Source organism: Eschscholzia californica, unplaced genomic scaffold (genome assembly GCF_041429995.1).
Source record: "Eschscholzia californica isolate CP2 unplaced genomic scaffold, dmEscCali1.0.p SCAF_6, whole genome shotgun sequence".
In the NCBI taxonomy this organism is placed as follows: Eukaryota; Viridiplantae; Streptophyta; class Magnoliopsida; order Ranunculales; family Papaveraceae; genus Eschscholzia; species Eschscholzia californica.
In genome coordinates, this window is record NW_028238483.1 from 17,268,532 (window position 1) to 17,340,073 (window position 71,542).

Sequence of the window (71,542 nt, forward strand, 5' to 3'; positions counted from 1 at the left end):
ATAAATTGCATTTCTGGACTGAAAGCGTTACTCAGACCTCTACATTTCTAGATTGGGATTCTTAACTTGACCTTTAGACTAGAAAATGTGTTCTTACTTTTGATTTCTTACTTTTTTGATCTGCCCCTTATAACCTAGATCTCAGAGCTTTAATCTGGCCCGCGTCGAAGTTGTTAGGTTATCCCCTTGATTTACTTGCACAACATTTTTCTAAGACAAAGAGATGTTAAAAGTTAGTGAAAATTTAAGGTAAAGACCAGTGGGTCAATCTGTAGGGCTTTTGTCAGGTGCCCATTTCGCTGAGACTTGTTAGTACACCTGTACATAAGATAAAATAACGTTCGTGGCTGCAGTGCAGAGCAGAGCTGGGCTTGTTTGAACACTTGTTCACAACATGATTGAGCTGGGGACCTATTCTCACGGGGCTTTTGATGTCTGATGTAGCAAGGCTTTATGTATGGACAGCTATAAATACTTTTTAGCATGTTGAATTGGAGATGTCTTTTAAATTGGGGATCTAAATGGTGACATATATGAAAGCCAATCTCAATTTAAACTTGACAAGTAAAACAAATGTAATTTTTTTTAGTTTTGATCGGAGATGCTCCAATATACATTAAATATAGATAATATAGAGTCTTAAATTACCATCATGCTTAGTAGGTTAAAAGAGGAACAAGTATTCCAGGGTGGGTGATTTGGGGAAATAAGAAAAGTATCTGGGGTGCAAATTTTTAAGGGTGAAAAATAAAAATAAAAACTAGCCAAACACAACCTCTCATGTTACCGGCAGAGAGTCGACGGCTGGCTCTTGGCCGGTGACGGCAGGCGACAACTCTCTCTCGTCTTTCTTTCCTCTCTCCTTCCTTTTTCCCTCTCTCCATCCTTTTCCCTGTTTCTCTCTCGTTGTCTCTCTAAGTTCTGGCGAAAGGGAGAGCCCCTTCATCGGAACTCTTTCGTTTGATTTTTCAGATGACTTCTCGTTTCAAAAATCAGACGAGTTTTCGTTGAAGAAACAAAATGTTCCAAATCTTTTTTTTGTTTCCACACAAATTTTGTACCCCCAATAATTTCTTTATTTCCCCAAAGACACCTGTACTGTTTCCCTCCCATACCGATTGTTCCCTAACCTCATTTTTTTTAGTTGCAAGGTTCCCGAACCTCTTGAGAACCAGTTTTAGTGAGAGAAATAAGTGTTTATCGAGCCGCGCAAGGGTTGGATTTGAAGAAAATTTTGATCTGAGAACTCAACAACAGGTTGGTCGTTCCTGATTCTCTCTTTCCCTCACTCTCTCAATTTTCAATTTTCATTCCTGTTTATTATTAGTTAGGGTTTCCCTTTCAGTACCTGATTTTGTTTTTAAGATTTGTTAGGATTTTAAGTTTGTCTCGTTTAATTTTACAGTTTTATTTGGAGTTAGGGCTTCTTCAATCATGTCGACATTAGACCCTGAGATTGCTAAAACTCAAGAAGAGAGAAAGAAGATGGAGCAACAAGTTGCTTCTCTAACGTCTGTTACGTTTGATGTTGATCTTTATGGTGGTGATAATCGATTTGAGGGTTATGAACGTTCAATCCCTGTTACTGAAGATGAAGAAACCCAAGATCCTGGTGAATCTGAGGTAGCTAGAAAACTTGCTTCTTATACTGCTCCTAAATCCGTCATGAAAGATATGCCTAGAGGTGGTGAAGAAGATAATGATATAGGGTTTCCAAAATCTCAGAAGATTATTGATAGGGAAGATGATTATAGGAGGAGGAGATTGAATCGAATGATTTCTCCTGATAGAAATGATGCTTTTGCTATGGGGGATAAGACTCCTAATGCTTCTGTTAGGACTTATGCTGATGTGATGAAGGAGAATGCATTGATTAAAGAGAAAGAAGATACTTTGAGAGAGATTGCGAAGAAGAAGAAAGAAGAGGAAGAGAAGGGTAAAGTTGTTGAGAGAGAAAGAGTTGATGGTCCTGCTCCAGTGCAGAAGAGAAGGAATAGATGGGATCAGAATCAGGAAGCAGATGGTACTAGTAAGAAAGCGAAGAGTTCTTCTGCTACTAGTGGGTCTGATTGGGATATGCCGGATTCAACTCCTGGAATTGGAAGATGGGATGCAACACCTACACCTGGAAGGGTTGCTGATGCAACACCTTCTCTCTCTAGAAGGAATAGATGGGATGAAACACCAACACCAGGTCGAGTTGCAGATGCTGATGCTACTCCAGCTGGTGGTGGTGTAACACCAGGTGCCACTCCGGCAGGTATGACTTGGGATGCAACACCCAAGCTTGCCGGACATGCTACACCGACTCCGAAGCGACAGAGATCAAGATGGGATGAAACTCCTGCTAGTATGGGCAGTGCCACTCCACTACCTGGTGCTACACCTGCTGTAGCATATACTCCCGGGGTAACACCAATTGGTGGGATTGAACTTGCTACTCCAACACCTGGTGCCATTAATCTTCGTGGTGCAATGACACCTGAACAGTATAATCTGTTAAGATGGGAGAAAGATATCGAAGAAAGAAACAGGCCATTAACCGATGAAGAGCTTGATGCAATCTTTCCACAAGAGGGGTACAAAATATTGGATCCACCAGCCTCCTATGTTCCAATTAGAACTCCTGCGAGAAAGCTTCTTGCTACTCCAACTCCATTGGGTACTCCACTTTATGCGATCCCTGAAGAGAATCGTGGGCAGCAGTTTGATGTTCCGAAAGAAGCACCTGGAGGGTTGCCTTTCATGAAGCCGGAGGACTACCAGTATTTTGGGGCATTATTGAATGAGGACGATGAAGAAGAACTTTCACCCGAAGAACAAAAAGAGAGGAAGATTATGAAACTGTTGCTTAAAGTTAAGAATGGGACACCTCCGCAGAGGAAAACAGCATTGAGACAACTAACAGATAAAGCTCGAGAGTTTGGTGCAGGTCCACTCTTCAATAGGATATTGCCGTTGCTCATGCAACCCACTCTGGAAGATCAAGAGAGACATCTTCTAGTTAAGGTTATCGATAGGGTTCTTTATAAATTGGATGAGCTTGTTCGTCCTTTTGTTCACAAGATCCTGGTGGTTATTGAGCCTCTTTTGATTGATGAAGATTATTATGCTCGTGTAGAAGGAAGAGAGATTATTTCCAATCTAAGTAAAGCTGCTGGATTGGCTACTATGATTGCCGCGATGAGACCGGATATTGATAACATTGACGAGTACGTTAGGAACACAACTGCAAGGGCTTTCAGTGTTGTTGCTTCTGCACTGGGAATCCCTGCTCTCTTGCCGTTCTTGAAAGCTGTATGTCAGAGTAAGAAATCTTGGCAAGCTCGGCACACTGGTATCAAAATTGTACAGCAGATAGCAATCTTAATTGGTTGTGCTGTTCTTCCCCATCTAAGGTCTCTTGTGGAAATCATAGAGCATGGTTTGAATGATGAGAATCAGAAGGTGAGAACTATTACTGCACTTTCATTGGCTGCTCTAGCCGAGGCCTCTGCTCCATATGGTATTGAAAGTTTCGATTCTGTCTTGAAGCCTTTGTGGAAGGGGATAAGGTCACACAGGGGCAAGGTATTGGCTGCTTTTCTGAAGGCAATTGGTTTTATTATTCCTCTGATGGATGCACTATATGCTAGTTACTATACAAAGGAAGTTATGTTCATATTGATCCGTGAGTTCCAGTCTCCAGATGAAGAAATGAAAAAAATTGTGTTGAAAGTGGTGAAACAATGTGTTAGTACAGAGGGAGTAGAAGCTGATTATATCCGAAATGATATTCTTCCGGAGTTCTTTAAGAATTTCTGGGTTAGAAGGATGGCATTGGACCGTAGAAACTACAAACAGCTAGTGGAAACCACTGTAGAAATTGCAAACAAAGTTGGCGTTGCTGATATAGTGGGAAGAACCGTTGAGGATCTTAAAGATGAGAGTGAACCTTACAGGAGAATGGTGATGGAAACTATAGAGAAGGTAGTTGCTAACTTGGGCGCATCTGATATTGATGCACGTCTGGAAGAGCTTCTGATTGATGGTATATTGTATGCTTTCCAAGAGCAAACTAGTGATGATGCTAATGTGATGTTGAATGGATTTGGGGCTGTGGTGAATGCTTTAGGGCAGAGGGTGAAACCTTACCTTCCACAGATTTGTGGTACAATCAAATGGCGTTTGAACAACAAGAGTGCAAAGGTTAGGCAGCAAGCAGCAGATCTTATATCCAGGATTGCTGTCGTGATGAAGCAGTGCGAAGAAGAACAGCTAATGGGTCATCTTGGTGTTGTTTTGTATGAATACTTGGGAGAAGAGTACCCAGAAGTTTTGGGATCCATTCTAGGAGCTCTGAAGGCAATAGTAAATGTAATTGGAATGACAAAAATGACTCCCCCGATTAAAGATCTGCTACCTCGTCTGACTCCTATTTTGAAGAATCGGCACGAAAAGGTTCAGGAGAACTGTATTGATCTCGTTGGTAGGATTGCTGACCGTGGAGCTGAATTTGTTGCTGCCCGTGAGTGGATGAGGATATGCTTTGAGCTTTTGGAAATGCTTAAAGCCCACAAGAAGGGAATCAGAAGAGCAACTGTCAACACATTTGGGTACATTGCTAAGGCCATTGGACCTCAAGATGTGTTAGCAACATTATTAAATAATCTCAAAGTGCAGGAACGTCAAAATCGTGTCTGCACAACTGTGGCTATTGCAATTGTAGCAGAAACTTGTTCTCCATTTACAGTCCTACCAGCTCTGATGAACGAGTATCGTGTCCCAGAACTTAACGTTCAAAATGGGGTTTTGAAATCTCTTTCGTTTCTATTCGAGTACATCGGTGAAATGGGTAAGGATTATATCTATGCAGTTACTCCTTTGCTTGAAGATGCTTTAATGGACAGAGACTTAGTTCATCGACAAACAGCAGCTTCTGCTGTAAAGCACATGGCTTTGGGTGTAGCTGGGTTAGGTTGTGAAGATGCACTAGTCCATTTACTCAACTATGTCTGGCCAAATATCTTTGAGACATCTCCCCATGTTATAAACGCAGTAATGGAAGCCATTGAAGGAATGCGAGTAGCTTTAGGTGCTGCAGCTATCTTGAATTATTGTTTACAGGGACTCTTTCACCCGGCGAGGAAGGTCAGAGAAGTTTACTGGAAAATCTATAATTCACTGTATATTGGAGCTCAGGATGCACTTGTCGCTGCTTATCCAGTTTTGGAGGACGAAGAGAACAACATATTTAGCAGGCCGGAACTAGTGATGTTTATTTGACGATCTTCTCTTTTTCTTGTCTCATAACCAAAGATTGATGGTAATGTCTAGGTATTTGGATGTCTTCTGTTTTTGTTTACTTTTTTCTTGCTTTAGAAGATTAGAATGAGATAACTTAATTGGAACAAGTTCTTCAAGTCTTAATGTAACAATGGATCTAGAAAAACGTCACACCTTTCGTGAACTATTGCTAGATTTATCTAGCTTAAAATATATGTAAACTAGAATTGTTATGAACCTATGATTACCCTTGTTGGTTTTAGGTCTTTTGTTGATAATGAGTGATGCTACTGCCTTATGGGTTGCATGCACAAATGGTACTGTATTATCCAGTGGATTTGTTACTTAAATATTATTTCTCTATCTAAGTTGATTGTTTGGGGTTTCTTTTATATGATTGTTTAAGCTATGACAGTCCATCCTTGATACCTGAGATTTTGGTAGTATAAGACTTTTTAGGAGTTAGAACTCGATTGTGACATTGAATGCATGTTTTGAGAATTAAACCGAGTGGCGGATCATATGATGGACATCATTCTGAGGCTATCTTGTGCAGTGGTGGGGTTAGCCAATCTGGACAGAGATCCTGGCATACCTGGAGCGACGAATTTTACAATTTTCTATATTGGTCGGGTTGCTGATGCTGGTGAACTTTCTTTATTCAGGCAAAACTCACTTGGATAGTGCACGTTACGGCTACCATTTTAAAGATTAAATGTTATAGGCTTCTCTCGCTTTGAAAATTGAAAATCCCTCTCATGTTTCTATTCGTTACTGTACGTAATCCGTCCTTCGTCTGCTTCGTTTGTCAAGCAGTCCAAAGTCACCAGAAATAATTTATGTAGAACTTGCAGGACGAGTTCTGCTATTAATAAATGTAAATGACAGTGGACTGCACACTCAGGTATACAAATAGGGAAACCCTACATTTCTATGCGTTTGTTGCAATACAGTAGTCTTGGTTAAGTTTATATTGTGGTGAAAAATTTTCCCTTCCCTACAACTAGGAGGGAGCCGTTTGCAAATTGTTTTTTGGCCCATATAGTTTTGAGCCACTTCTTTTTGGACATTATCAGTTCCTTTTACTACACCTTCCTCTTTTCACACTCCACATTATCTCGTGGTAAAGGAATCAATTTTCTCCCTTCCTCGGAGGATCGCTAACCATATATGTCATCCTCACAATCTGAAAAAATCACAATTTATCTTTAAAATTTTGTACCTCGAAAAATTTGATAAATCATTATCTGAATATTCTAATTTTTCCAAATTCATCATGGAATTTCCATTTGTTGTGGTGGTGTTGAGATGTTTCTCTCCTCAAGGAAGCTTTGCTAAATTGAGATCCACTCAAAGAAGTTCTACTAACCTCGAGGTTCAGGATTTTATTCATTGACGTTAGCGAGAGGAGCTATGCATTTGGAACATTCTGCTATCGCTCCTGCTTCCTGTCGAAAATGGTTGAGGGGTGGAAAACCAATCTCTAGGTTTAGTCCTCTTTCCTCGTGCTTTTCTCTCACAGCGTGACGACAGTAGGGTATTTCTCTGGATGTCTTTTTTTTCCAACGAAATTTGGTTCTTCCTTTAGTGCGGCTCTTCTTCCTTCTTGGGTTTACCTCTCTACTTAGTCGTTCTCTTCTTGCTTTCGACGTTTGGTAGAAGTTGTGGACGACTTTTCCTTTTTCCGCCTTTTTTGGTTTTAGCGGACCAAGATAGATGTTTATGCTTTTGCTGCTGCAATTTCATCCTTAATTTTCGGACTTGGGAATTGATTTTTTTTCAGTTGTAATGTCTGTAATAGGAATTTCAGAAGATAAATAAATTTTATTTTTTCCTTTTACCACCATTTGTGTTGTATGATGATTGTGGTCAGGGACGTTTCTAAGGTGCGGTCAAGAGGGGCCACTCCTGACCTCAACATAGGTAAGCTTTTATAGGGAAGCCACTAATCTCTATAGAGGCCAAGGTTGTTAAAATATATTTAGGGAACAAGGGTGTGTGGGTTGGTTAAGTTCATATTAATAGGTCACTCGTCTCTAGGGATTGATTAAGAGTCAACACTACATTTATAAGTCATTGCTATGTACGAGTGCCGGTCGAATTTTTTATTTTAGTTGTGGAGTAACAACTGCTTTTGAAAAATTCATTAAATATGGATAATTTAATTAACTACTTGAAATTGTGAAAATTCTTATAAGCTTGTTAAATTAATAAATTATAATGATTTACATTTAGAGTAATTGGTGCAATGGGGCGATCGTCCTTGTAAAATATCAACTTCACATTTGTCGCTTTATTGTAGTGATGAATTAATGCAAACAATTTGTAGCAATAAGTTATGCATTCTAAGTAAGAAAACTAGAAAAAAAACAGATGTTCTCTAGAATTTTATATACACTCGGCCCCCCTCGGTTATGATTCCTGGTTTCGTCCCTGATTGTGGTCTTAAAACGTCACTGCTCTGCTCCTTGTAAATGGTTCTCTTTAAATGTTATTATTATTATTATTTTTGAGGGATGCTTATCAGTCCTGCCACATATTCCATTTGGAACCTGAGGTTCATAGACCGTTTTTACGAATCTGGTGTCTCCATCGTATCAGGATCACGTGTTTTCGCTACGTGATATGCCTTTAACACGTCTTGTATCTCTACATGCAAATCTTTTTCTATCCTTGTCGCATATTTGCCTTTAAGTACCCTTTCTTCAATGGTAAATTTCATTCTTGTTTTTTCTACTCTTCATCTACTGATATCGTCTCTTCAAGATCTTCAACTGTTTTCCCTTTCCGATACTATGAAGTCTTCCCCGGGCTCAAGACCCGCTAAAAATGTCTATCCAACAGTTGTATAAAGGCTAGAGTAGTGAAATGTCTAAGAGTGCTAATTTTTAGTGAAATTGCCTTTAATGTCTCAACAACATAAAGTGTAGGGAGAAAAACAAATACAAAATAGATAAAAAAAAAACGTACAAATCAACTTTTTATGTTCCAGAAACTTTATATATAGTTAGACAATTACACCATGTATTCTGAATGCACAAACTATCTGAATAATGCATAATAATTCTGAAAAGTGTATGATATATGCAGATAGTGGCGGATCCATGTAGGGTTTAGGGGGGGTCTATAGACCCCCCTCAACTTGTGCGATATAATATACGATATTTAAAAAAAATAATAATAAAAAATCGTAATAGTTTAAGTACATTTACGTTGCTCCTTATAATGTATATTGTTGTTGGCCTAACGGATGTAGGCTAGCGTTACAACCTTAGTGTTTGCGGGTTCGAACCCAACTGTTATTATAAAGGTCACGGTTTCAATTCCGTGAATTAGTTTTTGTGGTGAATTAGTTTGGGTGTAGGGTTTCTAAAATTGGCCGAATTTTCCCAGTCGATTTTAGGATTGTTTAGAAAGAGAAGTTAATTTGGGTGAGAGTTGTTTTGCGTGAAGAGAGAAAGAGTGAATGGTTTCGGTTTTGTAGGAGGGAGAGCGAGGGTGATAAATCTGTATTTACATATAGACGGGTAAAGTTGGTGAAGCGAAATTTTTTTTTTGGATTTGGTGTAAGGATCTTCATTTGGACTAGATGCGGGTGGTCTCTTAGCACTATTGGCTTTTTTTTTTTGGACATCTGGGCCATTTTTTCTAATACAATATATAAAGACCATAATAGGCAAGTAAAACTACTCCCATAATACCCAAGAACACTTCTTAGGATTCACATCAACCCTTCTATTGAAACTTTAGTCGCAGACTCATAATTATGATCTTCAATTGATCACATTCCAATCAGTAACTCCAAAAAATAGCCAAAACAAAGTACTATAAACCTGAGAAAGAGAGTCGATCACCGATCACGAAGACCTTTCTTGGCACAAACACGTAAATTTGAAGGCTATAATATCCATTTCATCACACAGAACTAGAACACGAGTTTAAATAGTCAACACCATAAAAACAATAGACAATTAAAATCCTTACTAAAATCTGTCTCATGATTAAACGATAAAAAGATCAAACTGAGTCTCCGCAAGTAAACAAAATTTCACTAGACCATAACTATCTCATTTCCTGCCAGGGGTCTTGACTCCTTGCCTGTTCCTCTTCTTAGCACCAGACTTTGCAACCTTCAAACTCCTGTGCACGGCACTCAGCCTTGCAAGAGCTGCTTTCTTCAAATCCCTCCTGTAGTAGTTCTCAGCAATCTGAAAAATGTTAATCAAGAAGAAGTGAGTTAAACACATTCCTATTTTTGAAATTTAACAAGCACGGCATCTTCTAGTTTACTTAATCAGGGGAACAAATGGATAAATCGTACTTCAAAATCTTCATCACCAAGTTGATAAATCTTCAAGTGAGTTATAATACAAAGAAAACAATATGACAGGATGAAGTAATAATTAGCATAAATATAAACAGACACAAAAACCTAATCCTTATCATTCTAACCGGTACCCATTTGATTTCAAAGCGGACAAGATAAAAAAACTACAAGTCTACAACAAAACAATGTCGATGACATCTTTAAGTTTCTTTTGCCCTATAGGCCACTAGTGTTCTTCAGAGTCTGGAGCCAGGAGTGCCCGCAACAAGGTATTGTGCAGCCATGGGCAGTAGAACCCAGCCTGATTCCCACCACTAGCCAAGATTTCCAAATTGTGAGGTCCCTCTCGATTGTTAGTGTTTCTCCTTTTTGTATCAAGTGATATGGATATCAGTTAATGATCTTCACTTGTACATTATTCTTAATATTGTCCGTGGAAATCTATTAATTCAACAAGTTTTTATCTTTACTTAGGCAATGAAGTTACAGTTAAAACCCAAGCAAGAGTTGTTTTTCTAACCCCAAAAAACCAAATAAACGCTAATAAAACCATCACAATCATTAATTAGGAATTCAAGGTCCAACATTTTTCAAATCACACCTCAATCTCAACTTCTATTATATCTATAACCCAGATCTCAGATTGCTAGTTAGACAAGAAATTAACACAAAAGTTCATGATTATTGATCGAATGGTGTACCTGGTTGGTAACAGCCTTGGCCATTCGATTGAAATCCTTCTTCATGACAGTCTTGTGAACCAAGTTACCAGGCTGGTTCTGCTTCTTTGTCTTGGTTGTGGCAAGAACTACAGAGTTGTCTTTTCCAGCCTGAATCGAAACTGTCTTCTTGTTTGCCAACCCTAAAATTTCAAAATCAATCACATATTATTACAGCAACAATCAAAATGAAATAAGTATTAAACCTAAAAGTTTAACAGAATACAAAAGAGAAACCCTAAAAAGGATGTACCTGAGTGAGTGAAGGAGTTGATGTTGTAGAGATTGTTACTCTCCTTGCTGAACTGAACCATCTGGTTTCCATTACCGAACTCCTTCAAGAGGAAAGCATTGTTCCTCTTTACGATTTCCCAAATCAAACATCCTGGAACGCTAGCCATCTTACCTGATCAAGATTAAAACAACTTCAGTCTTAACCAAAATACAGAAAAAAAAAAACCCTAGAATCAACACGAAAAACGCTGAAGAAGTCGAGATTAGAAAGATCATGAATCAAATAGAATCGGACTAGACATTGAGAACCGTTAATCTACTAGTACTAGAATCGAAGAAGGAAGGAAGATTTCTTTTTCTCACCTGAAAGATAGAAGTTTGGATCTGAATACTCTGCAACTCTTTCTCTCTGCGGGTTTGGCGACTAGAAGAGAAAGGAAACCCTAAATCACCGTTTTATATTAAACCTTCAAAACCCTAGGTGTTGAAGAAGAATTAATAGAGAGGGACCCATAATTCTCGAAATATTACATTTAAGTCCTTAAGATTATAAGATACATGGTTATGACTTTGTTGAGAATCTAACGGTGGATATCTCGGCCCTTATTCAAAACCAAGCTTTTTCTTAGGACATCTCCCCTTCCAAAACTAAAAAAAGTTTCTAAAATTAAACCATTGATGAAATAAGCCCAAAGCTCAACATGAAAGAGACCTAAAGTCCCGCAAAATTTTTACATTACTAATACTTTTAATAATTCAAGTTCAATAAACTCGGATTCTACCTCTTTTGAGAATCGAACCTGGGACCTCCAGAATTTTGGAATCAGTGTCAATTGAAATTCATTTTTTTTTTCTATATGACATTCTTGGGACCCTCTGTTAAGAAGACACTTTCAATATAACACTCTTAAAAGTTGGAAATCACTGAAGCGTCATTTTCTAGATAAGTATCGAGTGGACAATTGACATCATCAAGAGAAATATCAGATATTGAGTTTCTTCTTGAGTCGTCTTAAAATTAGATGTTGCCACATCATCTTAAGACCTAAACTAAGTTTTGTATTGGAGAGCTTTTTGTAAAAAAATTCAAAAAAAAACTTAGGTGACACGTATAGTTTCTCAATTTGATTCTTGCATTAGAAGTACTATTAGAAATGATGTAATCACTTAAGCATGGTTGGTGCCAAAGGAATGCAATAACCTAAAACTATGGTGATCGGACAACCAAAATTCAAATTCGACTACGGGAGCAACTGAAATCAGCAAGCTTGTTATAAAAAAAATCAGCAGGCTTGATTTGAGGGTCAACTCTCCCTAGATTTATGTATCACATCTTGTGAGAATCCTAATCCCTGATTTTGTTTGCTCTCTGAAAACAATTCAACTATTTGGTGGTTGTATCACTACTGGAGGTCGATGTTTTGAGGAAACAAGAAAAGTTTTCGAGGTGCCAAATTTCATAGGGTGAGAACATGAAAAATTTCTTCCAAACACACCTTCTTCTCCATCTTCATTTTTTTTTGCTCTCTCTTCTCTATCTCTCTTTGATCTCTTTCTCTCTAAATCTCTCTTACATCTCTCGTTTTTCTCTCAAATCTTTCTCTCTGATCTCTCTTTCTCTCTCTCGAATCGCTCTCCCTTTTGATTGAAATCCTAGGGTTTAGCGACTTTTATCATGTTCCGTTGAAAATCTTTAGAAATCTTTCAGGTGATATAAGCTCAAGATGTAGCCCAAAATCACTACTAGTAAATGTTTGCCTAGGGTTTTAAATATATAATTAGCTTCCTTTATGAGTTTTTGTCCATAAAGTGTAATAGATTAGTCCAAATAATACATGTGAAAGAGATGGATGCATGGAGCGAGAGTAGAGTTTATGAGGAAGGGTAGAAGTTCTCTCTCCCGTTAATCTTGCTTGATCATTATCTTTGCTTTTTAAGGCTCCAAGAAGAAAAATACCTATGGCCAGTAATTGACTTGCAAATAAGAATGAGTTAATAAGATAGAGAGGGAGATTAATAAGAGAGAGATGTGTGAGAGAGGGGAAATATGGATGTGATGAAGGAATTCGAAGCAGGAAGTCGGAGGAGATGGAAGAAGAAATTGGAAAAAACTTAAGGGTTGGTTGTGTTTGGAGGAAACATGAAATTACAAAAAAAAAATTATTTCGACCCAAAATTTTGTACCCCGGAAAATTTCTTTATTTCCCAAAAACTTCCACCCTACTGGATTACAATCCAAAATGGTACACTGGAGGAAGGATTGCATCATGGATCACATTCTTAACTGTGAATTTTTCTCTAAGAGTCGGGCTTCACAACTTAGAGGGTGGATGAGTCTGCGATTCTCTTTTCTTTAAAAACTGTAATAAAATAGTCCACTAACAAAATTAACACCTACCATTAGTACGGTTGACCAAATCAAACAATAAAGTATTGTCAAGGGCCGCCCAAGCCCAAAGCAGCCAAAGCGGCCGCTTTGGACCCCAACTTACATGAGGGCCTCATTAATGGAGTTTATGGGATAGTTTGGTTCCAAGAAATAAATCTATAACTTAAATATTAACAAGAATTATGCAATAGCTTAGTGGATAAGAAGGTGGATTATTAGGTAATGGTCAAGGGTTCGGTCCCCCCTAAATGTATTTTTATGTCCAATTTGTACTTATAGTAAAGGCTTCATTTCTTGATTCGGTTTTGGGCCTAAAATATGATTGGGCCGACCCTGGGTATTGGAGTTTAAATAATTTTCTTGCTCAATATATTGGCAGGCTATGAAGTTGGTGTCGGCCGAGAATCTCGGGTCTCGGCTCAGTCTCGTTCTTCTCCCAAGACGAGACTCGGACGAGACACCTAGTTAGGGGTTGATCGAGATTCTCGAGTGTCTCAGCCGAGACAGACCAAAACAACATCTTTTAATTTCTTGGAACTTTCTGTTCGGAAACTTAAAATCCTAATTGTATACTATTATTTATTACCTTCTTAACTACTTATTATATTCCTACTCAATCTAAGATAAGTAACAATAATATTATATAGATATTTTAGATCCTTTGTCGTATACAAACTTTGGAAATTCTAGTAGATTAGGAATACAATATTTTTATTATGATAAAATTTTGGTTATTATGAATGATTGAAGTAATTTTATGTTTAAAGTCCAGAGAATTATGAGGTAATGAATCGTTTATATATTTGATTATGGGTTTTGATGTAGAATTACAAGGTTGGCTTTCAGTACGACTGGCAATTTTGTCATTATGGGATTCGCCGATTTTTCGTTAAGTTGATCTTCATTCCTATCGACAACATCATCGTCAAATCTGGTTCGGTAAAACTTTTTGCTCCATTTCTTCATTCACTAACATAAAAGGTATTTCCACATGTATGCTAGAATCAAGTAGTGAGAAAAGAGGCGGATAAGAAGAAGAAAGAGAAACAAAAAAATTCCGAAGTCGCCGGCCGGAAGTTGCTGACCAACGACCTTTTACCGAAGAAGAAGGTGGAAGGTTGGTTAACTCAAACTTGACTTAGCTATGACCTAACAACGTCAATTGTGTCGTTAGGTCAAACTCAAATTGGTATAGCCTTATTTTGCTTGCATTGCCTCTAACCAAAATATGTTCTAAAAGGGATTGCCTCCAGCTGCCTTTAACATCATTGCCTTTAAAACATAGGACATTGCCTGTAAAACTTCCCATGTTTGCGAGGGACATCATCCTACCAGATATGGTGCACAGAAGTTATCATACTGTCATTAAAAGATGCTACAGTGAATTTACCTGAGTTCGTTAGGGTCATTTGAGCTTTGGATTATGTCTTGGTCGTCGTTGTTTTAAAAGAACCAATAATGTTAATAGCAAAAGGTTCGTCCGTTGATTATTATGAATAAAAGTTGAGAAGCCTGAGTAAGAAGGAAAATTTTTAGTATTGAGGAGGGAAGAGGGGGCATAGAAAAGAGGATCTAGTTACCAGTTCCAGATGTTGATCTTTGTTGGGTTTTGACACTACCTAGTGTTGTAAGCGGAATCTCAAACATCTAAATGTTTAACACTGGCTACTAGGAACACATGCAAGAACTAGTAATGAACTAGAACTTGAAAAAAGAATACCTCGATTCGCTTTCCTCGAAGTAGATTTCAATGTCTTTATCCCGAAGATGAGAGCTTCATGTGTAGCTCCTCTACTTGAGACACCCGAGCAAGTTGACCTGATCTCCCTTCTTCAATCTCAGCTAGGACCTTATTGAAGGTTGAGAAGAAGAACTATTCTTCTTTTGACTAGATAGATAGCAGATTGAGAGCCTTTTCTCTAAAATCCATCTTTCTCCGCTTACCTGTTTGAGAGAGAGAGAGAGATGATTTTCTCTTTGAGAAAATTCCACACCTTTTCAGTTCTATAATGGTCCTTATATAGAGAAACCCTAATTAGAATCATATTCAGATCAGGATTTAATCCGGGCCACAAGATTTCCCATCTAGGATTTCCCTTACATATGGCCGACCAGACCAACCCCCTTAATGGGCGGGTTTCCCTCTAGGATTTCCTTCATATGGGCGACCCATGCCCCTGGTCGGCCATTTCATGGCTGCCCCCTTTTTAGCCTTCCCGAGCTTCCTTATCGAGTCTGGTTTTTTCTATCTTTTTGGGCCCTATCAAACTGGATCATATCTATCTGTAGGCATGATCCTGCTATTCAACTCTCTCCGATCAAGCCACCACTCCTTGGTGTAACCCGTTGTAGGGTCGGATCTATGTTAGCCGCGGATTACCGAAGTGACCCGACGATCGTAAGCGGCTTCTAGCTAAGAATTACGATCCCTAATTCGAATGGACTAGATGATCTTCCGGATAAGGTCATCGTTATCCTAACTGACAAATTGAACGCATTGCCATCTTGGTGGAAGGACATCTCCTTCTGACCGAACGGATATATCCTTAAATCTTATGACCCTAATTAATCTCCCAACATGTGAATGGTTTAACGATGTCGTACCTACGTCTGAAATTCCAAATCCAGGAGTGATGGGATTTAGCAGGTCCCGGAGCCTCGGAACTGCTGAAAAGTTGGCTTTTAGAAAATCTCTAACGCAAAACTAAAAAAGTTCTTTCGTCTTATGTGTCAACTCTTGATTGAATTTTTTTTTCCTAAATGACACTATTGAGACCCTCCAAGTTTTGTATGTCTCCAATGCAAATCTTTAAAATTGCATTTTTATTTGATCATAGCTATACCATCTCAGAGATCCAAATTGAATTTTTCCTTGGATAAAATCTTGTTTTAAACTTAGAGCATCTCCAATGCAAGACTCAAGAAAAACTCTAAAATCCTATGTGTCAAGTGTGAAAAATGGATCTCTAAATGGTCTCTTTCCTATTTGGACATTTAGGGACACTCTATTGGAAAACCTTCTCCAAAACAACACTCAAGAGAAACTCTAAAAACTTATATTTTAGTATAAAACCAATTAATTTGCTTATGTGGCACTTAGAGATCCTCAAGAGAACACTCTAAATTTAGAGTGCCCTCTTAAGGATCTCTAAAATAGATCTTGACACATCACTCTAGAGATTCATGTTGAGTTTTGCATTGGAGATGAATTTTAATGAAAAACTCTAAAAGATCCTATGTGACACTCTAAGATTTAAAGTTTGAGTGTTGCATTGGAGATGCTCTTAGAAACCGTACCCAAGGGCAGTTGGATTCGGTTTGAATACTCCATGCTAATTTCCCACAGAAGACGACATTATCATAGTGTAGGAATTGCAATCTCAATCCGCTTTCTTTTCTTGGCTACCACCAGGCAGAAGAAATCAAGGCTTTATTATATAAACCAGGAGATTTTCCTCACCAGAAAGACTTTTGGCATGTTTGCATATGTTAAGGTGTCGTTTGGCAACACTAAAATAAGTAACTTTTTTGCTTATCTAAGTAGAAAAATAAAAATTAGTTTGGAAAACTTCTGACTTCACTTAAATTAAAATTTGACTTTCTTTTGAAGTTAAAATTTGGGTTATTTCCCTAATGGCCCCCAACTTTGTGACCAGCTTCCCGCCTGGCCCCCTACTTTACGAAAAATACCCATATGGCCCCCTTCCATTATAACACCGTCACTCTCTCTCCTCCATCATGTTTTCTCTCTCTGCCAGGTCATGCCACATCATCTGTTACGCCACCTCATCACCTTCTCCGGCGAGAGAGAGAAGATTCATCACGAACAAATCTCTGTTCGTGATGAATCTTCTCTCTCTCTAGATCTAACAGTTCTAGAGAGAGAGAGAAGAAAGAAAAAAAAATTTAGAGAGAGAGAGGAAGAGAGAATTATTTATTTTTATTTTTTTTAGGTTTGAAGTCGCCGGCCGGCGACTCTCGCCAGAGAAGGTGATGAGGTGGCGTAACAGATGATGTGGCATGACTTGGCAGAGAGAGAAAACATGATGGAGGAGAAAGAGTGACGGTGTTATAACAGAAGGGGGCCATATGGGTATTTTTCGTAAAGTAGGGGGTCAGGCGGGAAGCTGGTCACAAAGTTGGGGGCCATTAGGGAAATAACCCTTAAAATTTTTAGCTTTTGACTTCAAAGTAAAGTAACGTATGTACAACACACACAAATTTCACTTGACGAAATTTTTTTCTTCGTCTACCTCCGCTCCACCACCACAACTAAACTTCTACCATTCCATTGTACCTCCACCACCACCGCACCTTAACCACCACCTTCGCACCTCCACCTCCACCACCATACCTCCATCACTAACACCACTGCCACACACCTTCACCACACCACACCTCAACTACAACCACCTTCGTACCTCCACCACCACTACCGTACCTTCACCACCACCACCACCACCAACACCGTACCTTCACCACTACCACCACCGCACCTTCACCACCACCACCGTCGTACTTCCACCACCACCGTACCTTCACCACCACCACCACCGTACCTTCACCACCACCACCACCGTACCTTCACCACCACCACCACCACCACCACCGTACCTTCACCACCACCACCACCACCGTACTTTCACCACCACCACCGTACCTTCACCACCACCACCCACATATTTTATCCACCATCACCACCACTGATGGGCCTAGAAGGTTACCCTAAATAGGTCTACACCCGCAAGTGCACGGGTGTCAAGTTGTAATAAATTCCGGTAAGACCGGTTCGTTCCTCAGAGACTAAGTGAAACCTATTCTAAGACTTGGAAATATTAAGATTTTGAAAATGATTTTGGTTTTGGTTTTGAATAAAATATTAAAATAAAATTACGGAAAGAAAATAATTACAAATGATACAAGGAACTCAAATGGGGGAGAGCCTAGGGTTTTCTGAATCCGTTCTTCTAATAATTCTAACGACAATTTAATTTTGGTCTGATTAGATAGTTCTTTATATAACTCAGATTTTCAGTCCATGAACGGTCTAAAAACCCGGAAGATATTATCGTTAGAATAATAAAAACTGTAATTAATTTATCATTAGAATCATCATTAAAACTTCATCTAAGACCCTAGATAAAAAGATTAGTTACTCATGGATAATATATAAAATAAATTGGAAAATTAAATAAAGAGAGGAAGAAGAAAACTTAACTTTGTCGCTTTTTCCAAACCAAACAGACCCTAAGGGAATAGTTTTCCTTTTATTTTCCCAGGTTTCAGCCAAACAGAGCTTAAGGGAAAGGATTTCTTCTGATTTTCTGAATTTCCGCCAAACACACCCTCCGGGAAAACGATTTTCTCGTCTTCCCGGAAATATTTTCCTTGAGAGAAAATGATTTTCTCACCTTCTTCCTTACTGTTTCTTTTTCAACCTCCTGTTTCTTCTTTATAAACTCAACAATATCTTTCACTTTCTTTGTAATCTCTCTCTCTTTCTCACTAAGAAGCTGAGATTAACAAAGAAGAATCAAAAATGAAAGAAAAAGACTCAAATTAAACTCTCGGTTTTCTCTCTCTCTCTCTCTCTACTGTTCTTCCTATTTTTTTCTGTTTAAAACTCTCTCAATCTCTCTCTAAGCTTTCTACCTCTCACAAATAGAGAACTTCAGATAAAGAAGAAGAAGAAATATATGTTGATGAATTCAATAATCCTCTCTCTCTCTCTACAATTCTTCCCAAAACCAGAATTCTCTTTCTCTCTACAATTCTTCTTGATTTCTCTCTGTCACTAAAAGAAACTCAGAAAATGAAGATGAAGAAGGAAAATAGATGATGATGTTGATGATGATGATGAGCTCGGTCTCTCTCTCTCTCACCTCTGTTTTCTCTCTGTCTCTGTTTTTGATAATCGTCGTGTGAAGCTTGATGGTCCCGGTTTTACTGTTTTTCTAGCTCCCTCTCTCTCTCTCTCTCTGATTTTTGGTTCTAAATGAGCTAGAGAGATGATCCCTCCAAGATGAGATAGCCCTCTGCCTCTGTTTTTCTTCCTGTTATAAAGCCGAATGTCACCCTCCTTCTTCCTTCTTTCCTTTTTCTCATTTTTGTTTCTAAAACACACTCTCTCTCTCGGTTTCTAATTTCTTTCCTCATCTCCCTCTGTTTCCTTCTCTGTCTCTTATCTCCTTCCATGTCCTCTCGGTTATAAGAGGAAGGAGATAATAGAGATGAGCGGGAGAATAGCTGGGAAAGATAAAATCCCAATTTGAATTGTGAGGGTCCTGGTCTTTGATATGGTGAGTCGCGGATAGCTGAGAAGGGATGGAGCTCACGATCGCGATGAAGCCACGTGGCCGGAAATCCCACTAGTCGTTGGATCTCTCATGCACGTACAGAAGCAGCATGTCCCGCGCTACATGGAATCAAAGTGAAGAGCAGATCCCGAATATAACCAGAGAGCCCACCAGAGTTCCCACCCGAATACCAAAGTCTCACATTAACGTTTAGATGCTTGCCATGTGTCACCTGTTGACTTGGAGAGTGGGTTTTGAGCCAAACTTTGACTTGCTCCTATTTTCGCATCCGGACTCCGATTCCACTTCCGCTTTCGCCGATGGACTCGTCTTGGACTCTACTTTCACATGAGCACTAATATTAACCGGAATACCCTTGTCATCAAAATGACCAAAATGCCCCTCAAGTATGTCTTTATCACGATGTTTTCGCATCGGACTCCGTAAATGAGACCTGAGAAAGAAAATCAAACAAATCATCAGAGTAACCGCTCTAACTAGACTAACTAACCCGAATTAAGAGATTCAAATGAGACTGTTTCATGTCTCATCAACCACCACCACCACTACCAAATCTCCATCATTACCACCTACATATCTTATCCACCACCATACCCCAGTCACTATCACTCACATACCTTATCCACCACCACCACCATACGTCCACCACCACCACCGTATCTCAACCCCCACACTACCACCAACACCACCATACTTCCACCATCACCGTACTTTCACAACCACACCATCATCATAGCTCCACCACTACCATCACCATAGCTCTACCACCACCACTGTCAGTGCTACCATCATTCATCTACGACCACCATCATACCTCAATCACCACCAAACCCCATAACTATACCTTCCAGGCACCGCCACCACCACTACCACTAATATCACCACCACTTCATGTACAAGAGTAATCGTGGAAATCATAAATAAATTCATTAAAATCAAGTATCTCTGTGAGTAAAGAAAAATAAAATTATCAAAAGTAAATTGGATTAACAAACTAAATTTTTGACTTTTTTACTTATAAGTAACATTTTTGTCAAATATACTTTTGAAATTTTTTTACTTTTTTAAAGCAAAAGAACTTCTACTACAAGCAAAAGTACTTATAGTTTTGGTTTCCAAACGACACCTAAAATAAGTAACTTTTTTGCTTATTTAAGTAAAAAATTAAAAAAGTTAGTTTGGTAACGTGAAAACTTCCGACTTAATTAAGTTAAGATTTGACTTTCTTTTGATGTTAAAACGTTTAGCTTTTGACTTTAAAGTAAAGTAACTTATGTACAACACATAAATAAATTTTACTTGACGCAATTTTTTTCTTCGTCTACCTCCGCTCCACCACCAACATTCCATTGTACCTCCACCACCACCTCAACAACAATTGCACCTTCCCCGCCACCGTACTGCAACCACCACCACCTTCGCACCTCCACCACCACCACCACCACCACCATACCTCCATCACTAACACCATTACCACACACCTTCACCACACCACACCTCAACTACAACCACCTTCGTACCTTCACCACCACCTACCTTCACCACCACCACCACCGTACCTTCACCACCACCATTATACCTCCATCACTACCACCCACATATTTTATCCACCATCACCACCACCACCACCACCAAATCTCCGTCATTACCACCTACATATCTTATCCACCACCAAACTTCCGTCACTAACAATCATATACCTTATTCACCACCACCACCATACGTCCACCACCACAGTATCTCAACCACCACACCACAACCATCGTACTTCCACCACTATCATCGTCATCATACCTCCACCACTACCATCAACATAGCTCTACCACCGTCAATGCCACCATCATTCCTCTACACCACCATCATAACTCAACCACCACCAAACCATAACCATACCTTCAAGGCACCACCACTATCACTAATATCACCACCACTTTGTATACAATAGTAATCGTGAAAATCATAAATAAATTCATTAAAATCAAGTATCTCTATGAGTAAAAGAAAAATAAAATTATCAAAAGTAAATTTGATTACCAAACTAACTTCTTGACATTTTTACTTATAAGTAACATTTTTGTCCAATATACTTTTGAAATTTTTTACTTTTTTAAAGCAAAAGAACTTCTACTACAAGCAAAAGTACTAATACTTTTGGTTGTCAAACGACACCTAAAATAAGTTACTTTTTTGCTTATTTAAGTAGAAAAGCAAAAAAGTTAGTTTGGTAATGTGAAAATTTCTGACTTCACCTTAAGTTAAAATTTGATTTTCTTTTAAAGTTCATATTTTTTACTTTTGATTTTAAAGTTAAGCAACTTTTCTTCTAACATATGCGCGAATTGTACTTTACCAAATTTCATTTCTTTGATTATTTCCGCTCCACCACAACTAAACTTCCACCACTTGTACCACCACCGTTATACACCAGCACCACCACACCTCAAACCTCCACCGCAGTTGTATCTCAACCACCACCACCATACCTCCACCACTACCGCACCTCCACCACTACCGTACCTCCACCACCATTGTACCCTTCCACCACCATTGTACCTTTCCACCACCACACCTCAACCACAACCATTGCCGCCGCTATCACCTCTATATCTGCACTATCGCCACCATCATTTCTATTTCAACCACCACTACCACCAACGTACTTGCACCACCATTATACATCCACCACCAGTATCCCATACCTGATACCTCCACCATACCTCCACCACCGTCTTGCTTCCACCAACACCAGCCCCATACATCCACCACCACCATCTCATACCTCCACCAACGCAACCATCATACCTCCATCACAACCACCGCACCACCACCATCTTACCTCCACCACCACTACTATTACTAATATCACCACCACCTCTTCCAAAAGAGTAATCATGAAAATCATAAATAAATTTAATTGAAATCAGATATCTTTATGAGAAAAAAATAGAAAAGGAAGTTGCATTAATAAACTAACTTTTTTACTTATAAGTTACATTTTTGTCAAACATACTTATGATAATTTTTTACTTTTTTAAAGCAAAAGAACTCCTACTTTTTGTTGCCAAACGACACCTAAATAGTGCATCAGGTCCTGCATATATTAGATAGAAAGAAAATGAATCTAGAGAATACGAAATAACTTCAAAGACTTTCTTCCTTCAAAACAATAATATGCAGTCAATTGTTCCATTACTCCGGTACAAATTTTTTAAACAATTCTTCGTAAACATTCAAACAAAATTTTCACACCATTACAGGCATCCTCCAAAAGAAAAGATTAAAATAGGGTACTTCAGATACGAAAATGGCTGTCAAAAGTGAGCCTTCCTTTTGCGAGCAGTATATTTCGTATCAGGAGGCACAACATTTCCTTTTCTTCTTAGCTGTTCTTTCTTCTTAAGCACCCATTCTCTTCCCCTCCCTTTCTTGTTTGTTTTCTGCCTTTTTCTTGGCCGATGTCTGTCTGAAACACCAACCTGCAATGCTTTCTAGTGTTACTACAGATTATGAGATGCTGATATTTTCAAGACAAACAAAATTAAAGCTCATTTGTACTCCATGTCTCATAGTTCCATGTACACTTCGGGATTATGATTCACATTTTGTTTTTTCTAACTGTTGAAGTAATTGACTTATGAGATGGTATGCAACATGGACATTTTTATGGGTATCAGTATCCGAAGATGCGAGCGCAAGGCAAGGATATACGAGTCTGAAACAAGCATTCGAGTATGGGACATGGCAATATATACTAAAAAGAAGTATGCACTATCCGTAGATAACTAAATATTAGGTAAGCAACAATCTACTGTATCTAGTTCTGATAGAAGAAGAGAGCTTATGCACTATCCACCTTACATAGGTAACTAGGAATTAAGGACCAATGTACCACATCTAATTCTGATACAAGAAGAGATCTCAGCTTCATATTATCTTCTCCATAAATAATATCTGAAAATGAAGTCCTAAAAAACAAGAATACAAATACAGAACAGAGAGAGCTCACTGTTTGATTTTCTTCATCATCACTATTCTCGTCCTCTGAGCAACTCTCTCCATCTTCACCTTTGCCCTTCGGAACAGTTGTGCTCATGGATGGTGGACCGCATGTGAGAACGAGGTATTCCTTCCTACTCTTAGAACTGTAGTGACAACGATGATTCTTATGAGTCCAAAACATCAACATCTTCAGGGAAACTACTATAGAAGATAATTAAATTCTAAGCAAAAATTCAAGAAGAGACTTTTTGACTACTGAAATGCGGTTTTGGATATCGAGAAAATATTGAACAGGATTCTATGTTCTATAGTCCTATATCACTTTATCATTTGCATACGAAGGTGAAAAATCTTAATCAAACTTCTTGACTTCAATATCTTGGCTCGACTTGTCACAAACTCACAATCATTTACAACCACAATTTCAACAGTAACTTCTAAATATGAATATATTGTTGACTTGTCATTTTCACATTAACTTCATGATTATGCATGTTCCCACTTTACAAATTTTGGGTTTTGAGAAATGGAGAAATGTTAGCCTACGCCAACACATACGAATTGAAGTTAAAAGTTGAAAATAATTCCACACCCTATAGCCTTGGAGGAACTTTATGATGATAGGATAATAAGTAACTGTAGAAGTAATGGTGTAATATCCATCAGGCTAGGCAGTTAGGAACGGGATTGGCGCTACCCACTATCCCATCCTCTGTATGATATTGGCTTGGGATTATCTCGGGGACTGATATCCTTCAAAATATGTAATTAAATCCATCAGGCTAGGCACTTAGGAACGGGATTGGCGCTACCCACTAACCCAGCCTCTGTATGATATTGGCTTGGGATTATCTCGGGGACTGATATCCTTCAAAATATGTATATGTAATTAAATGCACATTTACAAACTTGACCATTTACGAAATATGGTTGAAAATCATAAAATTACCTGTGAGGGAAATCAACAACCACACCACCTGCAAAACCAGCACGCATTGCAAATCCTAAGATCAACTCACGTTGGGCAATGTTTTCAGGGTACACTTGGAGCACCGCTCTAGCTCCCCTGGCCAAGCATCGATATAGTGACCCGAAAAATGCCCTGAAAAGAGGTTTTACTATGAGTTTACATGATTAACTAATAAAAGGTGTAGAGTTCATTATTTGACATACTTCAATCTCAATCTTGGATTATGGCAGGATTTGTCAGCGTTGCAGAGCCACTGTATAATCCAAATATAATAACCAGGTCAAAGTCAGTGAGATGCTCTAATATTGAAAAAGAATTGAGGTATAATGAGATAAAAGTGAAACTGATCAAATTTCATTTTGTAAGAGAAAAAGAGTGATTTAATGGAAACGGAGAAAGACCAACCTGCACGGCTGAGATGCTGATAGCACCGTCGATTACTCCATCCCTTAATCCTAAGCCCTGAAGCATATAGAATGGAGAAACATCATGACAGGTCAAAATAATCAATGAAATCTTACTCAAAAGGTTGGCTCCAAAGCAGAAATTACTAAATTAGAATCTTGAAGAAGTAGGTTACTACCTGACCCATATCAGAAAGTATCAGATCACCTTCTACTTCTCGCTCAAAAGCAACATCTATGAGAAAAGAAGAAACATTTAGTCGAAGAAGAGAAAACATATGAAATTTTGTTATATTATAAACTACATACTGAGCATTGATTCTGAAATATCTAAGCCAATCCAGTGGTGTCCATGTTCAGAAATTGTTTCACCACTAAGCCCAGATCCACAACCTAAAACACAAGAGAAAATAATCAATACTTAACTATAAACACAAAGTTATTTGAATACCAAGAGAAACAAGTCAGGAACATCTGTAATCTCAAAAGAAGCGCATTCATGTTAAATAAAACTAGTCGGGCTAGCCGTATTGGTGTAATTCTGTCGCCCCTGCTTCTAATAAGACGGGAGAAAATAAATTAGAAATTGAAAAAAATAACCGGTAGAGAAAACACCTAGACACTATCAGCTATTCGGTATTAGTAATGTTTTAAAGAAACTTTCAAGGCGTACGCATCGAAGCAAGCAAAGAGGCGAAGCCATCACCTGATGCCTTGAGGCGTTCGTATTTGTTTTCTAACTCGCACAGAAAAAATATCTTAGGTGTTGTTTTCTGAATTGTACGAATCATATCGGCCCAACCCGAGTTACGGAATTAGCCATTCAAACGAGTCAGATTATAACAGGTCAAACAAAAATGATTTAAAATCTGACTCAGGTAAACTAAAACAAACCTCTGAATCAGATTTCAGATCTGACATAGAGAAAAACAACCTAAATTATTCATGAAAACACACACAGTATGAAAAAGAATCAAAGAATTGATATCAAGTACTATTAGGTTTAAAGATAACAAATAATCACCTATATCAAGTAAAAGACGAGGCATATCATCATTAGGTAAAGCAAGAAGTTCCAGTGCTCTCTCAGAAAGTTTTGCCTTTTTCATCAAAATGTCAAAGACAAACAAAACCCATTAATAGTCTATTTGAACTGCTTAATAAAAATTGAAACTTTTGGGGGGATTTTTACCTGAATCTCAGTAATACGAGAAGACGAAGTGTATTTCCGAGCTTCTACATCGTTGTAGAATATCTCAGGTGGTGCTTGTAACTCCGGCCTCGACGACATCTCTTTCAGTAAGAAGTCTTACAATAGGTACAGTTAGGACAGAGAGAGAAATAGTTCGAAAACCCTAGATTACAGATAACTAGAGGGCTACTAGCTAACGGGAAGCATGAACAGATGTGGCGCTTGTTGAGAAAAGGAGAGTTCTAATGTTTAGGGTTTAGTTGGACTGTGGAGGTGGTGTTTTGTTCTTTTTCATGGTTGTTCGGGTCAGTCGTGATTTCAACATCTTCCACATAATGGCCTCTTGGAGCAACTCCAATGTGTTTGGGAGCTCCAACGAGTCTACGTGACCCGCGCGTCTTTGGACTCCCACTTGAACCGCCTATGAGAAAACAAGGATTTTTCTCTCCAGATGACTAAACATGTGAGAGGTGAGGTGGTTCAAGCGCGAGTCCCAGGAGACGAATTGAGTATATTTTTTAGGTAGCTAAGTGACTGGGAGCTCTCTGTGGGTCTGCGAGTCTGGGCTAAAGGACTTCTCAACGGTTTGTTGGGGCCGACAGTCAAAATGGGGGGATTCCTTATTGAAAGGGGATTCACCCATTTCTTTTTCCGGTTTATTACCTTCTCTCTGTCTCTTTCTTGATCTATTTTTCTCTCTATTTCAATCTCGATCCATTTTTTCATCAATGGCTAATACAAAGCCTGATTTATTTTTCGTACTAAAACAACAATTGTGCGACTATCCTCTCTCTCTCTCTACAATCAAAACCAACTCGTTACCGTCCACAGATCTGTGTCTGTTCCTTCGACGAAGGGTCTTCCCTTCGCCGGATCCCTTTTCCTCTTTCCTTTGTAATTAGTTTTCCTCCATTAATAATCTCTAGAGTATGTTGTTTCTCACCTGCCGATCCATTGTTGGAGAAGAAGAAAAAGAAGAGAGAGAAAGAAGAAGAAGAAGAAGATGAAGAAGGAGAAGAAGAAGATAGAGAAAACTTTTATCAACTGAAATTCCATGCCATTAAAACCTAACCCTTTTCTATTTTTTTTTTTTTTTTTTTGAGTTAAACCTTACTAATCAAACAGTATGTTACATTGGACAGACCCAAAGGAAAAATAAATACCAAAACAGTTAACTTTGGAGTCTAAACATAACATAGTTAACAACAGAAGGTACTAAACCATAGTCTTTAATCTTGAGGGGGGTAAACCGAAAGCGCCAGTAAATGCGCGTCCTCATTCTGGATTCTCGGACAATAACTAATGGACAGCTGTTGTCTATTCACCCGCACTCTTAAACCGTCGATCTTTCTTATAAGTCTCCACGGCGGATCGATCTCTGCCGTTGAAATTAGGTCTATCAATACCCTACAATCTCCTTCAAGTATAAAGTCTTGCAGCCCTAATTCTTGTGCAAGATCCAAGCCACATTCGAAACCCTTCATTTCAGCACGAAGAGCCGAACTTGGATCCAAGCTCCATTTTTTCGTTCCAATCGTCGTCCCTTCATAGTTTCTAGCTAAGGCCGACATGAAGCTTGATTCCCTCTATAAGATCCATCAAAGTTGACTTTGTATTTACCCATCGGAGGAGGAAACCAATTGTTTATCTGCAAGAGAATGTTAGTAGTGGAGGGAGTATTCAGATCAGTAACATACCTTAGATTTTCTTTGGCCGACAACCAACATCTATTCAAATCAGCTGATTCATTTCTAAAATGGCGATTATTTCGAGTTTTCCACCACTCCCACATAAGATACGTAAGCTTAAACCAATTTTCTCTACCATTTTGTTTTTGTTCCAATAATGTATTCAATGTTCTCACTGGATCTTCATGTATAAGATGTAGGTGTTGGAGACCTGCTATTTGAATAAGTTCCTTGTATTTCGAACATTGGGCAAAGAGATGTACAGAGGTTTCCTGTTCATTATCACTGCACATAAGGCACACCTGAGGTATGTATTGAACTCTTCTGCCTATGTTGTTTAGTGTTGGTAAACCCTCATGAATTATTCTCCATATGAAGAGCTGTATTTTCGGATTCATCTCTAGTATGTTCCAAAACCTCTTCCACTGAAATGTTTGAACTTGAGTAGACATTATTGGCATGTTCCTTATCTCAGTATAATAAGATTTTGGGGAAAATTTTCCATTGTCTTTCGGACACCAAATGAGAGTATCTCTTTGAACACCATTGCCAATATCTGTATTTCTAATAGCACATATAGACTCTGTTGTATTTCTAACCCTTTTCTATTTCTATCTGTTACGAAACTGCCAAGATCTTTATTCTCATCCGTCCTTCTATTGAATTTCGTTTGGAGGAAACTGTTTCTCATTGATTCTACATATTACGATCCAAAAGAGACAAAGATGATCTGTTCATTTTTAGTCTGTGAGATCTGTTCGGGGAGGATCATTTTCATACTTTGAATTTGTAAAACTGATGTGTGAAATTGATGAGGACGTCGAAGTTAATGATGATAGGATTTTTATGGTGGCGGACGTATGTTTTAGTCGGGACAATGGTTTCTAGCAGTGTCGGCGGATTTCTATGGTGGCGGCGGATTCCGGTGACGGAGGTGGTTTTCTAGCGACGGAGGCGGTTTTCCGGCGACGGATGTGGTTTTCCGGTGACGACAATGGTTTTTCGGTGACGGCCGGCGGTGGTTTCTTTTAGTTTTTATCCAGTTATTTTGTCTGACCTTTAGGGTCTCTTTTCACGATTTTTAGGATCTTTTTGTCGACCTTTAGGGTCTTTGTGTCTGTGTATAGTCCAATTTTTTTCCCTTCATGAGGCACTTTGCATTTAAAGGTATGTAACTCTCATGAAGTTTTCAGATGAGAGAAATCAGAATTATCGTCCATGTAACATTGTGATTTTATCACTTATTATGGAAATGTTTCCCTTGGCTTCAAAAAAAAAAAATACAAAGCCTGATTTTAATGATAATGATAGTTTTTTTTGTATATGTTAAATATGAGTCATCGAGTTGATTTAGCGAATGATGAAGTCGAAGAAATTTTTGATTTTTCTAAAACGCCGAATTCATTTGTTATTGCTAAGCATTATACTCTACTAAATGATGTTGTGCTTGTTACCGCTTATTTACATATCACAAGCGATTCCAATTAGGCGAAATGATAAACAAGGACGTACATTTGGAACAAAATTGTCAAACACTTCAACGAACGTACAAATCGTGCTTTGAAGGATCTTAAATGTCGGTGGGGCGAGATTAACAAGCAATGCTCAAAGTTTTGTGGTTATTTGGGTCATGGTACAAAAAACCCTAAAAAACAGAGAAAATGATGATGATCGGATAATTACTTTTAATATTTCATTTTTCAGACTCGTTTCTTTATTATCTATTTTTGAAATCATTATAAACTTTCAATATTTTATTTTGCACTTGAAGTATGCACATGAAATATTCAAACAAAACAATGGGATAAAGCTTTTAAGTTTGATCATTGTTAAAATTTTAAAAGACCACCACAAGTGGTCATCAAGTAAATTCCAGTCGTCACCAAACAAAAGAGAACCTTCTTTTGACCGAGACGAAGGAACACAATCTGTAAGTGCTTAACAAAGACCACTCGGAAGAAAAGCAAGTTCGAAAAATGGAAGTCAACAGTGGAGAAAGTTCTACACCCTTTATGAATTCTAAGTCTTGGGATGAGAAAAAAAACGCAGCAGGATAATAGAGATAGACTTATTCAAGATCCTGTATCAGTGTGACGCAAAAATCTACAAGTTCACCAAATTCAAATAGGAATAAATTTGATGAGAAAAGATACTTCAAACTTCAAACATGACTCCTTCATGACTTGCTATTCATGAGAAAGTGGTGCAAGACTATTTAAATGGGAATTCAACAATAAATTAATATTAATTGTCGTATAGTTTTAATATATATGTTTTAAGTTTTATTAGTTGTAATTTTGTATGAATTTTAACTACAATAATTGAAAATTTGGATGTGAGAGTCCGACATTGAAATAAAAAAATTCAACGACTCCCAAAATTGGGATTTTGAGCCTATATATTGGAGTTGCTCTAAGTAAGTTTCTTTTTGGGTTATTTCCCAAATGGCCCCCAACTTTGTGACCAGCTTCCCGCCGGGCCCCCTAGATTAGCAAAAATACCCATATGGTCCCCTTTTTCCGTTATCTTTAACTTTCAGTTACTCTCTCTCCTCCATCTCATTTTCTCTCTCTGCCACATCATTTGACCACGCCACATCATCATCTTCTCCGGCAGGGGTCGCCAGCCGGCCAAATTTCCGGCCGGCAACCTTAATTTTTTTTTTATTCTCTCTCTTCTCACTCTCTCTAAAAACTAATTTTTTTTTTAAATTCTCTCTCTCTACAGATCTAGAGATAGCAGATCCATTGAAGGTTTGCAATAGACCTTCAATGGATCTGTTCGCAGACTCATTAGAGGTCTGCGAACAGACCTTCAAAGGGTCTGTGAACTGACCTCCAATGGGTCTGCGAACAGACCCTTTGAAGGTCTGCGAACAGATCCATTGAAGGTCTGTTCCCAGACCTTCAATGGAACTGCTCTGTCTCTAGATCTGTAGAGAGAGAGAGAGTTAAAAAAAAAATTAGTTTTTAAAGAGAGAGAATAAAAAAAAAAATTAAGGTCGCCGCCCGGAAATTTGTCCGGCAGGCGACCCCTGTCGGAGAAGATGATGATGTGGCGTGGTCAAATGATGTGGCAGAGAGAGAAAATGAGATGGAGGAGAGAGAGTAACGGAAAGTTAAAGATAACGGAAAAAGGGGACCATATGGGTATTTTTGCTAATCTAGGGGGCCAGGCGGGAAGCTGGTCACAAAGTTGGGGGCCATTTGGGAAATAACCCTTTCTTTTTTCCCAAATTTGGATATGAAATGTAAACCGATCTATGTGTGATTATTTACATGTATAACTTGAGTATTTATTAATGACTTCAATCTATATTCAAACCTTATGGACATCACCACATCCTAGAGTTAGGTCAAAATTCTCGAAGTCTAGTAAACTTATTTATCGGTACCACTATTTTTTTTTTTTGTTGAACTAGCTTTCATAGATTAAATAACAGCGTTATTACAATATTTATTAACTAAAATACAAGGTACATTCTTCCACTCTTTGCTCGCGTTTTTCTTCCTTGCCCATTTAGCTAATCTGTCTGCACTGGAATTGAGTTATCTTTTCGTATACTTGAATTTCACCTCTTCGAATTCTTTTCTGCTTTTTCAAATTCTCCGGATGTGGGTTAAAGATTGCTAGTGTAACGTGTGATGTTTATTGTGAAGATGTTTGATGAGATTAATATTGTCGCTTTCTACAATTATATTCTTGAATTGATTAGTTTTCGCCCATTCGAGGCCGAGTAAGATTGCCATCGCCTCTCCTTCTTCACTGTTTCTGGCTCTAGTGGATTTTACCTTCGCTTCTATGAATTTCGATTCTGCATTGTGAACAATCAAGCTAATTCCCACATTGGATGTTATATTAGTAAAAGATGCATCAACATTCACCTTAATGAAATTCTGGGGCGGGGGTTGCCATTTCTCACTAGAAGTATGTTTTATTTTCTCCTGTTTCATATTGATTTTTGGGAAGTATTCGATCATTCTGATTATTTTATTCAGGTCATTGATTTCATATTGAAAACAATGGTCACACCTCACTTTCCATAAAATCCATAAAATGGTCGAAAAGTGAATATTATCTCTAGTGTAGCAAAGATGAATATGATTTTCCCAAGAGAAGATCCAGTCAGATATGGACGTAATATTTTCAGATATAATATTGTAGTTAAACCAGATGTTTTTAGCTAAAGCGCAGTGTAAAAGAGCATGTTCAATAGATTCTATACTAGTGCAGTTGGGACAAGTGGTATTATTGTCGATGTATTTTCCGATTCTTTCCGTAACAGGGATAGCTTTGGTGCAGACTTTCCAGATGAACATTTTGATGCGCGGAACAGTCGGGAGAGACCAGATGAAATTCCAGTTATGGTTGTTAGGGTTGTGATTACTGTTATTATTGCTGAAGTGCTGATACATGGAAGCAACCGTGAATTTACCCGATTTGGTAAGTTTCCATTTGAGCTGGTCTTTACCTTCGCTGTTCACCGGGATAGTTTTGATAAGATTCTGAGTATTAACGTCAAAGTTGGCTCTGAGCACTTCATTATTCCAGTTGTTGTTCGAGATAAGTTGAGCTACTTTGGTAAGATCAGATTGATTGTTGTTCTGAATAGTTCCATTGATTTCAGGGATCCAATTGTCAGTCCAGATGTTAATGTCATTACCCGATTGCACTTCCCAAGTTGATAGATCATCAAGAAGGCTATAGTGCTTTCTGATCGTCTTCCAATTCCAGGAGTGATGAGATTTAGCAGGGCCTGGGGTGTTGGAGTGCGGGAAATACTTGGCTTTAAGGAGTTTGACCCATATTGCTTCTGGTTCAGTCTTGAGCCGCCAGGCCATCTTAGAAAGGAGAGCTGTATTATCCAGATCTGGCAGATGAAGCTCTAGCCCTCTAAGTTTTTTAGGAGTGCAGATATAAGACCAGTCTTTGGTGCAAATACCTTTCGACTTACCCCACCAGAAATTCCGTTGAACGGCCTTGATGCTTTTGCTTATTCCTTTAGGAATTGCAAAGCACTGCATCTGGTATCGGGGTACGGCCGCCGCTATGGCTGAGATGACCACAGTGCGACCAGCTTGAGATAGGAACGAGTGGTTCCACTTGTTGAGCTTATTCTTGATGTGCTCCAGGATATCCTTGAATACTTTGGTTTTTTGTGCTCCAATGAACAGCTGGGCTCCTAGGTATTTCTCTGAGGCGGAGGCATATTTAACTTTCAGAGTGCGCATAATCAGTCTTTTGAACTTGGGATGTGAATTCTTTGAGTAGAAGATGTTGGATTTAGCATAATTAATCATTTGACCCGAGCTATCACAGAAGTCCTAAAGAATCTTTTTGAGGATGTGGATGTTGTCTATTGTGTTTTTACCAAAAATGATGCAATCGTCAGCGAATAGGAGGTGGGAGATCTCAAAGTCTGTATGATAAGTAGGAAAACCCAAAAACCTATTTTGATTATTATTCATCATCAACTTACGACTTAGGCTTTCCATAGCTAAAGTGAAGAGAAATGGGGAAAGCGGGTCACCTTGTCGAATACCTCTAGAAGGGTAAAAAGTTTTACCTGGTCGACCATTAATAAGCACTGACATTGATGAAGTAGAGATGCAAGTATAGATCATCTTAATCCAATGTTCGTCGTAGCCTAGTTTTCTCATGATGTCTATAAGAAATTTCCATTCTATTCTATCGAACGCTTTGGACATGTCTAACTTAAGACCGAAATATCCAGCTGAACCTTTCATCTTCTTAAAAGAGTGGATAATTTCCTGTCCCATAATGATGTTGTTTGTTATCTGTCGACCGGGGACGTAAGCTGCTTGAAAGGGAGAGAGATAATATGGTTTAAGGTGTGTTTGAAACGTTCAGCCAACAACTTGGTGATGATCTTGTAAGTGGTGTTCAGGAGACTGATGGGTCGATAGTCCGCCGGGGTTTGGGGGATAGGGGTTTTGGGGATCAGACAGATGTGAGTATGATTTATATCAGGAGGAAGGTAGGCTTTTTTGAAGAAATTCTGAACCAGGTCATAGATATCTGCGTTGACAGTCTCCCAGTTAGATTGGAAGAAAAAAGGAGGGTATCCGTCAGGGCCCGGGGCAGCTTCTTTCTTGAGACTATGAATAGCCCAATCGATTTCTTCCTTATCTGGAATAGCTAGTAGGTCTCTGTTCTGATTTTGCGTGATAGTGGGAGTAAAAAGGTTGAGAGTATTCTGATCTTCTACAGGATTGATCGTCGTACCACTATCAAGGAGATGTGAAGTGAAGGTATCTTGAATGTCTTTTATATCTTCGTGCCAATCTCCCTCTTTATCTTTGATAGCACTGATTTTGTTGGTCCTGTTGCGTTGAATAGCCTGAGAGTGAAAATATTTGGTATTTTTGTCACCTAAGGTGATAAAGTTGTTTCTTGATTTCTCTTTCCATAAACTCTCTTGCTGGTTGTAGAGCTCCTCCAAGGCGAGTGTGAGTTTGTGGACTTCCTCTTTTGATTTACTATTCTGAAGGCTTTTTGTAATCTGATTAATGTTATTTTCTATGTTACCGAAGACCTTTTTATTCCATTTAGATAGCTGCTTGCTAAGCTTTTTAAGGTCTTGTTGAATATTGTTGGCGTTCTGATATTGTTTTATGTGTTCCCAATTGTCAGCAATGAAGTTATAGCAGTCAGGGTGGGTCATCCACGTTCTGGTAAACTTGAAAGGTTTGGGGGTAGTTTGACTAGGATCTTTGTTGTCAAGAAGGATGGGCAAATGGTCTGATCCGACTGCTTCCAAGTGAGTGACTCCATAAGATTGAAATTGGTGAAGCCATTGAAGGTTAGCCATTGCCCTATCCAGCCTCTCTTGAATCAGATTCTCTCCAAGTTGTTTATTACTCCAAGTGTAGGGATTACCTTGATAGCCTAAATCTAATAAACCTAATTTATTGATAATCTCCAAGATTTTAGGAATATTAGAGTAGGACCCTTTAGAGCCGCCACTCTTCTCTATGGGATCAAGAATAGAGTTGAGATCCCCAATCATCACCCAAGGGTTCTCTTGGTCTTGATTCAGCTGACTGAGAGTTTTCCAAGGCTTCAACTTGTTCTTGTGGTAAGGGGACCCATAGAAGCCAGAAATCATGATGGGAGTGGGCCAGCTGGCATTCTTCAATTCAGCTTGAATAATGTTGTTGTCCGAGTATATAACTTTGAGGTTGAGGTGGTGCTTCCAGTAAATAGCGAGGCCTCCTGCTTTGTTAATAGGGTCCACAAAGTAACTAGAGTCGTTTTTGGAGATGGGAATGTGTTTGTTCATATTGTAAGATTTGTTTTTGGTTTCCGAAAGGAAAATGATGTCCGGCTTGTGTTTCATGATAATATTGAGGGTGTGTTTCTTAGTGAGGAAAGTTGAGGCTCCCCTCACGTTCCAACTTAAAATGGATGGATTATCCATGGTGGGGGTGTTATTCAGCATACTAAGGAATAGAGGCAGACCTAAAGTCCCAGAGACCAAAAGTATAAAGGCACTCCCCATGTGCACCACAAATAGAAAAATAAAGAGCATTAACTAAGCAGACAAACTATAATGAGAAGCTAGTAAGATACAGATACATAAACTACAATGAAAGAAAACAATCGCTAACACTATTACCTATATATTGAACTATAACATATATATTAAAGCAAAGACAACAAAGAAACTAAATCGCCTATCCCTCATAAATATTTTAGATTCATGCAGTATGAAAAGAACTTAACTAATGTACAGCTAAGAGGATTAAGGTGAACATGTAAATCTGATGGAGACCTGGCGCACACTACCCAACTAAAAATTTGAGAGGAAGGCAAAGAGATGGGGATACAATATTATGTGCTGATAGAGGGAAGGAGAGCAACTAAAATACTTTACTAATAAGAAGAAAATAAAGCAAAGTAAGGGTACTTCCCTGGTTATCTGAAATAAGCCTTGTTTTTGAAGATTTTAGCAATGATCACCTCCCGCAGCTGCCTCCAATTGATTGTTTCTACTGATTTCCTAATCGCCGGTCAAAGGAAAAGTCAACAAGATGTACATCTTTAGTGGATGTCTTTGATCGTCCCCTTCACTCAACTCTTTCTTTCTCCTGCTTGCTTCTTGCTTCAAATGGTTTCAAGTTGTGATCCTTTGTTTGTTATTGGAGAAAGGTTGTTGGCGATTGAAAGTATCGGAATCCGGTTCGACGCTACTATTGAAGTGGGACGGAAACCTACCTATATATTAGTTGAAACACAAGATAAAGACTCACACTCTATGAGAGAGCCAAGAAAACTGAAAGTCCTAGCTGCCCGAGACCTGAAGAATTAGCATATGCAAAACCAACTAGTCTAACATCGGTACCACTACTTACTAGAATATTCCATCACATAAGATAAACCTTCTTAAGATTCTTTTTTTTTGGGTTTACTTAAAGCCATAATAAAATAGACAATTGTTCAAATGATTTAATAGTTAGATATCACACTACGAAACTCGGACGAAGAGAATAATTGAGCCAAGGCGAGTATGATCTTTTACTTTGAGACAATTTACGCCATGTTATTGTAACAATAGTTATGGTGTTCGTCTCCGGGATACAACGACTATTGTTCTACTTCGATTTTGAACTCGGTCGAACTCAGAACAAGTATTATGAACTTCTAAATGACGCATACTTAAGGTTAATTTCTCTATGGAAATTTAGCAAGTTTTTTTCAATTTTATTGCTTGACTCGTAACCTTAACACTGTTCTAATATCTAGAAAAAACAGAATGAAATTTGGAGTGGAAATGGGTCGAATTTATAGGAGTCAAAGAAATGCATATATGTTGAGATGCAACTAATGGCACTAGGGACGCATCTGGGAATATAGGTAACAATTCTTGACGAATTATTACGTTTTCCTCAAATTCTTGTTTTCCTGTGATTTCAGCGGTTAAATCTTCAACTCTAGACGGAAAGAACGCGGGGCATTAGATCTGAAAGAGTGCTTGAAAGGCGTCTTAAGCAGGAAGAAGCGTATTGAGGAGATCGAGACCTTCTAAAAAGTTGTCTGAATCACACAAGACACTGAGAATGTGGCTCGTTAGACTAGTTGGTTTGGCATACCGTGATACTTCCGATCAGGACATTATTCAATTGCAGATAAAATCCCAAATTAGTTTTCCGTCTTTGCGATTTACTCCCCAACTTAATGTGACCTCATTTAGAAATTGGTTTTTAGGATGATAAACAAATCATGATGTTCCTTTTACATTGTTCAGCTAAAAACCTTCTAATCACAAGGATTCATGGATCAAAAGTATATCTTATTTGCAAATAAAACCAATAAAATGTCCGTAACACCCTAACCCTTAACAATTATCGATATTGCCCACACCTTTGACACCCATCCCCACATGAAACTGGTAAAGGCTTTTGTTCCCGATGAAGGCTCCACAAGCCAACCCAAAAGAATCATCTTTACAAACACCAGTGGCGTGGCTGAGATTTTGGGGGTCCGGTGCGAACTTTAAACCGGGGCCCTTCATATAATGTAAGAACCGAAAAATATTTACATGCGATATTAGTAAATAGCTAAAATTAACTGATGAAAAAATTATCATGACTAAAATACATTACGTAAAAGTATTAATGTATTGCATAACACTAGTAAGAATATTTAAATTATATTTAATGTACGTAAATAAGTCCAAGAACACAATATGAATATTTAAAAGATGCAATTATATGAATTAAAGAAGAATATAGCAAATAAGTATGACTTAGAGAACCCAATTCAACACGTAAAGCCAATACCTTTTGCCTAAGAATTTATAGAAAAAGACATACAATCCTATTGTATTTTAAAGAGAGAGAGAGAAACAAAGAAAAATAAAGACAATAGTAGAGAGTGAAAAGAAATGAGAAACATAGCCTCATAGAGATAAAGTTAGATAAAATATTAAAATCCAAATAGAGAAAGAGATTGGAGATGCCTTTAGAATAGTTAAAATGTAATAATATGGGCCATATATATTGGGTTGGGTGCCCTTAAGTATCATATCCTATAAAAACATGTGAAAAAAATGATTTTAGTTTGTGTACAAGTGGACTCGAACACGAGAACTCGTGGGCGCGTGATTATGTTCCCAACCATCTGAGCTACTGACGTTTTCATTTATGTTTCCAACGCTCTACATTTTATATCAAGAAAGCTTTGAGATAACTAAAATGGGGCCCTTAGTTGGAGAGGGGCCTGTGCGACCGCACCGGTCGCACCCCCTCTCCCACGCCCCTGACAGACACTAAAGTACAAACCCAAAAAAATTAATTTCAACAGTTCCATTTCTAAGCACACCGAGATGAAGTTCTAACATAAAGCCGTTCTATTTTCGTCAGTTGCTTTTAGTATAGATCATAAGGGTTTTGACAAAAAACCAAATCGAAGTAACCCCTATTAATATGTGTTTCATAAGATTGATCAGAGGCTATCATGAAACTCGTCGTGTGCTTTCCTCCACATTCCCCATGTCCATTTAACACTGCAGCAATCACTCACGCAGTCGACTAGTCGTGCTTTGACTGCGAACCCAACACCACGGCAAGGAAGTATTTCTACACTGGTTAAAGTGGTGAAAAATCTCAATAACGAAGACATGAAGCAATGGGTAGTTTCAGTTTTCGAATATGATACGTAAGCCTTCAACTGTTTCAATTTCCTCCAGTCATTTTCAAAATTCAAGCCCTCAACAGAGAAAGATGATTCCAATTCCGAACATGCTCCTGGCTGAAGCACAATAGAACTTAAATTTGGAAAAGTACTCACCAATTGCTCAAACTTCAAATTCTCCCTTACATGTCCAAACCGTTTATATGAATTCAATATCAACTTCTCAACTGTTCTGCACTTTGGAAACAATTCAATAAGGTTGCAAATATCGCCCGCATCAATTTGAAGACCCTTCAAATTAAGAAAATTTTCCACTTCAAAGAAACCAGTTATCTTTCCAATCTGAAGACGGAGAATAGACAATAATGGTGCTTTAAGACATAACCTTCGTGAATCAAGACATTTCAGTTCGAGTTCGACGAGGTTAGGTGTGATTATCGTCAAGGAACGCGGAAAATCGGGTACAATCCATTTACAAGTTTGAAGGTGCAAGAAATGTATCTTGGGTTCGTTGAGCCCATCAACTTTGATCAAATTGAGAACAAGCAAGTTAGGGAAACACTCGTTTAGCTTGTTCAAATCCTGATCATCCAACTTTATCTGATCAAGTGTGAGACTCGTAAGCATCATCATTGGTTTCAAACCATCCACTGATAGAAAAGCATGCTTTAGTTCCAACTTATCAAGATGAGTACCTACAAAATGCAGAGAAATGTTTTGTATACTAAATAAAAGGATGAAGTATAAGAAAAGAAAACCTATCTCTATTAAGCTTTCACACTTACAATGAGCCCTCGGAGATTCATATCATTTTTCGAGGTAAAACTATTCACAATACTATACTAACAATCTACGAATTCGATCCACAATTTCTTATCGAAAAGTAAACTCTACAATATGTAATGCCATTCAACAACAATAACTTTTCGATACGAAAGAAAAGAAGAGCAAAAACAAGTTTAAACAATTCAACAACGTTGTTAATTTCAGATGGCGAAGAGATAACTTTCGTCGTTAAAATAGGTTCCTTCTAGCTACCCTCACATGAAATAATCAAAAAGTTGATATATGGTGCACTAAAAATGACATCTTTTTAAAACTTTAAACCCCATAAAAAATTGGGTGGTTTGATTTATGAGCTAAATTGGATCATAAGTGATTTGAAATTCTATTTGACTTACAACAAGAAGAAATCAAAGCCAAGATACTTGATGCTTCCCACCAAGACTGACTCCATAAACCAGAAATCGAAATTGACTTCAAGCTTCCAGAAATCTGTGGCAACCACTCAGATACAAAGTCAACATCTGTTAAATTAAGATCATCTTTACCAACTTCATAATCATGATCAAGACTATTCATCTGATTCAATGAATTCTCAATACCAATATGAATTGTTTCAAGATTCCTTGAATTCAGTAACAACTTCTTTACAATAAGTTTGAATGGAGTAATTTCGAATTCGGTCTCTTCTGTCCTAGATTTCAGGTACCGATCGAATGAACAAATGATATTCAGAGTTCGAACATCGTAAGATAGCACATTTAGAGATTTTGAAGACATCCTGCAAAGAGCTAAATTGGTTGAGTCGTTAATTCGGTTTAGTATTTCGAGCTGAAGTGAAGGCGGAAGATCGTCGATTGAAGGCATAATTTTTGTAGGAGAGAAAGAGTTTAACAGAGAAGAGTTTTTTTTTGTTGTTTTAAGAAAAACTCATAATGTGTTGACTTGTAAGAAACAATATGGCTAGTCACTACTTTATTTTATATTATTATTGCAGTAGTGAAATTATAACATAAATTAGAAGCTTTAAGATCAATAAGAACCAAACTAGTTTGCTTATTCAAAAACCAACAGGAGAAGCGGCCACACGTGCTCTCTGTCAACTGGACACGTTGCCAAAGAACGCCACAAGTAAAAAAGCGTGTTAGAATAATCACACATGGTAAAAGGGTAATCGGATTCCTAGCAACCAAGCATATACTAATATTTAGGTCCTCTCAACTCATTGTCAATTAGTTTTGAGTTAGATGACCACAAGCTTAACAACATCCACAGACAATTTCATTAATTTCTCAATTTTTTCTCTTTCCTAACTTTTGTTGAATACGTTAGTCTTCGCTTGCAATATACATCTCAAGTATTATTTTATGAGATCATCTTTAGGGGTTACATCTAACAACAATCAAGTATATTAACAACCCATGAATTCGATGCATAATCCCTTAGGGAAAAGCAAACTTTGTAACTAGATCTATAAGGTGTTATGACTATAAAATTGGTACCATTTGATAATACTACTAACTTTTCCATACATAGAGAAATCACAAACAAGTAGTGAATTTCAGGAGGAGAGATAACTTGTCAAGGTTAAAATAGCCCCTTTTTGTCAGCCTCACATGTAGATGATCAAGAAGTTGATCTATAGAGCAGCAACAATTACATACTAGTAAACTTGCCGTCTTAGCTCAGCTGGTAGAGCGCACGGCTTTTAACCGTGTGGTCGTGGGTTCGATTCCCACAGACGGCGCATAGCTTGAAAAATATTTTGTTCTTAATAAAAAAAAAGATTATTTACTAGTAAATTTGGGACCTGGAATCACATTCCCTACTATGTTTGGCTCGCAGGAATGCAGGGGGAATCCTATTCTCGGAGGAATGGGATTCCCCCTAAATGGGGTAATAGCAAACCTAGGGAGGGGGTGGGTTTGTGATTCCCATTCCCGGGAATGATTTGATTTAATATTTCCGGACAAAACAATCCTTGATAAAATATTAGAATGACTAATATTAAAATCGTCATTCTCATAATATTTTTATTAAAAAATTAAAAACCTAGGGTTTCAACCACCACCATAGCAACACACTCTATCTCTCTCTCCCACCCATTTTCTCGCTCGAACGTAACTCTCCCTCTCTCTCTTCATATCTCTAGTTTTATTTCTTCTCTCTTGCTCCTTGTTCATTAAAAATCGATTTCATAACGTTTAAAAAAAATTAGTCTGAGACCTTATTTATTTTAAATAAATCTTTAAATACAACTTAAATTAGTGTATTACGTTACTATTTCATATCTATAACTTTGAATGGACAATACTGATTAAAATATATAACAAAGTTGACTTATAATTTATGTAGTTTAAGTAAAAGGATATAACCGGACTTTCGTAAAAAAATACATTCCTATTCCTACACAAACCAAACAAGTTAGGAATCCATCGGGAATGAAATTCCTATTCCTGGTCGAACCAAACATTAAACCAAAATAATCTGATTCCCGGGAATCGCATTACGTGAATGTGATTCCCGGAAATGACATTCCATTCCCGCGCGCCAAACATGGCATTAGTGTATTCGCGGCCTTTCCCGTGGCTTTGTTGAGCCTCCGCCACAAACAAAACTCATACCCCTTGGCCTCTGGTGTACTGGTCATTTTATTTTAGTCTTCCCTCCTCATCTCCACACTTAAAACTTAAGGAATTAAACGATCATTTTGGTCATTTTATTTTAGTCTTCCCTCCTCATCTCCACATAGTTTCTCTCTCTGAATTTTCTTCTACTATTCTCACTCAATTAAAAACATCACAGTCATAGCTTCAAGATAGTTTCATAAACACTCTCTCTCTCTCTCTCTCTCTCTCTCTCTCTCTCTCTCTCTCTCTCTCTCTCTCTCTACTTTCACCATTAAAAATTAGAATTTTGAAATATGGAATCGACATTTGAAAATGCTAAATGTAGTTCAGTACTTGAGATCTTGACTTAATTTATCACAAAGATGATGATGTGGTAGGTGACGAGAATAATCTAGTTTACATCTCATAATGAAAATGTTCATGAATGCCAGGGCTTTACTATTTTTTTTGTTGTTGAAAATCATACTACACAACTACATAATGGGATTACCTTATCATTCTGTTCCCCGCTAACCAATCGCATAAAATATCATGGGATTTTCTCTCTCCTTCCCGTCTCAACTCTAATGGTGGGCAAACTCATGTTTTTCGTGTCTTACGATAATTTTTGAATATATGATCTACATCCCCTTCTTCTCCTTTGCAGAACTCACATGCAATTGGATTAAATTTGGAAGCTCTTTTCTTGTTGGTACATCGTCATGAAGAACTCTCTAGACAGATGTTTTAATTCTTGGTGTAAGGTTGAGCGGCGGACCAAACTTTCTTCCAGGTTAAGCCACAAGGGAGCTCTAAAAATTTGGACGTACGTGGCATGTCTTTCAAGATTGATGTGTATAATGCTTTCGTCGCGATACTTCATTTTTCTAGATGAATTCACACAAGTTTATCATCTGTATTTCTACCCGGATATATTGATCATAAGAATTGCAGTTGCAGCTAATGGATTAAACCTCTCATCTATGAACCTCTTCTTCCACGATCCATCTATATCAATAAGTTCACTCACAAAAATAGGACGAGTTTCAGTTTCATCCTCCCTTCTTCTCCCAAATTCTTATCGTTTCTATCTATATGTTTGGAATTCGAATAAAATGTATAAATTATTAAAGTTCCCCAAAAACAAATGCTCAAAACAACATACTAATTAAGATCAAAATGACTAACAATTTTTTAGTGCAAAAAAAAAACACATACCTAATCAAAGCACACCATTTTGTATTATAATTGTTAAATACATGTCAAATCCTCCACTAACAAAACATTCCTTCTTCATAATCTCTTATAATTTTAGGGTTTTTGGATCTCTTAAACACCAAAATAAACAAAGAAAATCCACACTCACTAACTAGTAAAATAACATTAATAATACAACTAAACTATTATAGAATGCCAATTCATCCCTTTCTCTCTCTACTCTTCACCACCAAATTTTGTCTCCCTAAAATGTATTGTTAATATTATCATATAGAAGAAATTAAACAAAGATTGAAAATCAAATTATTCATCTTTGTTTTTTTTTTAATTTTCCTTTTAAGGAATAAAATTTCTTCTTCTTTTCTTTGATAAAATTTCACTGAAAATTCGAACCTGGTGTATAAATGGCTAGATCAGGCCACCCATTACCGCCATTCCAACAGCTTGAATCACCACCACCACCACCACCACCACCACTTGAAATCCCTAATAAATTTCCTTGATTCCCATTACTCTGTAACTCCAATGTTGTTCGATTACTTGTAGAATTCTCTGAATTCTCAACGAATTCCCCAAATTGATGATGAACTTCTCTTGAAACATTATTAGGGTTTACTAATAAATTTCCAAATTGCCCATTTGAAGAAGCTAAAAGAGAACTAAAACTCCCTGAAATATCAAGCATTTGATGATCTGGATCAATTCCTGTAATTGCAGAAGTGAAAATTCCAGTGGGTTGTGGTTTTTGATGAGAAATTTGAGTTGCAGAAGAAGATGAAGATGATTGACGTTTATTAGGGTTTGAAGATCTTTTTGTGTTCTTTCTAATACCACCACCAACTGGAATATTTCTTAAAGCACCACCTTTAGTCCAATAACGTCTACAATTTTTGCAGAAATGGCGTGGTTGAGATAGATTGTAATTGTTATAGTAGCAGAATTTGGTGTTTGTTGAATCACAACGAGGGCATTTGATTTGTTCTTGATCTGGAAATTGAGGTGATTTGATTTGTTGAAATATTGTTGGATCTTGCATATTTATTCAAATGGGTTTTCACTAGAATTGTGAGAAAATGAAAACTAGGTCTTTTTTCTTCAATTTTACATGAAGGGTTGAAGAAGAAAGTTGAGATTTTTTAAGGGTTTTGATGAACTGTGATTTTGAAGATCTGAATTGGGTTTTTGAAGATCAGAAAAATCTGAAATGGGGTTTCAATGGAAAACAGAGATTATTCTTTTTTAAGTTTTAATATGATCAGGAATATGGAGTATATTTGATGGAAGAAACAGAGGGAAAAACTAGAATTAAGAAATTAGATTGTTCAAAAATAACAAAGAGGTGGGGAATTTGATGAGGAACACTAAAAATTGGACTAGCTCAAACCCAAAATCTTGAGGACTAAAACTTGAATTCCAATGAGAGAGAGAGAGAGAGAGATGGGAGGAATTGGTTGAAATTGTTGATGTAGATGATGTATCTGGCTATCAACAATTCTGTTTTAGAGGGTACATGAGATCAGAGTAAAGAGAGAGAAATAAATTTCAGTGTGAAGGGAAAATAAAGGGTTGGGGAGGAAAAAGAGAGAAGATTCTATTTGAGTGTGTGAAACTGTGAAAGAGGGATCAGGCTTGAAGATAGAGAGAATAAATTGTACAACTGTAGTTCTACTCATCTCACTATGACAGGTTATTTGAGGAGTTGCTTAACTACTGAGGATTTATTACCTACCTTTCACAAGTTCCATTTTGCAGTTGTTTTGACCGTGGTAATATCTACCAATGTCTGTGTTATTACTTAACATTCACTAGTTCCATTTTTTTCGATATGATTACTGAACTTTGTACTTTTTTTTTTTTTTTTTGTTGAAACTGAACTTTGTACTCGGTTATGAAATCTTCGACAGTTATTTTAGACATGGTAATATCTACCAATGTCCGTGTTATTACCTACCATTCACTAGTTCCATCGTTTTTTTATTATTACTAAAATTTGTACGCGGTTATGATGTCTTTACATAATTAGGGTAGTTGTTGTGCACATGACAATGTCTACCAATATCTGTGTTATTTTTTCCAGTTCACTAGTTTGATCTTTTTCCTGTGATTACTGAAATTTGTACTCTGTAATAACGTCTTTACATAATTAGGGTAGTTGTTGTGAACATGACAATATCCGCCAATATTTGTGTTCTTTACTTCATAACCGCGTAGTGTTGTCAAACAACACTAAGTTTGACAATTAGTATGTTCGAATATTTTTAGTCAAATAAAACCTACTCACAATGAAAATCTAAGCTAACATAAAAAATTGCACTGCAATATTCCATCACTTGTATTCTATTCCAAATTCAAAAATTCAAGTTCACTCACCTACATAAATAAATGTTTTTTTATTATCAAACTTTATGCTTTACTTTTGTCTCCCAAAATTCTCCTTTAAGTTCTTAGTTTACTAACACCTCAATATAATAATAGAAATAGAACAATAATGTACCTCTCAGAGCATACATCTCAATACTTCACCCATTTGGAAGACTCTTTATGTCATTTATAATCCTCCACTTTGGCCTTGTTTGATGAAAGAAAGTTGGCTTGAAGGAAGCTTCCCATTTGGTAAGTCAAGTTCTTAAGTAGAGATATCTATATGGCTCAACCTTATAGGAAGAACAAAAGAAAAAGAAAAAAAAGATACACATATTTTATTATTTTATGAAATGGTTTGAGTATGATTTGGGTTTTACATATCCATCTTCATCCTTTGATTTAGTGTACTTCAAATGGACATAGTGACATCCAAAATGCCCTAGTTAAGAGAGTAAGATATCTTCATCTAAACCAATTACAATTTCATTTTTATTTTTGTTGAAATTAGACGGATTGCAATTGAAGTGCAGCTTCTTTTTGTTGGACCACAATCAAGTGCGATCAACTACTTAAATTCATGCGTGGCAAACAAGTCCAATTATGAAACCTGTTATCATTAGACCTCTCATCTTAAATTACAACTTTACCCATATCCCATTATTGCCACTTATTCACGCCCCATTTCGTACAGGGAATCCAACCGTCCAAATATCGACAACATAATTCCATCGGCGTATCTCCTAGCCGTTGGATCTGATTAACACTGATAGATGACCTGCCTAAGTGATTTTCTACATAACTGTTTCTTAAAAAAAATGTGAAAAGATCAAAATACTTCTTGTCTTATCCGCCGCGTATAAACAGTCACTGAAAAAGTCACTTAAACGGATTTTTTTATTGTTTTTGTTGATTTGATATTGTTGTTGGTGGGGGCGATGATAACTTAAGTTGGAAGAAGTGGGTGGTCAGGATTGAGTAATCTTAATATCTTATACTCCTATCAATTTAGATATGATGGGTGGGTCTAAACTCTAAAGTGAAGATACATGTGGAGGATTAGTGTAGAAGGAGTTAGATGAAAGATCTCTTTGTGGTTTTTCTCTCCTCCATCTGTTCATGAGTTGATATAGATGTATTTTCTTACAAACTTATGGTGTCAAAATAATGTATCGTTGCAGCTAAATGGATTGTCCGATCCGATATAGTAACACTGACTGTTTTAGACTTTTAGACATGTATTTCGCGCTTCAAGTCACCACCTGCAACTTCCATTTACTGTCGACTTTGACTCATGGCTAATTAACCATGACCACTTGATGTTTCGTTGAACCCTACTTCTGCTTTTTGAAAGAAAAGTTATCAACTCAATCTAATTTTACAAACAACATAGTTTGTCATTTATAACCTCGTACTTGTTAGGAGTACAACTTTCAAACGGTTTTTTAAAATGAAGATAAACCCAATTGATCATTTGCTCAACTTTGGTTTATAGTATGTTTGTTCTTTAAGTATATTAGTCTAAATTTGGAAGACAGTCTGAGAGCCAGTTTAACTTTTTTTGTGATTGCTTTACACATTTAAGAAACCTAATCGGAGATAAGCTAATTTGTAGTTTGTACGCCGATTTTCAAGCTTGATTATTTATGATTTTTGTTATTTTGTCAGAATAATGTTTATATAGGCGAATGTATAAATTAAGTTTGTGGGCATTTAACTTAAAACTAATTACCATTGAGTGAATGATGGTTTTAGACTTCTCTTTTTTTTTTTGTTGAGATGATGGTTTAAGACTTTAACCATTATATTATTCTTTAGAAAAAAAACAATAATCTTTTCCTTCTTAGAAATAAAATAACTAATTTACGAAAAAAAGAAACAAAATATATTTCAAGGATTAAAAAAAGAAATTAAAATCTCTCTCTCAATAAAATAATAACTAATTTAAGAGAAACGAAACAAAAAATAATACAAAAAAATAATAACTAATAAAAATCTCCCTCTCTCTCAATAAAATATGATAATAAATTTCGTAACATTTGATTGATACAAGTGTCCGTGCCCTAGGACACGGGATATACCCTAGTATCTATATAATAAAACAGAAGGGAAAACGATGGCTGGGACAGACAACCTTATTTAATTATGCATATTGTCTAGAAGCCCTTCTCAAAATTTAAAATATAGTCCTTCGTAGAAATAAAGTTACCTATTTAAAAAACAATAATCTTTTCCTTCTTAGAAATAAAATAACTAATTTAAGAAAAAAGAAACAAAATAAATTTCAAGGGTTAAAGGAAGAAATTAAAATCTCTCTCTCAATAAAATAATAGTAACTAATTTAAGAGAAAAAAAAACAAAAAAATAATATCAAAAAATAATAACTAACAAATCTCTCTCTCAGTAAAATATAAAATAAATTTCGTAATATTTGATTGATATAAGTGTCTATACCCTAGTATTTCTATATGAGACTATTCTTTTACAATATCTAGTTCAAAACCTCCTTAAAATTGACTCAAACATGATTATGGCAGACTTGCAGCATGATGTGAAGGGGAATAACCTAGTGTATCTCATACACCTAATTGTCTATTAGTGTTGGTAGCGGAATCTCAAACATCATATGTTTAACACTAATTCCAGGATCTATACATGAACATACCAATGAACTAGATTGGAAAGAAGATTACCTCTTAATCGCTTTCCCACGAACTAAATTCCGATCAGTATTCGGAAGATAAGAGCTCCAAGTGTAGCTCCTCTACTTGAGACACCGAATAATGACTTGAACTCCCTCCTTTCAGCCAGCTAGGACCTTCTTGAAGGTTGAGATGAAGAACTCCTTCTTCTTGACTAGATACTTGAGAAAACTCCTTTTCTCTCTCTCTCTCTGAGATGTATATTCTGAAACTCTTTCAGACTCTTGGAAATTTCTCTTATGAAATTGCCTCTCTCTTTAGGTTGTATAATTAGGTATATATAGAAGTCCCTAGAAGAGGTATTAGACTCAAACTAGGATTCCATAAACCTAATTATTAGGCAACACCCAAAATACCCTCCTTTGGGTCACTTAAGTGTGGCCGGCCAACATAGCCCTTTATGGGCTTCCTTGGCCGGCCCACTTAGGGCCTAGCCGGCCATCACATGGCCGGCCCTATTGCCTTGGCCGGCCATCACATGGCCGGCTTCCCTAAAGCCATTCCGGGCCTCCCTCCTGGGCCCGGACATGTTTATCTCTTTCGGACTTCTCCGAATCTTTCTGGACTTACCAATAACGGATCCAATCCACTTATTTGCCATTATCCATCTAGTCAATTCTCTCCGTTCAAATCATTATTCTGTTGTGTAACCCTTGTAGGATCCGGTCTATGTTAGCCGCGAATCAACTCTTGATTCGACGATCGTTGGCTTCTAGCTAAGCATTACGACCCCTAATTGGACCGGACTAATGATCTTCCGAATAAGGTCATTAAGATCCTAATAGCCAAATTGCACGCATTGCATCCTTGGTCGAAGGACACTCCTTCGGAAGGATACCATTCCTTCAGACTTCAGGCACCATATCCTTCAGTCTCCCACTTGTACTTAGAACAAGTGCAATGCTCGATTCCCATGTTTTTTCGTATCTCATCTGATATGTCATATTTATCAGACTCTCTTGATCCCGAGAACAACTTCCAATCCAAACGATTAACTCTTAATCCGTTTGAGCACGGCCATGCATTTTTCAGTTGTTTCTCATCAAGTGGCCCGGAGATACTTTATCCCGATTTTACTCAGGAAAACATAATCCATTCTTGTACTCCCACTCAATTTCATGTCTATCCTGTCTCCCCCAGTATGCCGCTTTTATAACCACTTTTTACGGATGGCGTTATGACATCTTATAACTTCAACTCTTGAAGTACTCTCATTCGGCGGGTTTCCAGTGTATCAACTATACACCCATGAAGTTGACCTTTGAATACTCCTATTCCCATAGCCCAAGAAACAGCGCTATCTTGTCAATCACTCATGCTAGTCTTCATAAGTCATTATTGTCCAACTAATGACCTGGACTAGGGATAGTAGGATGATGTGCTTCCATGTTCACTTAGTAGGGTTTCTTTCATTAGACCACGTATCTAATAAACCTACCTGGAACACTCCATCCTTTTGGACTGTCGTCTAAATTCTAAACCACAATTTAGATGACGAAATAAACCCAGTTTATTTCGGATAACAAGAGTTTGTAAAATTTGAGCACCCGCGTGAACTCCTTCACGTTCTCAACTTTACAAGTCTTTTTAGGATTCTCCTCCTGGATCCTAATTCCTTAGACCCGAGCATCTCATGATCGTTCTAAGGTGACAGTTTAGTTTCCTTTTCACTTCGCTTTGTAACTATCTTGCTTTCGAACTCTTCGTAAGCTGTTATGATATTATCAGTTTTCTCCCACTGAAATTAGTACTTCCCAAGTTCTAATTTTACTTTCTTATCTAGTAGAGTTAAGTAACGACTCCCAGCATGGAAAACTCTTTCCCATCTGTTAGCCCTTCCTAAAAGATTCCTATCTTTATTTTCGGAAGATTACTTTTATGACTTTCTTCAACCTTCTGACTTGTATGGGCGACGACATCTTTTCGTACTCCAAGTACCTTTTAGATGTACGGGTAAACAACAATCATCTCATGATCGTTCTTATGTTTCCTAACATAAGTGTCTCTCCTGTGTTTATCACCGGAGTTGGGTAGAATTTCTCTCCCAGAGAAGTTCTTATTCAGACCTCTCCAAAACTCCTTTTGAACGAGTCTTTATCATCTAAGGTCTATCTCCATAGACTTTTGATGCCCATGGTTTATTCACCCTCGTCTTCTTGTCCTTTCTTGTATGTCTCCCACATACAGGACCTGAAACAACTCTTGTTTCACTCCCACTTACCTTCTTGTCTCACAAGATTCAACCATTCTTACTCTTATCTCTTTGGATTTCCGATCCAATTTCAGAGTGGTTTCTGCTATAGTTCTTTTTGAATCTTCCCAAGACTCATTGGGGTTTTTGAGCAACCTTCTTATCTCCTTAAGAAGTTTCTAGGCGATCGTCCCTTGAACCATTCAAGTCGACATCCCTTGTCACGTAAGACGAGTAACTCTTACTCTCTTTCGTTTTAAGACGAGTAACTCTTACTCTCTTTTGTTTAAAGGCAAGTAACTCCTTACTTCCTCTTGTTGCTCTTTATCGAATCCCATTCGATTTTTCCTCCCACTTGTCTTCTTAGAAGGACCCTCCTTTTAATGAAGACACCATCGAGAGCAACAATCTCATTGTGTTCCGATGTTTGGCGAGAAAAACCCCGTTCTTCTTCTTGAAGAACCTATGTCTAACACGCTTTAGACATTGGAATAATTGATAATTTTAGAACTCCTTCTAAAATGATTTCCATATCCGGATGGACTCAATTATTCACTATAGCTTTTAGGTTTTTAGTGGTTTGGCAGATACGTATTAGACTTTGTGTTTTGGAAGACCGATGACTATCGAACTCATGATCTCATCATATTCTTTAGTCATCCAGATCCACTTCTCGATTTTGGATTTGTTTCTAAAACTCCTCCACAATCAAGTCTTATGTCCATTCTAATCACACTAATCGCAGACTTTCATGTCCAACATTGTTTTCTACGATTAACTGCACTCTTGTATACTCTTACAAGATTTAGAATGACTAAGTCGGATCGTCCGTTAAAATTTACTTAAAAGTTAGATAGGCTCTTTTAAGAACATCATAAAATATCTCATATTTTATTCACTCCCATAATCTCATTACAGAGTCAATGTTCTAAAAAGAAATACTAAAACTACTTTAAAGTATCGCCTATCGAGTCTATGATCCTTCTTGAGCTTTTCCAGCAACTCTTGCCTTCTCAGCTTTCGACAGGTTCATCTCCTCTTCAATAAATACTCAGCTCCCTCTCGCTCCTGTCATTCATAATGATAAGAGTCTTTTAGGTATCGCATACCTTGAGGAATGTGTATTTAATTGAATAACTTTTAACAATTTTTACCTTGACCGGAACTCCCAGCTCCGTCGTTTTGTTCTTCCAAGAATCGCGGGCAATCTCTTAATCGAATATGAGATGTACTACCGCACACAAGACATCTCTTGTTAGGAAGGATGGTTCTGGGTCTTGGTGCTTTCTTGCCCATTCTCCTGCCAGATGGCTTCCTTTTCCTAACGTCTTCCGTTCCCGTGTTTATAGTTTCCTGAATCCCTAGAATCTCTTCTAGAGTTTCAGGGGTGCTGAAACCACTTTCAGCAACTTCCAGAATCGCCAGTAGACTTTCAAAGGATACCCGTCCAAACTTATCTTCAAAGTTTGCTACTACATCCTTAAACCTTTCATCCAATGAATTCAGGATGATGTCAACAGCCAGTTCGACTGGCATAGGAGATCCCATCCATTCCATGTCTTTGAAGTGATCAATCATCTCCAAAACATGATAACGAACGGGTTTCCCTTTCTCCAGTCTCATCCCCAGTATCACCATTGTGATTCTAAATCTTTCTATTCGACATTGTGTTCCAAACACTTCTCTCAGCCGTCGAATAATGGTGTATGCCTCCATTTCAATGAACATATCTATATATTTTCTTTCCATGGCCATTAGCATTAAACCGGTTACTGGCGCTGACTTCCTTCGAATATCGTCTACTTGCTTACGTTCTTCATCAGAAGAAGTTTCTGAAAGCACGGGGATCGGAATGTCCAATATTTCTGCGCTTTTTCCTAGAACCTTTCTCAGGTTCCTCTCCCATTGAACGAAGTTGGTGTCGTTCAATTTCTCAAGTATGGTGTAGAGGTTGAAGATGTTTGTTGTCATAATTAAACTACATGTAAGAAATGCGAAAGTGATTAAACTTGTTATCCTGGCAATTTTCCTAATTTGCCTATATTATTCTACTTTTGTTGTCCCCTTAGAATAATATAATTCCAAGATCCCATTCCTGTGAAGCTAAGCGTACTTTGGCACTGCCCTTAACTTCACCCTCCTGGGTGAGTAACTCCTTACTGATCATATCTCATATGACTCTTGGTTAACGATTTAAACATTAAATCGTCCTTTAGCCTCGAAATCCAAAACCCTTTTGCTGACTCGTTTGAGAATAACCATTTAGACATGTAGACCTCTTCATAGATCTACCCGTATTGTCCCGAGGTAAAAGATGGCACCCTGCTTTGGCATGACCCACCATCGATGAACAAGGGCTCAACAGGTGTCTTAATCTGGGTAGGCTTTACTCAAAATTCTTTTTGGGACTTATTACGTAATTTATCAAGTTGCGTTACTGTGAACTCTTGCATAACCATTCATGATTTATTACGTAAAAGTTTATGTGGGTTTGCGTAATGATTTGTTAAATCTTAGTATTACCCCTTAAAAGATCCCATCTTTTAAGTTTATTTCTTGTTCGCCTATGGTTCGATTGGATTCTTATCCAAGAACCTCTATTGACTACTCCCACTTGAACCATGATCTCATCATTCAGTTCGTCAATAGATTCTAAGACCCTATACTCTAAGTATTATTCGGGCACAACTCCTTGCGCTTAGAACAAGAAACGATAATCCTATCTAAAGGTATACTATTCTACGCAATCACATACATCCATACATACAAAAATATGACAATCATAATAAATAAAGTATGTATCCTAGATTCGTTTCTAGGTTTTGCTATCGCATAGCTATTCGTGGGATTTTGTGACATCTCTATGTCTAATGTTTCTAAAGTTTCGTATTCTCAATACTTAAACCAAAACATTACGTTTCTTCCTTAATTGTTTCCAAAATCAAAATAAGGAAAAACTCCGTTCGGGTACTCCTCTAACCCGGGTCTAAGTCGGAAAAATTATGCTCGGAACCGGGAGAAAAGTTTGAAAAACTCCCTTTCAGATCATGGCCCAAAAGGCCCTTGAGTCTCACTCAAAAGGATCTGAGTCAACCCTGGTCAAAGCCCCTTGACTGGTCTCTGGTCAACTCTTGACTCAGCCTGGTCAAGGTCCGGTCCTAGAGACAGCACCTTCCTGTCGTGCTATGTCTCTCGGGCAGACGCGTCCTAGCCCGGCTAGACGCATCTGTCCTAGGACAGACCATAGACATCTCGGGTGAGATGTCTAGGATGCGTCCTGGTCGCGTCCTAGATGCGTCCTGGTCGCGTCCTAGACGCGTCCAGACCATCCGGTTGCTGCATATGCCTCTCGGATGCTTAATCCGAGAGCTGTTGGAACTCCCAGACGCGTCCCCGACGTGTCTGGTCTCGGGACAGCACACGTGCCATCTCGGATTTTTGGTCCGGGATGCATCCGTGCCCCACAGTCGCGTCCCAGACGCTTCTGTGCACAGACGGCTAGGCCATCCCATCTGGGATGCCTTCTGGACGCGTCCAGACGCGTCCTAGACGCTTCTGGATGCTCCGGTCGCATCCGAGTTGCGTCCGGAAGCTTCCAGTCGCATCCGAGATGCTTCTGGTTGCTCCAGACGCATCCTCGATGCATCAGGACGCCCGTCCAGTGTCTCGGTCCTAGACCGAGACTCTAAATAGGTTCCCTCGAGCGCGTCCCAGACGCGTCAGGGATATCCGAGACGCTCCTGTCTCGGAATCCTATTCCGTCTCGGACTGGGATGTCCCAGACGCGTCCCACGCGCTGGGACGTCCGAGACCCGAGAGTCTCGGACTCCTAGTCCGTGTTGGACTGGGATTCCCAGACGCGTCCTAGACGCTCTGGGATGTCCGAGACCCGAGAGTCTCGGACTCCTAGTCCAGCTCGGACTAGGATTCCCGGTCCTTCACGGACTGGGATTTCCAGTCCGTGTCCCTGTCTGTCTCGGACTGTCTGTCCGAGACGTGCTGGTCCGGCCCGGACGCGTCCTGGCCGGTCCGGCCAGTAGGGTTTCCTAATTTTTGGGAAATCCTGCCGTTCCAACTTCTTTTTCTTTTCTTTCTTTCTGTTCCAGCTGCTGTTAGGTACTGTTTTTGATCAATTCATCAACCAATCTTCATGGTTTTGATGATTTTTATCAAAATTCTAAAACCCTAACACTTGTTTATGAAAACTCTTTTCATAAAACTTTGTTTCTAGTATTTCTAGGCCATGAATCTCATCCAAAACCCTAATTTGATCTCATCAAACTTATGTTTAAATCTCTATTCAAACATTAAAACACTAATATCTAGTTGTTCAAGTATGAATCTAATTCATCTAGTCAAAGATAGTTCATGCAAACGGCTCGTGATGCCACTGAAGGGGAATAACCTAATGTATCTCATACACCTAATTGTCTATTAGTGTTGGTAGCGGAATCTCAAACATCATATGTTTAACACTAATTCCAGGATCTATACATGAACATACCAATGAACTAGATTGGAAAGAAGATTACCTCTTAATCGCTTTCCCACGAACTAAATTCCGATCAGTATTCGGAAGATAAGAGCTCCAAGTGTAGCTCCTCTACTTGAGACACCGAATAATGACTTGAACTCCCTCCTTTCAGCCAGCTAGGACCTTCTTGAAGGTTGAGATGAAGAACTCCTTCTTCTTGACTAGATACTTGAGAAAACTCCTTTTCTCTCTCTCTCTCTGAGATGTATATTCTGAAACTCTTTCAGACTCTTGGAAATTTCTCTTATGAAATTGCCTCTCTCTTTAGGTTGTATAATTAGGTATATATAGAAGTCCCTAGAAGAGGTATTAGACTCAAACTAGGATTCCATAAACCTAATTATTAGGCAACACCCAAAATACCCTCCTTTGGGTCACTTAAGTGTGGCCGGCCAACATAGCCCTTTATGGGCTTCCTTGGCCGGCCCACTTAGGGCCTAGCCGGCCATCACATGGCCGGCCCTATTGCCTTGGCCGGCCATCACATGGCCGGCTTCCCTAAAGCCATTCCGGGCCTCCCTCCTGGGCCCGGACATGTTTATCTCTTTCGGACTTCTCCGAATCTTTCTGGACTTACCAATAACGGATCCAATCCACTTATTTGCCATTATCCATCTAGTCAATTCTCTCCGTTCAAATCATTATTCTGTTGTGTAACCCTTGTAGGATCCGGTCTATGTTAGCCGCGAATCAACTCTTGATTCGACGATCGTAGTTGGCTTCTAACTAAGCATTACGACCCCTAATTGGACCGGACTAATGATCTTCCGAATAAGGTCATTAAGATCCTAATAGCCAAATTGCACGCATTGCATCCTTGGTCGAAGGACACTCCTTCGGAAGGATACCATTCCTTCAGACTTCAGGCACCATATCCTTCATGATGTAGTTCAAAACTCTTTATTGGAGCCCGTATAATCCAATCCTTCTCCTCTATAGTTATCCAAATTAAAAATAAGTTTGCCAAATGGCATACAAACCTTCTCTCATAAGCTGGCCGTAATATTGTTCTTTATACAATAGTGGCGGCCCCCGATACCAGATGCAATGTTTCGCCCTCCTTAAAAGTGTAAGCAATCGCATTGAAGGTGTTCAACGGTCCATTTGGTGGGGAAAAAACAACCATACCCTTAACTGGTCTTCGATTTATCTCTCGAAAAAGTTTTGGGGGACTTGGCATTCGCCTCCCAGTGATCGACAACCAAGCTTTCTTAAGTAAACTAGCTTGGCACCTGCTTACGGAATCTGACGCTTTGTGGGTTAAAAGTCTTAAAGCTAAATATTTTCCCAACACTCCTAAGCCTGCCCCCAAGAAACAAAACCACTCTTGGATCTACAAAACATCTACAAAAACCACCTCTTAACAACCACACCAACTCAAACCTCACCTGGGTCGAGCAACTCATCAACAACAACCAATGGGAATAAACTACTATCAGGAACTTTTTTAACTCTAATATATGTAATATCATTCGTGCTTTAGAATTGCAGGAAAATGAGAATGACACCATCAGATGACCGTTGACGAAATCGGAAAAATCACTACAAGCTCTATGTATAGGTATATCACAGAATATCATATGGTTCCTGCTAGACCTGTAACACGCTGGCACTTTATCTGGAAAATACATACTATACCACATATAAAACTATTTCTGTGTAAATGTTGCACAAATAGCTTACCAGTCAAAACGAAAACCGGGAAGTATATCAGACAAAAATATAACTGCGAGTATTGTAACCAGGTAGAAACTATAGAACGTGTTTTAGTTTATTGCTCCTATGCGAAGCTTGTATGGTTTTACTTTGCAGTATGCACTGACCAAATAACCAATGTGAAAGAATGGATCATATCTTGGCAAGATCTAGAATCAACTCAGGTAAATCTTTTTGCTACAACAATTTGGTATATTTGGAAAGCCAGGTGTGACCTCTGCTTTCAACACACGCACACACACAAAATCCTTACATTAAAATTAACACCGACGCATCTTTCACAAAGGTAGAGGAAATTACAGCCATGGGAAGCATAGTGTACAATTCACTAAGCCAATTCATCGTCGCAATGGCAGAAATAACTCAAGGTAGAATGCGGAAGATGCGAGGCCAAAGCAATCCTACACAACATTATATGGCCAGTAACAAAAAAAGTGGAGTATCTGCACATCGAAAATGATAATAAAAATATTATCTATCATCTTTAAAATAAACATAAGGAAGTCTAATGGCAAACAATGGCAAACAATGGCGCTCATAACAAAGATACAATAACAAGAAACAAAATTCAAAGATATTCGATACACACATATACTACGAAATCAAAACTCCAAAGCAGACAAGATAGCAAACTGGGCAAGACGGCAGAAAAAAAATCCAAAGAGTGGACTACCTACCCTACTTTCCAATAATGAGAGCTAGGTGTTTTTGCGTTTCTTGTATTCCGCTTGTCAAAAAAAAAAAAAACCGCGATGTGAACATGAAAAACTTTGTGAATTGTAAACCTAGAGTATCCAAAAAGAAATATCTAGAGAATAAAAACTTTGGTTTCCATGAGACTTTGGAGCATCTTCATCTCCTACTAAAGAAGCTATCACTTCCTATAGTCTTTGGAATTTTGGATATTGCATGTTCAAACAGTAAAGCCAACTTATACAAAAATAAGGATAAACTTTGACAAGGAGCAAAAAAAAAAAAAAAAACTTACAAGTGAAAAATGGTAGGAAGGATGGGGTGGATAGGTTTTGACTGAGAGAGGCAAGTGAGTGGAAACAAGGAATGAGTCCGGTTGAAGCCTGACAAATGTCCCCTTAGTTTGCTGCGGACAACACGGCTTATCAGAGATCTCTCTTGATTGGGACGTTTCCTCTCTCCCCTCCTTCCACCCTCACTACCTCAAAATCTCTAGTTGAGGAGAGAGAATAACTTGACCAGGAGATCACTGGGCCCACGGTTTATTCCCAATTCAAACCTTCTCTCTGCAATTCAACCTTCTCACTCTGCCATTCATTTTAGTGCCATTAAAATGGTAGATATAGTAGAAAAGGAAAAATGGTCATTTGTTATAATATCTTGTCTTCGGTTTTTTTTTGTTAAAGAATATCTTGTCTTTGTTAGTTGCACTAAACTAAAGTTCTAGCTAAACTAAAATGAGAGGAATAAAAGTGGTGTTCCATCATTTTTGTGTTTCTATTATCTCACAAAGACTATCAAGGCCACCACTTCAAGGGATTGTATGGGCGAGGTTTGAGACATTTAATTGACACATGACACATCTTTGTTTTCTAACACCTCATAATTCATCTCATAAGAAAAACACCTCATAATTCAAATCTAAACCTTAAGAAGTAAGAAACCATTCCTAAGTTAGACATGTCAAAGGCTTTTAACAGAATTGAATGAAAATTTCTCACTGACATCATGAGACGGTTGGGATACGACGAGCATTGGATTAGGATAATTCATACGTGCATCTCTTCTTCCTCGATGTCAGTCCTAGTTAATGGTCGACCAGGTAATGTTTTCTACCCAACCAGAGGCATTAGACAAGGCGATCCGCTCTCCCCTTTCCTCTTCACGATTGCTATAGAAGGTCTTAGTGTAAGCTGATGTCAAATAATAGTCATAATAGATTCTTGGGCTTCCCTACTAACAACTCTGATCTGGAGATCACCCATCTTCTCTTCGCCGATGACTGCATTATTTTCGGCCGAAACTCTATCGACAACATTCACAATCTTAAGAATATCCTCAAAGATTTCTGTGAGACCTTGGGGCAAATGATTAAGTACACCAAATCCAATATCTTCTATCTCTCATCCTAAATTCAAACGCCTTATCATGCGTGCCCTAAAAGTCAAATATGCTTCAACTTCGGAGAAATACCTGGGTGCCCAACTGTTTATTGGAGCTCACAAAACTAAAATTTTCAATGATATCCTCGATCAAATCAAGAGTAAGCTTAATAAATGGAATCACTCATTTCTCTCCCAAGCTGGTCGCACAGTGGTCATCTCGTCATTGCTGCAGCCGTACCCCGATACCAGATGCAATGCTTCGCTATCCCCAAAGGAGTGAGAAAATGCATCAAGTTCGTTCAAAGGATTTTCTGGTGGGGTAAGTCGAAAGGTATATGCACCAAAGCCTGGTGATATATCTGCCTGCCGAAGAATCTCAAGGGCCTAGGGATTCATCTTCTTGAACTGGACAACACCGCCTTGCTCATTAAACTTGCCTGGAGGCTCAAAACCGAACCAGATGCTCTGTGGGCTAAACTCCTCAAAGCTAAATACTTCCCTCACACCGATAAACCTGGCCCAAAGAAGCCTCATCATTCTTGTAGTTGGAAAATGATCAGAAAGTACTACAATCTCATTGATGATCTCGCCATTTGGGAAGTGCACTCGGGTCAGAATATTAACATTTGGGATGATAATTGGATCCCTGAAATTAATGGAGTTGTGTCGAACAATAATCATTCCACTCTTATTAAGGTGGCCCAGCTTATAATGGATAACAATTGGAACAATGAGATTCTCCACGCCAATTTTGATGTTCTGACTCAAAATCTGATCAAGGCCAGCCCAGTGAATAGCGAAGGTAAAGATCAACTCAAATGGAAGCTTACCAAATTGGGCAACTTCACGGTGAAATCTATGTACCAGAACTTGAGCACTACCAACATCACCTAGACTCCTAATTCTCCGAATTGGAATTTCATCTGGTCTCTTCCAACTATTCCGCGAATTAAAATCTCATTTCGAAAATCTGTACTAAAGCTCTCCCAGTGAGCGAAAGAATAGGAAAATACAGTGACAATAATATCACTCGTCCAAATTGTATGAAATGTTGAATCCATTGAACATGCTCTGTTACACTGTGCAATGGCAAAAAATGTTTGGTTCAACTTTAATATTATTTCTGAGAACATCACATCTATATCAGATTGGATCTTCTCGTGGCAAGAAAATGCACATCAATGTTACACTAGTGATAATATCCACTTTGTGAGCATTCTTTGGATTATATGGAAAGTTAGATGCGACCACTGTTTCCAGCATGAGATTAATGATCTCAATAAAATCATTAGAATGATCAAAAATTTCCAAATTCTAACAAAAACCCCGAGGAAAATAAACAAAAATCCCATGAAAAATGGCTACCGCCAACAAACCCCTTCGTTAAAATTAATGTTGATCGATGCATCCTTTATTAATGTAACATCCAATACTGGAATTAACTTAATCGCACACAATGTAGAATCCAAATTTATAGAAGCACAAGTGAAAACCTCGAGGGCTAGAAATAGTGAAGAAAGTGAAGCTATGCAATCTTATATGGCATGGAATGCGCGAAAGAACAGAATTACAAATCAATAATTATAGAAAGCGACAACATAAATCTCATCAAGCATATCCACAATAAAAGACATACGGTGCACTGGCAATCGCTGATCCATATTCGAAGAATCTGAGAAACCAGAAGAAAATTCGAAATAGTACAATTCAAGTACACCAGAAGAGAACTCAACTTGCATGAACCCAAGTTGGTAAAATGGACAAGAAAAAAGAATAGAAGCAAGAAGTGAAACAATATTCTTTGTATTTTAGTAGATAAATATTGTAATAACGTTTATGCTAATTAATGAAAGGAAAGTTCAAAAAAAAAAAAAACCACTCCTATGAGTACCATATTCATTATCTAACTAGCACCTCCATTTAGCTCATTAAAAAAACTAGCACATCCATTAATCTTTCAACAAAAAAAAAAAAAATAGCACCTCCATTAGTTGTGGTACTCCTTTGTATTTAATTTAGTCAGCCACAATGCCACATATATGTAACGTCATTTAGTTTTTTTTTTTATAATATGTAATGAGTAAAAAAGATATCAATATTTTTAAATCCTTAGAAATGTAAGTATTCTTATATACAATGGTGTCTTATGAGTTAAATAATACCTAAAACTATTAATCAAGTTATTTTCCATTTTCACATTCCCAAAATATCTATGCTTATTAAAATTCATTTTCTCACTCAACAAATTTAGAAATTTTAAAGTTCTTCTTTTATCCACTTCTTCTTTATGTAGGTCTAGTTCACCATCGCTATCTTCTTCTTCTTCTTCTTTTCGTGCATATCTAATTCGTTATGACCATCAAATCACAGGTTCTATTGTTTAGTCCTAATTCAAACTTTCTCGTGGCAGTTCCCTCAAATTTTTTATTTGGCAGGACAACTATAGCAATAATGCGGGGAGCCTAGACATACCCTTTACTTTAGTGCCACTAAAATTTTCTTTATTTTCCGGAGAATTTTCTTTATCCTCCAAAGTCGCGGCCCTAAAATACTAGATATATTTACACCAAAATCTTGGTACGATTCTGGGGTGACTAATCAAGCTAGGTTCTATTGCAACAAAGAAATAACATAGGTTCCAGTCTTGTTTGTAATTTGGCTTAGAACTTAATATCTTTTTATTCATGATTAAATTTTGTTATCAATTATATTCAAAATACTATTAAGAATTTAAAGTCATAGGTTGTTAACTAGCTCCTTTGATTTCATAAAAAAAACTAGCTCCTTTGATATAAATGTACAATAAAGATGCCTATTTCCAATTACCAACTCTTGCACCAAAAAGAAAAAATTAGTAACGCCATTACTGCCTTCAACCTGTTGAGGTTGTTAGGTCAAAGGTCAGTCAGTTAATAAAGCCTATTATCTAGGGCACTTAGTTTGAATGTTTCCTTAGCCACTTCATACGTGGGTTTTAGTTTCCTGTTTTATCTCTTTGTAAAGCTTATATAAGCTAACAAGTTGTGTTGAATAAAATATCTTTCACTTTGGATTTCTGTGAACTATTTTGTGTTTAGAGTTCTCAACATCTGGCATCAGAGCTGCATCACAGATCCGATTGTGAAAGAAAGGAAACAGCAGTTTCCTGAGAAGAAAAGAAAGAAAAGAAAGAGAGAGAGAGAGAATCAGTATGGCAGCTGAAAACAACTTCGCTCAACCGGCAATCCCTAAGTTTGATGGCCACTACGATCACTGGTCCATGCTTATGGAAAACTTTCTTCGTTCAAAGGAGTATTGGAGTTTGGTGGAGAATGGGATCCCTGCTGCAGCAGAAGGAATGGTGCTTACTGAAGCACAAAAGAAATCAATTGAAGACCAGAAGTTAAAAGATTTGAAGGTAAAAAATTATTTGTTTCAAGCTATTGACAGAACCATTTTGGAGACGATCCTCAATAGAGATACTTCCAAGCACATCTGGGATTCTATGAAACAAAAGTACCAAGGTTCTACAAGAGTTAGAAGAGCACAACTTCAAGCTCTCCGAAAGGATTTTGAGGTTCTGCATATGAAAGAGGGTGAGAGTGTTGATGAGTACTTCTCTAGAACACTTTCTATAGCAAACAAAATGAAGATTCATGGTGAAAACATGTTGCAAGTAGTAATCATTGAAAAAATCTTGAGATCAATGACTTCAAAGTTTGACTATGTTGTGTGCTCTGTTGAAGAGTCTAATAACTTAGACACTCTAACTGTTGATGAGTTGCAAAGTAGTTTACTAGTCCATGAGCAGAGGATGAAAGGGCATGGAGAAGATGAGCAGGCCTTAAAGGTGACCTATGATGATCGAATTGTTGGTAGAGGAGGCGGTCGAACTCGAGGAACATTTCGAGGAAGAGGGAGAGGTAGAGGCAGGCAAACATTCAACAGAACTATGGTTGAATGTTATAAGTGTCATCAATTAGGGCACTTTCAATATGAATGTCCTAAATGGGATAAAGAAGCAAACTATGTCGAACTTGACGAAAAAGAAGAAATGTTGTTAATGGCACATGTGGAACTTAATGAATCAAGGAGAGAAGATGTGTGGTTCCTTGATTCGGGGTGTAGCAATCATATGTGTGCAAATAAACAGTGGTTCTCTGACATTGATGAGGAATTCCGACAATCTGTGAAACTCGGAAATAATTCGAGGATGGCTGTAATGGGCAAAGGTAACATTAGATTTCAAATTGCTGGAGTTACTCACGTAATTACTGATGTTTTCTATATACCCGAGTTGAAGAATAACTTAGTGAGTGTTGGACAATTGCAAGAAAGAGGGGTAGCTATTTTAATACAACATGGAGTATGTAAAGTCTATCATCCCAAGAAAGGACTCATTATGCAATCTACAATGACTGCAAACAGGATGTTTGTATTGCTTGCAAGAACTGTGCCGGAAACCTCCATTTGCTTCCAAACAACTCTTGAAGACAACTCTCACCTTTGGCATTGTAGATATGGGCATCTAAGCTTCAAGGGGCTGAGAACATTGCAATATAAGCAAATGGTGAAAGGGTTACCACAACTGAAAGCATCATCAAAAGTATGTACTGATTGCATGGTGGGAAAGCAACATAGGGATGCAATTCCAAAGAAGAGCTTGTGGAGAGCATCACAAAGGCTGCAGTTGATACATTCTGACATTTGCGGGCCAATCAAACCTATCTCCAACAGTAAAAAGAGGTATTTCTTAAGCTTTATTGATGATTACAGTCGTAAAGTTTGGATATATCTTCTTGCTGAAAAATCTGAAGCTTTTACTAGTTTTAAGAATTATAAGAATCTTGTTGAGAAGGAGACAGGAGCCTTTATTCGTTGCCTACGCACCGATAGGGGTGGGGAGTTCACATCTATTGAGTTTGATGCCTTTTGCAAAGCTAATGGAATTAGCAGACAACTCACTGCAGCTTATACTCCCCAACAAAATGGAGTAGCTGAGCGAAAGAACCGGACAATTATGAACATGGTAAGAAGTATGCTATCGGAAAAGCAAGTACCCAAGAATTTCTGGCCGGAAGCAGTAAATTGGACAGCACATGTGCTCAATAGAAGTCCTACATTAGCAGTAAGAAACATGACTCCTGAAGAGGCTTGGAGTGGTGTCAAACCCAATGTTGATTATTTTCGTGTTTTTGGATGCATTGCCCATGTTCATGTGCCCGACAATAAGCGAAAGAAGCTGGATAGTAAGAGTTTCAGGTGTATTCTTTTAGGAACAAGTGAAGAATCCAAAGCATATAGACTTTACGATCCAGTGTCCAAGAAGATAGTTGTAAGCAAAGATGTAGTCTTTGAAGAAAATGAGTGTTGGGAATGGGGGAAAAGTAATGAAGATGCAAAATTAGATGTTCTTGAGTGGGAGGACAGTAGTGAAGAAGGCAACGAACAAAATCAGAGTGAAGAAGAATTTGAAGATGAAGTGGTAGTAGAAGGAGGAGAGGTTAGTCTACCTACAAGAGATTCACCTAGAGAAAGTTTTAACAATTCCGAAGAAAGCCTACCAGAAAGGAGGAACAAAAGAGCACCATTCTGGCTGGAAGATTATGTGAGTGGAGGAGAACTGTCAGAAGAAGAAATTGAGCACAACAATTTGGCCTTGTTTACCTCAATTTCAGATCCGACTACCTTTGAAGAAGCTGTTCAAAGTTCCAAGTGGAGAGCTGCAATGGACTTGGAAATAGAAGCTATTGAAAGAAATGGGACTTGGGAGCTAACAGATTTGCCTCAAGGAATGAAGAAGATTGGTGTGAAGTGGGTTTTCAAAACAAAACTCAATGAAAGTGGTCTGGTTGACAAGTGTAAGGCCAGGCTGGTGGCAAAAGGGTATGCCCAACAACATGGCATAGATTTTACTGAAGTGTTTGCACCTGTGGCTAGGTGGGACACTATTCGAATGGTAATTGCTTTAGCAGCTCGAAATAGTTGGGCTGTGTATCAACTTGACGTCAAAAGCGCTTTCCTACATGGAGAACTAAGTGAAGCAGTGTTTGTTGAGCAACCACAAGGCTATGAGAAGAAAGGAGAAGAGTTTAAAGTATACAAGTTGAAAAAGGCATTGTATGGCCTTAAACAAGCCCCTCGTGCTTGGTACAGTCGGATTGAAGCATACTTTGCCAAAGAAGGATTTGAGAGGTGTAGCTGTGAACATACCTTATTCATAAAACTCGAAGATGGAGGTAAAATTTTGATTGTTAGTTTATACGTTGACGATCTAATTTTTACAGGTAATGATGAAAACATGTTTGTTAAGTTCAAACAGTCTATGCAACTTGAATTCGATATGACTGATTTGGGAAAGATGAAATACTTCCTTGGTGTGGAGGTCTTACAAAACCCTGAAGGCATTTATATTAGTCAAAGAAAATATGCAAAAGAAGTTCTGGAGAGGTTTAAGATGGAGAAGAGTAATAGTGTGAATAATCCCATTGTTCCTGGAGTTAAATTAATGAAGGATGAAGAAGGAGCTGAGGTGAATGCTACCATGTTCAAACAATTGGTGGGAAGTCTTATGTACTTAACTGCAACAAGACCAGACTTAATGTATGTAGTATGTCTCATCAGCAGATTTATGGCTAGACCAACTGAGTTGCATTTACATGCTGCCAAAAGAGTGTTAAGATACTTGATTGGTACTATCGATTTAGGGATTTTTTATCGAAAAGAAGGCAATGGAGAGCTGATAGCCTACACAGATAGCGATTATGCTGGTGATGTAGATGATAGGAAAAGCACTTCTGGATATGTGTTTTTACTTAGTGAAGGAGCTGTGTCCTGGTCCTCTAAAAAACAACCTGTAGTTACTTTATCCACTACTGAAGCAGAGTTTGTCGCAGCTGCTTCTTGTGCTTGTCAAGGGGTGTGGATGAGGAGAATTTTGGAGAAGCTTGGTCAGTCTCAAAACAAGTGTACCACAGTTTTATGCGACAACAGTTCTACCATTAAATTATCAAAGAATCCAGTCATGCATGGACGCAGCAAACACATCGATGTAAGGTTTCATTTCTTGCGTGATTTAAGTAAAGAAGGAATCATTGAGCTGAAGCATTGTGTTACACAAGAACAAGTTGCAGATATTATGACAAAACCACTTAAGTTAGATGTGTTCTTAAGGCTCCGTAGGTTAATGGGTGTCTGTGTGGTACCACGAGTAAACTGAAAACATCACTGTGATCAGTTTAGGGGAGAAATTGTTGAGGTTGTTAGGTCAAAGGTCAGTCAGTTAATAAAGCCTATTATCTAGGGCACTTAGTTTGAGTTTGAATGTTTCCTTAGCCACTTCATACGTGGGTTTTAGTTTCCTGTTTTATCTCTTTGTAAAGCTTATATAAGCTAACAAGTTGTGTTGAATAAAATATCTTTCACTTTGGATTTCTGTGAACTATTTTGTGTTTAGAGTTCTCAACACAACCATCACAGATAAATTACAGTATAAAATTTAACATGTGGCTAAATTACTTTTTGGATCAATTTTGATTTAGTCTATAATGTGTGACTAAGTGAAAATTTTAGTCTTTATATTTGTTAAGTGTTTTTAATTTGGCCTCAAGATCTTGCACCCGTTAGACTAACTTAACAGGTAATAATTTCTTCCTTTGTTTGCTCTTCATTTCAAAATGTTTTCATACTTTTCCTTTTTTACTTTCTTATAGTCCGACAGAGTCGCCATGAAATATCGTAGACAACAACCGCACTGCTTTTGTCGGCAACTTTTACCAATTATTTTAGTTTCTCTCTTCTTCTTCCTCTCACCACTGCCACCACCACCACCATCACGCCTCTCGTTCTCTTTCTAAAGCCCTATTTACCCTTTTTTTTCTCTAATTTCTTTTTTTTGTAGAAGATAACGGACAATGACAATCCAGACGACATTTTTCAACGACTTTTTTAGGTGATAAGAAAGAGAAAGGATAGAGAAGTAAACCTTTTGAAATGAAGGTAAAACGGTATAATATTGTTGACGGTTAAGTTTGACTATCTGAATTATAATTTTTGACCTAATTAGAACGCTGGACAGATGTTGGGACTAAATTTTCGTATTGCTTACGGATTGAAGGCCAAATTGGAACTAACCCCTACTTGTTTTTTGAATATTGACTACAATAGTCATTACAAAGGCATTGATACATCTACGGGTGTACTTGAATCGAGCCGACCCGAGTAGTAAGATGTTCAAGCTCGATCGTGTATTTGACTGTTTGTTCGAGTTCGAGCTCGTTCGAGTAATTGTCCACTTGTTCAAGCTCGACTCCGATAAATTTGAAAGAGCTCGAGCTCTCATTGTTTTAAGCTCTTTATCAAAATACTTCAAACTTGAACAACTTTCTAAATGATCAAAATACTTCAATGATCATTTGTCACATACAGTAATAATGATTAATGATTCATATTCCAATAATCTTTTAATAGTTGATATTTCATGTACAAGTTTCAATACTAATACATAATTATGTACTACACTATTATAATAGTATGTTAAACGAGTTGTTCACGAGTATCTCGAGATACACTAAAGAATGATCAAGATCGGCTCGTTTACATAATCGAGTATGATTTTGGGCTCGTGTTAAGCTCGTATTCATTAATCTCCAAGTCGAGCACGAGCAATAGTCGAGCCAAGCTCGAGCAACTCGTTAAAAGCTCGGTTCGTGTATACCCCTATATACATCGATACGGTGTGATAAGCACGATAACTGTCGAATTATTACTGGCCTAAAGCCCGACAAACTAAAATGGCTTAAAACCCGATGAATTAAATGGCATAAAACCCACATAAACTACTTTATTTAAAACCAAGTCCAATATTCCGGGATTTGCACTTCCATGAGATCGAATATGGGACCTCCGCATTACGAAATAGATGCACTAACCAACTGGACCACCCGTTGTTGCCAACCCCTACTCTTTTTAATCCAACTGATTTTACCCACTTTTCTTTTTCTTTTTTTCACCATCTTAAAATCCTTCTGCATCTTTAAAATTTATTTCATCTCCACCATCTTTCTTATTTTCTCTCTGCATCATCATCATTTTCTCTTCTTCATTTGTTTATCTTTTAACATTATCTTTTTGACATTAAGGGCATTCATTAGTAGAGATTCTTAACCTTCTAGGCTTGATGTTTTGAGTGACCATCTCTAACAATCATCCCTTCATGGATGATTTCGATGGAGTTGGTAAAGTTAGAATGAAGAAGATGGTGCATGTATAGTTACGAAAAAGAAAAAATTATATTGTTTTCAAGATAAGAGGGCGGAAACAAAATAAGAAAACTGTAGGAGTGGAGACAGGAAGATGAAGAAAGAGAAAAAGGCTTATGGTATAAGAAGAACAATTTTTAACGAAGGCAGTGCATTAGATAGGGAGATCATTCTTTTAAGAATAGGGAGAGATAAACGCTATTTTCTAAAATATCTTAACTTTAAACTGTGGTGCCTCCCCTCAAACTATTTTCGACCAAAAGATAGAGAAGAGAGAAAAATCATATTCGACCAAAAACCTGTTCGTCGATCAAAGAGAGAGAAGAGATAAAAACCCTTAAAACCTGTTTAACCAAAAGAGATAAAAAAAAATCTAAATCTGTTCGTTTCGATCAAAGAGAGATATAGAGATGGAAACCTAAACCCTAGATGACTAACACAAAATTCATCTCCATAGAGGGGTTTGTAATTCTTGTTATTGCTTGATTTCTCCTTAGATTTGTAGGGTTTTAACGCGAATTAAAGTAACTTTTGAAGATTTCAAGTAAGTATCAATATTGCAATGAAAATACAAAGAAGGAAATGAAAGAGTTCTTCCTCATTTTCTGAACTGATTAATTTGTTTTGGTTATAATTTCAGTTGGAACCTTTGTAAATCTCTGTAATTTTCGGTTCCAAGATCACAATTCCAGAACAACTGAAAATTTAAACAAATTTTATCCAGAGCGGATGAAAAAACAGAACAATTTCAGCCGGCTCGGCCAAAATTTATTATTTTTTTCAGCGGACCCGACCGAAATTTGTTGTCTTTTTCAGCCGGTTCGACCGAAATTTATTGTCTTTTTCAGTCGATCCAACCGAAATCCTTTACGAAACAAAAACGACATAAAACCCTAAAACGTTTGTTCAACCATGGAGGAAGTCGAGAAAATGATTTTTCTTTACCTGAGACATATTATCTTCATTATATATGTGTTTGTTTAAGTCGATATCTTCTTTTAGTCGATGTCATCTTTTAAGTCGATCTTTCGTTTAAGTCGATGTCTTCGTTATGTCTTTGAATCGAATATTAGATTTATTATTAATTTTTATCAAAGTCCTTATATTTTAGCATTATTTATTAAATGATCCTTATAACGCATTCCTTAAACTAATTTGGTAAAGGAAGAGCAAATACATAAATTGACCTTTCTAACGCACGACCTTTACTAAACATCGCTCTTCTTATACTAAAAGTCGAGAAAAATGATGATAAGAAGAAGAATTGAGTACATTAAACAGGTAATTTTGTCATACACAGGTGGAAGGGCAAATTCTTGCCAATTAGAAAAGACATCTTCGTTATCATCCAAATCCATCCTAATCAATCCATTCCATTTTGAAACTAACCAAACAATAAGTGGTTTGGTATGGTTGTGAAATTCTAAAAACTATCGATTCATTTGGTAGGTTAATGTTTTTCTAGAAATGGTGAAACCAAACGGAATCAATGAGGTTCAATTTTGACTACATTATGGTGTATATATAGGTATTATATATACAAAACATCTCCAATGCAAAACTGAAGAAAAATTTTAATTGGTTTATGTGTCAAGTATCAATTGACGTTTTATTTCTTATATGACTGAATTGAGTATCTCTAATTCAAGTCCCCGATACAACACTAAAAAAAAAAACTCTAATAGCTACACTTATCATACATCCATTTAATAAGAAAAAGTAATTTTTTGTTGCAAAGGAAAAAGTAGTTGAGAGAGAAAGATTTTCTATTGGTCATAAAATTAAATTTGATAATCAGGATACTCAAGACACTCGAAAGAGATCTCAAAAATAGAATTTCTAATTTAGATATCTCAATATTAAATGGTTCCACATCATCTTAGGATCTAAATGAGTTTTGCATTAGAGAGGTTTTTCTAAAAACTTTTTTTTTTAAGTCTTAAGTGACACTTAAAATCTTAAGATTGAGTATTGCATTGGAGATGCTCCAACATATGTAATAGCCGGTCAAGATTCTATTTAAGATTAAATCCTAGTCCTAAAATTTCTATTATATAGTGTTGTGAACACCAAAAACCCATTTTCCAACCTTCATATAAGCAAGCACCACTCTGATCTTCTTCTCGTTCTTTTCATTGTCTCGTGGCACCCCTTTTTATTCTTTCATTAGTTTGATGTCTCGGGTTTTCAAAGATAACGAAGTTGAGTATGAAGAAAATCTCTCGACGCATTCCTTTTCATGAAGGATAAATTATTTTCGTATTACTCTTGTACCCAGTATCTAAGTCGCTCACCGGTGGTTTGGATGAAAACCAAACTAAACCATGAATACTTTCGTACGGTTTAAGAACTCACTGATGAAACAACCCTAGTTTGGTTAGTGGATGACTCTGAGATACCGGATACCGAACACCTCCATTCATAACTGTTTTAGACCTTTAACTTTTTTGAATTATTCTTGACACGTTCATGCAGTTTGCTATAAGAATAACAGGAAAATTTTATGTTTTTTTTTTTTTGTCAAAAAGCCAAATTAACTTTTTGTCCTTCTAGGCACCATAGAAAGTTTAAAATGCATCTGAAGGACAATTTTAAAAGCAGTCATTTTTAATACTGAAAATACACCTTTTTTAATCCAAAATTTCGGAAAAAACTAAGATTAAAATTTTGAGTTCTCCTTCTATTTGATGTGATGTGAAAACATCACATTTAGGTCACTTAACTTCGATGAATTAGTCTGTTTTATGTTTGAATTCTAATAAGTTATGTCTATATTCATGACAAGGTACTACAAAAGAGCTATCCAAGGAAATGAGCTAAGGAGACCTAAGAAGAGTGAATAACCCTTAAAAGAATCCAAATAGAAGTCCCTAAAGTCTAAGGAGTAAAGAGGGAGCAATGGGAGAGGAAAGTTGTAGGGATTTAAACCCTTATACTAGTGTTTATAGCGGAAATAAGACATCTAATGTCTACACTAGTATTCCCAGGATCACATGCAAAACTAGTAATTAATCTAATGGAGATAGTAGATTACCTTAATCGCTTTTCCCTCGAACTAGTTGAATTGATTGAAGAAGACCAAGAGCTTCAATTGTAGCTCCTCTACTTGGGACATGAGCAATCAATTTGATCTCCCACCTTGTTGTATAGCTAGCACACCAATGGTGGTTGGATAATAAGAAGACCTTCTTCTTGCTTGACTAGAAGATAGCTTGGGAATTAGCTCACTTTCTCCTCTCTACTTGATGTGGTAGAGTAAGAAAGCTTAGAGAGAAATTCCACACCTTATTCTCTGCCCTAAGAGTGTTTATATAGAACCCTAATAAGAATCCACCTTCTTTTAGGTTTCCTAAAACACCCTTTAGAATAAGATTTAGGGAAATAGTCGAAAATAGCAACTATTGGTATTTTCTCAATTCCCTAAGGAGATGACGTCCAAACCCAGCCAAAATTGGCAGATTTAATGTTCATAACATAAGGAAACGTCCCTCCAAAAATCAGCCCAATCCGAGCCCTAAAAGTGCCCGAATCGGCCTAGGCCCAAAAACCCTATTTTTGGCCTTTTTGTACTATCTTTGCCTAATTCCTTTTTAGGCCTATGAGATATGTTTATGGGACACTCCCATGATTATATCTCACTCCCACTAGTCATATCCTAGATCAATTTGTCACTCTTATGTGTAACCCGTTGTAGGATCCGATCGAAGTTAGCCGCGAATTACTTCGTAATTCGACGATCGTAGTTGGTCTCTAGCTACAACTCTACGATCCCTAAATCAATCGGACTTGATGATCTTCCACATCAATTGTCCTATCCGACAAATTGTTCGCATTGTCACCTTGGTCGAAGGACATCTCCTTCAACTCCTTCAGACTCCCACTTGGACTTAGAACAAGTGCAATGCCTCGATTCCCGTGTCAATTTAGTATCCCATCTGATACGTCACGTCA

At 37.7% G+C, this 71,542-nt stretch overlaps 5 protein-coding genes and 1 non-coding gene across 9 annotated transcripts; 2 read left to right on the forward strand and 4 right to left on the reverse strand.

Annotated features, from left to right (window-relative positions):
• The first annotated feature begins 1,145 nt into the window (after positions 1-1,145).
• Positions 1,146-5,527, forward strand: LOC147532071 (uncharacterized). 2 transcript variants are annotated; one of them, XM_086650275.1, is made up of 2 exons: positions 1,146-1,261; positions 1,422-5,527. In XM_086650275.1, exon 2 carries the CDS (start codon positions 1,435-1,437, stop codon positions 5,263-5,265), a length of 3,831 nt encoding a protein of 1,276 aa, XP_086506401.1. In that variant the 5' UTR covers positions 1,146-1,261; positions 1,422-1,434; the 3' UTR covers positions 5,266-5,527. The 2 variants fall into 2 exon arrangements, with proteins under 2 accessions (XP_086506401.1, XP_086506400.1); XM_086650274.1 differs by having other exon boundaries at positions 1,146-1,257; positions 1,406-5,527.
• A 3,624-nt stretch (positions 5,528-9,151) lies between these two features.
• LOC147532072 (large ribosomal subunit protein eL28y-like) lies at positions 9,152-11,143 on the reverse strand. 2 transcript variants are annotated; one of them, XM_086650276.1, is made up of 4 exons: positions 10,909-11,143; positions 10,565-10,717; positions 10,294-10,454; positions 9,152-9,473 (listed from the first exon to the last, which is right to left on the reverse strand). In XM_086650276.1, exons 2-4 carry the CDS (start codon positions 10,710-10,712, stop codon positions 9,333-9,335), a joined length of 450 nt encoding a protein of 149 aa, XP_086506402.1. In that variant the 5' UTR covers positions 10,713-10,717; positions 10,909-11,143; the 3' UTR covers positions 9,152-9,332. The 2 variants fall into 2 exon arrangements, with proteins under 2 accessions (XP_086506402.1, XP_086506403.1); XM_086650277.1 differs by having other exon boundaries at positions 10,565-10,712; positions 10,909-11,016.
• Positions 11,144-22,380: 11,237 nt separating this feature from the next.
• LOC147532073 (18S rRNA (guanine-N(7))-methyltransferase RID2-like) lies at positions 22,381-26,292 on the reverse strand. Of its 2 annotated transcripts, XM_086649085.1 has the most exons (10): positions 26,149-26,292; positions 25,817-26,102; positions 25,649-25,724; positions 24,934-25,017; positions 24,804-24,859; positions 24,626-24,682; positions 24,424-24,473; positions 24,200-24,352; positions 23,258-23,393; positions 22,381-22,727 (listed from the first exon to the last, which is right to left on the reverse strand). In XM_086649085.1, the coding sequence occupies exons 2-10, from the start codon at positions 25,913-25,915 to the stop codon at positions 22,563-22,565; spliced, it is 876 nt and encodes a 291-aa protein (XP_086505211.1). In that variant the 5' UTR covers positions 25,916-26,102; positions 26,149-26,292; the 3' UTR covers positions 22,381-22,562. The 2 variants fall into 2 exon arrangements, with proteins under 2 accessions (XP_086505211.1, XP_086505212.1); XM_086649086.1 differs by lacking the exon at positions 26,149-26,292 and having other exon boundaries at positions 25,817-26,119.
• An 11,505-nt stretch (positions 26,293-37,797) lies between these two features.
• Positions 37,798-39,810, reverse strand: LOC147532074 (F-box/RNI-like superfamily protein). Its single transcript, XM_086649894.1, has 2 exons — positions 39,342-39,810; positions 37,798-38,855 (listed from the first exon to the last, which is right to left on the reverse strand). The coding sequence occupies exons 1-2, from the start codon at positions 39,808-39,810 to the stop codon at positions 37,972-37,974; spliced, it is 1,353 nt and encodes a 450-aa protein (XP_086506020.1). The 3' UTR covers positions 37,798-37,971.
• Positions 39,811-40,617: 807 nt separating this feature from the next.
• Positions 40,618-40,690, forward strand: TRNAK-UUU (transfer RNA lysine (anticodon UUU)). The gene has a single exon. It is a non-coding gene; the product is annotated as a tRNA-Lys (tRNA).
• A 2,081-nt stretch (positions 40,691-42,771) lies between these two features.
• Positions 42,772-44,469, reverse strand: LOC147532076 (dof zinc finger protein DOF1.7-like). Its single transcript, XM_086650380.1, has one exon. The coding sequence runs from the start codon at positions 43,804-43,806 to the stop codon at positions 43,147-43,149; it is 660 nt and encodes a 219-aa protein (XP_086506506.1). The 5' UTR covers positions 43,807-44,469; the 3' UTR covers positions 42,772-43,146.
• Between the last annotated feature and the right edge of the window lie 27,073 nt (positions 44,470-71,542).

Bases quoted from the DNA above. Each gene is read 5' to 3' on its own strand.
- LOC147532073 (XM_086649085.1), bottom strand. From the start codon at position 25,915: ATGTCGTCGAGGCCGGAGTTACAAGCACCACCTGAGATATTCTACAAC. The intron at 24,683-24,803 runs GTAGTAACCTAC...TATATGCTTCAG, and splicing joins TACTTTCTGATATGGGTCAG to GGCTTAGGATTAAGGGATGG. The intron at 24,474-24,625 runs GTTGGTCTTTCT...TGGATTATACAG, and splicing joins TCAGCATCTCAGCCGTGCAG to TGGCTCTGCAACGCTGACAA.
- LOC147532074 (XM_086649894.1), bottom strand. From the start codon at position 39,810: ATGCCTTCAATCGACGATCTTCCGCCTTCACTTCAGCTCGAAATACTA. The intron at 38,856-39,341 runs GTAAGTCAAATA...TGCATTTTGTAG, and splicing joins GGCTTTGATTTCTTCTTGTT to GTACTCATCTTGATAAGTTG.
- LOC147532072 (XM_086650276.1), bottom strand. From the start codon at position 10,712: ATGGCTAGCGTTCCAGGATGTTTGATTTGGGAAATCGTAAAGAGGAAC. The intron at 10,455-10,564 runs GTACATCCTTTT...TTGAAATTTTAG, and splicing joins CAACTCCTTCACTCACTCAG to GGTTGGCAAACAAGAAGACA. The intron at 9,474-10,293 runs GTACACCATTCG...AACATTTTTCAG, and splicing joins CCAAGGCTGTTACCAACCAG to ATTGCTGAGAACTACTACAG.
- LOC147532076 (XM_086650380.1), bottom strand. From the start codon at position 43,806: ATGCAAGATCCAACAATATTTCAACAAATCAAATCACCTCAATTTCCA.
- LOC147532071 (XM_086650275.1), top strand. From the start codon at position 1,435: ATGTCGACATTAGACCCTGAGATTGCTAAAACTCAAGAAGAGAGAAAG.